The sequence below is a fragment of the Dunckerocampus dactyliophorus genome, chromosome 10, assembly GCF_027744805.1.
Source record: "Dunckerocampus dactyliophorus isolate RoL2022-P2 chromosome 10, RoL_Ddac_1.1, whole genome shotgun sequence".
NCBI classification, from domain to species: domain Eukaryota; kingdom Metazoa; phylum Chordata; class Actinopteri; order Syngnathiformes; family Syngnathidae; genus Dunckerocampus; species Dunckerocampus dactyliophorus.
The window spans coordinates 1,201,763-1,262,710 of record NC_072828.1 but is presented as its reverse complement, the minus strand read 5'-3'; the positions used below and the strand labels follow the sequence as shown (position 1 = coordinate 1,262,710).

The 60,948-nt window shown below is 42.0% G+C and overlaps 1 protein-coding gene across 2 annotated transcripts; it reads right to left on the bottom strand.

Moving 5' to 3' along the window:
• Positions 1 to 959: 959 nt before the first annotated feature.
• On the bottom strand, positions 960 to 47,322 carry LOC129188354 (guanine nucleotide-binding protein G(q) subunit alpha-like). Of its 2 annotated transcripts, none has more exons than XM_054788714.1 (7): positions 46,194 to 47,322; positions 25,730 to 25,914; positions 24,895 to 25,049; positions 20,826 to 20,954; positions 13,180 to 13,309; positions 7,854 to 8,007; positions 960 to 5,809 (listed from the first exon to the last, which is right to left on the bottom strand). In XM_054788714.1, the coding sequence occupies exons 1-7, from the start codon at positions 46,327 to 46,329 to the stop codon at positions 5,619 to 5,621; spliced, it is 1,080 nt and encodes a 359-aa protein (XP_054644689.1). In that variant the 5' UTR covers positions 46,330 to 47,322; the 3' UTR covers positions 960 to 5,618. The 2 variants fall into 2 exon arrangements, with proteins under 2 accessions (XP_054644689.1, XP_054644688.1); XM_054788713.1 differs by lacking the exon at positions 20,826 to 20,954 and adding an exon at positions 20,268 to 20,396.
• Positions 47,323 to 60,948: the final 13,626 nt, after the last annotated feature.

Here is a 60,948-nt window from a genome sequence, read left to right as displayed (position 1 = left end):
CGTAAATTCACAACTTTGTCTTAAATTTACTATTTTATTCTCAGAATATTACAACTTTATTCTCATATTAAATTTTTTCTCATCAGTTTAGGACTTTATTAATTTCCGACTTTTTTCTTGTAAATTTATGACTCATCTCATGATTTTACAAATTCTTCTCATAAATCTGACATTTTTTCAAGTAAATTTGCAACTTAATTCAAATAAATTTGACATTTTTTTCTCATAAATTTACAACTTTATGCTTGTAATATTACAACTTTTTCTCATAAATTGAGGACTTTATTCTTGTATAGTTGCAACTTTATTCACTTTACTTTTTTTCTTGAAAATTCACAACTTTTTTTTCTCGTAAATGTATAATTCTCATACAATTACAACTTTTCTCTTGTAAATTCTTTAAAAAAAGTCTTTATTCACGTAATATTATGACTTTCTGGTAAATTTCGGACTTTTGTCTCGTAAATGTAGGACTTTATTTTCGAAAATGTAATTTTTTTCTTGTAACTTTCCCGCCTCTATTCTTGTAAAATTAGAACTCTTCTTGTAAACTTACACCTTTTTTTCCGTCATAAATGTACAACTTTATTCTTGTAAATTTAGGACTTTATTTTCATAAATTCAGGACTTTATTCTCTTGAATTCACAACTTTATTCTTGTAAATGTATGAGTTTTTGTCCTCCTAAATATATGACAATTTCTGTAAATTTATGGCTTAATTCTCTTAAATGTACATCTTTATTCTCGTATTACAATTTATTCTCATCTTAGGACATTTTTTTCTCATAAATTTTGTACTTTTTCACATAAATTTGACTTTTCTTCAAGTAAATTTACGACTTAAATTTCATAAATTTGCGACTTTATTCTGGTAAATTTATGACTACTCTGGAAATGTCCGTTTTTTGTCCAAAGTGGGTGTCCTGCTGGGTGGTAATGTAGAAAGGAAGCGCTAGAATGAGTATAGGAAGATATTTTATTCCAATTGCAAACATTGAAAAGGAGAAGGCTATGAAAGTGTTTCCATGTCAGAATGAGGTTCAGGCAACAGTGGCTGAAATGAAACATACAAAAGAGAAATATGGCTAAAATACTGCAATCAATCAATCAATCATCAATAAGCACAAGCCTTTCCATGAGGGCTTTGCATGAATACAATATCTCAAATACAACCGCTGCCCCCTCCCTGACAAACACATGCAATCAAGTGACATTATAAAAACAGCAGATCAATCAACTTAAATAAAGATTTCTTAATTCATCATCACATATTTAGTGTTGCTTTTTTCTTTTTTTTTAAGTGGACCATGAAATTCACGGGCCCTGATTTTTTTTTTTTTAATTCTTCACAACATTGGCACTTATTGTTATTAAGTCTGCTTTACAAATAAAAGGGTGGCCGGGGGGGGGATTGGCACACTCATTGTACAAAATTTACATTTGGTATACCTCAAAAAAGGAAACAAAAAGACATGAAAATACATGACTTCCCATTTGTACACCACTAGACAAGCTTTATTGTAAAAAATGAAATCTTAAGTGGTGGTAAATATATAAAATATACAAGTTAAAGTGTATCAAACCAAGTAGGAAAGACGTAGAAGACTGAAAAAGTGTCACGTCAGTGCTCTCATTCCTTTCTTTCAGTACCGTCACGTCCTCTCCAGCAATACTTGGCTTCACTCACTAAAGAAAAGGGAAAGCGTTGGCTCCTCCTCGTCTTTCTACAGTGGAACCTCCCTCATCTCTAATCCTCCCCTAGGAAATGACATCACTCGACTGTCAAATCTTCATGCAGCGTGGAGGCAACGCTTCAACTGGCAAACACGCCACTATCATGAATGCACCTTCAGTGGTGCCCCCTTCCTGATTTTTTATTATTAAGAGAGGAAACAAATCCTGTGTGGTAATAACCCTGATGGTGATTGGGCAGAGGCTCCACTGTATGAGACATATTCTTCTACCATGAGAAACAAATCCAACAAGACCAGCCGCACGATAGCATGAAATCACATGACAATGGACGTTATGATGACGGTGCCGCGCTGGCCCTTTAAATGTTGGAACGTTGGACCTAGGCCTGTCACCACAATCAATTCATAAATAAAAACTAAGTGGGTCATTTTGTCGGCCTCAATATATTGACATGTGCATGCGTGTTTGTTTTCCTCCTCTCTCTCTCTACCAAACAGGCTGGATGACAAGAGGGTTCACTCTGTGCATCTGTCTCTGCACCTGGGCACGTTGGTTCTATAGCGGAAGGAACGGAGTGAGTCATTCAGTCTCTTCGTCCAAGTGGGGAGAGGCGGGGCGCTATGTGCGAGCGCGTGCGCTACCGTCTAGCTGTGTGTGCGGTGAGCTACCCGATGGATTCCTTGATTGGTGCCTCTGATGTCAATACCAGAGCTTTTTGTGACAAAGACAAGGAAGTAAATAATAGAAAACACTGGAACTTGCGTTACAGCTGCCGTGATCCCCCAAGTATAACACCTCATTGTGTCCAGAACACGTACTTTGACCAAACTCCCACAAAACATCCCAGCTCATTGAAGGTAAAGAGCGTATTCCACACACAATGTTGCTAAAAGCCACTCAGCAGACGTCCGCATTGACACACAGTCAACGTCACTGAATTTCCACCTTATTTCTACATTTTTTGGTCAATATTCATACAATAGCGAAAATGACACCCATTCAAATATCGTAATTGATTGTGATTTTTATTGAACTCATGCGACACCAAAGCCGCATTTCTACGTTTTTATAAACCCAAACACCCAATCCCAAAGACGTATTTATGTCCTTTATAGGCGGGGGTTTACGTCAGAGGCAAAAAGAGGTGATGACCCAAGTGCACACTGATAGATGTCACTTTTAGAGCAATTTTAAGCTACAAAAACAGCACAAGGTGGCAGAAGTGCATTTGGTAAGTGCTCAGCATGGATCTTTTGCATGTAAAATCACATGACAGGAAGGAAGTGGAAGAGCGTGGAGGAGCATAGCGTGCAGAAGGTTACCCATTGTAGGGACATTTTAAAGTGTGCACACACACGCTTAAGTTCCAAATGTGAAAACAGTATAGAGTTGACTGTGTTATATTTGTAAATTGATTATTTTGATGTGAAACAATCCTTTTTCGTGTGGTTTATGTTGGTATAGTTGTTTAGATTTGAAGTGAAAGTTATGCTTAAAATGTATCTTTTCACAAAAAGCTGTTTTTCTCCCTTTTTTAGTTGGGAACTGATATTTCCCTGAAACTTACCTACGTTCTACTGCTGATGACTAAAGAACGGATAACTTTTTTTTCTGATGAAAGATGGTAGTCTATTGTTTGTTTTGGTAGGTTCCATGTTTATATAGCCATACAACACAATATTCTGTGTGCCTTGAAAGATCCGTCCAAATGGTCTAAAACAGAAGGGGTTGAATTTTGAAAAGTGTCTGGATTGAATGAGTTCAGTGCAATTTTTGCTCATTTTGTTTTCATTGGAGTGTTTTTGATTATTTTGTTATGTTACGTAATTTATTTGATTTAAAAGCTCTTGATGTTCCAATTCCGATGTTAAATACTCTTGAGACGTTCAAGTTTATCGCTTTTGATACGGCGTACTCTCATTCTTATCGCCAATCATTTGTGGGACAATCATTGTCCAGTAAATGTGTTACGGTGACAGGCCTGGTGGTACCGTGCACCAACATCATCCCAGGCCAACATGTGACGGTGTCGCACTTGGCAATGCCATGCTTGTCTTGTAAAACAAAAAAAAGGCAAAATGTGAAGCAAAAAAGCCAAAAAGCCACCAGGAATGGCACATAGGCATGTGTGGTTTAGATGCCCCCCCCAAATCAAGATGCGTATTCTTCCACTCATGGTTCTACTGAGTAGCCCTTGGATGACTAAACTTACCTGAATTACTTCTGTCAAGACCAGAAAGGTTTCCCATGTCGGCATGTCCACATGATGATTTTGCATAAGCATGAAGCTGAAATGGAGTTGATGTTTTGTTTCACAAGAACGCTTAGAAAGATAAAAGACCTCTTCAGAAAATAGCTGTTTTTGTGTGTGTGTGTTTTTGTTTTTTATTTTTACAGCAGTAGAAAAGCTCCTTGCTTGCAGCAGCAAAGGAGGAGGATGTCTTCCACGTGTCCAACACGTATTACTGGATGGACGTGCAGTACGCTCTAGTCCTTGATCAAATAGGAGCGTCGTGGTAGTACTTGGAAGGGGAACAATCAATAATGTCATCAAAGGTTTGGATGTCAGACATGTTGGTTATCAGCCTTCCACCCAAGCATGGTACACATGACTCACCCTTGCAATGCTCCAATTAACCCCTCCATTCAATACATTGCCTGTTATAGTCGTCGGGTGCGCGGTGCACACAAGCAAATAACGGCCAGGGTCTCTAATTAAACACTGGGGTTAACAGCCGTGGCTGTAGGCAACCTCCTGACTTGGCTTCCTGAACTCCACAAGTATCATAAGTACAGATGCACGATATTTCTTTCTTCAAGCCGATACAGAACTTTGTGCTTCTCCAGACAGATACGACAACGGATAACGTAAGTGTAGTTTGTGCACACCTGGAGGTAAGAAGGACCGGAACTAATTAGGATTTGATTGATTCCTAATCAAATATGATGACATTGCTACTACCACATCACTACTACCAGAAAACCAGAGTATAGAGGGGGAGGAGCCACCTGCTGTGGCCCAGCAAGGTGCACTGTATTGGGGCACACGCTCCGAGCAGCCAGTGCACCGCCACGGAGGTCTCCGTTTGTTCACAAGTGAGCTCAGGGGAAGTTACGACAAGCATTTAACGTCACAGGCAGGAGAAAAAAAGGAGCATTTGATTTGCTCACCATCAAAGTATGGGTGATCTTGCCTCGGAGCGTTTTGTTTTTTTAAAGGATCGGTTATCGGATTTGTCGGCGTGACGTCATAATTCCCTCATATCGGCCCGATGATTACCGTGCACCCCTAATTATTGGCATCCGGCAGCTTTATGTACCTCTGCATGCACTTTAAAACATGGGCTGGCGTGTTCCACTGGTCAGGTGGTCTGAATGCTCCTGATCTGCCTGCTATTGCAACATTGGTTGTGTTGCTGCTGTGTTTGTTCATAAATGACTTCAATTGAAGCATTAGGAGCAGCGTGTGTGTGCGTGTGTTGAATGAGAGAATGAAAAAAAGTGTGTGTGTGTGTGTAGCCCTCACACTGTGTAAGCCAAACTATTTACATTCCTGCGTATCAGGGGGGTACTTTGAACGGCAATAAAGCAAATGATTCAAGTACACAAGTACCTGCCTGTACAGCAGATAGTGTATTCCTCTAGCGGGGCTGGCTGCGGTGGGAGAGAGCCCTTTAACGCGTAAAAGTCTTCAAGTGGGGGTGGCCCGGCAGCCCCCTGCAACACCCCAGCACTGCTGAGAAGAAAGAGTGGCCCCGCCCACACTGACGGAGTGTTTCACTGATACAAGCAGACAACAGAGCCGTTTAAAGCGGCAAAGGGCGAGTGAAGAGCAAAGCTTACGAGTGTGCTGTGTATGTGAAGGAGGGGCGTGCTGCTGCAGGGTCATGGCCTCGCACCCCCCTGCTCCCTCGTGGCGGCTTCAGACCAGGTTGTACTCCTTGAGGTTGAGCTGCAGGATGGTGTCTTTGACGGCGGCAAAGACGAAGCGGATGTTCTCCGTGTCGGTGGCGCACGTGAAGTGGGAGTAGATGATCTTGTCGCTGTCCGGGTTCAAGTCCACGAACATCTTCAAGATGAACTCCCGACCCGCCAGGGGGTCCCGCTGGGGACCTGGGAATTGGACATGCCATGTTGTCAATTCTATGCATGCAATTTCTATGCATAGAAAGGAGAGAAAATGGTAGATGGTGCCGCAATGCTGCCTCTTTCCAGCAGAGGGAGCCAGAGCACCCGGAACACAGAGGGAGGGAGGCTGATGTCATTGCAGCGCCCCAATGAATGCATTGCTCAGACGCAATGCCTTATGGTAAAAATTTAAAATGTTTTTTTTTATTATTTTAATCCAGTGATCTGTACTAATAAATCTGGATAGACCATTGGTCAATGACTTGTGAAGCCACGCGGCCGCCATATTAGCACTCATAAGAAACACTTCTCGGACAATGAGTTATGTGAGAACTTGTGAGTTGTTAGTGTGTTGTTAGTTTGTTACCCACTCACACTAAATGCACAACAGGTGTGCTTGAGCTTAGTCATACGGACTCTATGATCATTTTTAAACATTCTGTCCATATCATACCATACGTGAGTCATAAGGGCTTTACATGGGGGGCCGTGGGGGATACGTAAACAAACAACCACCACTAGACTACTAAATCATTTGCAGTTGCTTGCAAATATAAAAAAATACGTTTTTTTTTTTATTTAGCCAAAATTTCAAATGAACCCCCATATGGAGACAATGTTGATATATTATTACATATTATATTACATATTATTCCTGTAGTTTTTGTTCAAATATATTTCTATATCGGAAAAGAGCTTATTTCTATTTCATAACACAAACAAAAAAAATCTAAATGTTAAATGATGTTAAAACTTGTCTCTTTTATGATTCATATTTTGTACAGACGAGAGCATAGTTAATTGTATGAAAGTAAGAATAAAAAGTAAAGGATCATGACCATGGATTTTAGTGGAAAAAAGGGATGGGACTGCTGAGCCAGGATGCAGAGCAGAATTTTGTCCCAAAGGCAATGAGAATTGGAAGGGGAAAAAGTACATTTAATATAGCCAAAAGATAGAGAATAACGTATCAATTTGTTTTTAAGAGACAAAGGTTGCGTTACTTGAAGGAATGGGAGAATCTCCCCGCTTTTTAGTGTAAAATATAGATGTTCTGTTAGCCTCTTCATCTGCTTTGTACACTATGTACGCTCTGCCAATGTAGTCTGCTACGTACGAGATGTGAGTGGTAAGATGGCCTCTCTGTGGCTTCAGCGGCTTGCACGGGCGCGTGCGACGTATGATCTATCCAGATTTACTAGTACAGATCAGTGTTTTAATCTCATATTGATACATATTTGTATATTTCTGAGGTATACCTTGAGTGTTAAGTTGCTGTGTGATGAATTTAGTGATGTTCGTAAAGTGTTCTCAGTAAGGTGACACTGTGAGTCAGACTGTTATATTGAGTAATGACCTCCTGCCATTTCCAATGGATTGACAAGCTCGTTGTGAGTGCACTGATAGAAAGAGCCACCGTTTCCTCACTGACTCGCGAGCGGCACAGTATTTAAACAATTAGTAGTGGTTCTGAAGTATGTCACGAGATTAGAATTTAGCCATAAATTCGCCACATTGCTGTAAAAGCCACAGGGTTCAAAGTTCATGGAAAAAGTATCTTGTACAGCGGAATTTACAGTACTTAATTTTAAAAGCGGAAACAATTTATAGCACAAAATCCACAACCATTCTCAATAAGGGTGCGATATTCACACCAAAAGTCAAAATAACTGCACTACACATGATTAAAAACAGCAGCACTTTAACTCTTATACCCTGCCTGTACAAACTAACACCTTAAAGAGGCATAAGAAAGTCAAAAGTCATCGTTTTAACTACAGCAAAGCATGCTGGTATGGTAGAAAAAAGTTCAGCTGTGCGAGTAACGTAATACTGTGACAAAAATAAGTTGTGATGTTTTTGATTGATTTTTCCGTGTGGTTTCTATGCAGTCCATACCGTACTACTGTCACTTGTAGTTCACCATTAAGGCCACAAGGTGTCCCTACATGGATGAGTAGTAAGTTAGCAGCATTAAAACATTAGGATGACGCAAGCAGGAAGGTCAAGTAAAAACAAATCAAAGTACCGTCAAACTCAGGGAAGTAGTCCACCAGATGGGAGTACATGATCTTCTCCTCCAGGAGGTCCCTCTTGTTGAGGAAGAGGATGACAGAGGAGTTTTGAAACCACGGATATGTGATGATGGTCCGGAACAGCGCTTTGCTCTCCTCCATGCGGTTCTGAGCGGACAGCACACACAAAGCTCTTGTGAGCAAATCACAGCAGAACCTGTTCAAGCCCACATCCCTCTGCCTGGCCCACTCACATCAACACAAGCGGTTGTCAACAGAATGGAAAATGGCCTTACCCACGTAGACCAAGCTTGGTGAATAGAAGAAATCCCTGGCCAAGTACAGTGGTACCTCGGTTAACATCCGTTAACATTTGGATCACACGCCCAAGACGAACTCTCCATACTCATGAAACCCACGGCACATCAGCATCAACATCAACCAGGAGCACATGTCACATGACTTCAATCAGCTGATGTGAAGTCCCCTCCTGATTGTCTGTCAAGCAATGATATGGCTGACGAGGACTTGAGCGGCACACAGGAACCACACTTACCACCTAATTATTGGAGTTGGGGGTAAACAAGTCAGCGGTAAGATGCATACACCTTTTACAATAGCCACCATCGTATTTTAATTTTATTCGTTAGTTTGTGTGAAAAACGTCACCTGTTGGACACTGCCGATTGCGCCCTGAACTCCATTTGGAAAATGTGCTTTTTCCCCATTTACTTGTTTTAATTTATTATTTCAAAACTAATAGAAAAGTGTTGCCATTGGCTTTAGCTTTTCTTGTGTTACCTTGATTTCGGCTGCATTGTTTTCTTGATAATTGACTTCCTTTATTGTATTTGTAACGGCTACCGGACACAATGCTAACCAGTTGTAGAACCTGGGCTGTATATAATCAACACTACGTAGCCTGAGTCACGTTTACATGCAGTCAGTGTTGGCGTTAAGGTCTACATTCCAGTTTCTGAAACTTTCGGAATAACCTGTTTGCTCACAGGTTCCTGTATACATGCAATGGGGATATCTCGATCAAAACAGCGACACACGGGCAATGTCTCAACGCGCGAAGAACGTCATGAAGCAATGCACGTAATTTCCTCTTATTCTTCCTGTATCCAAGAACAACAGCAACACGGGGGATAATGAACCGGCCGGTAGCAGTTGCCTTTGTTTGCGCTGGTACTGACCCATCAGCAGCATTTCACACTATTCTCACTTTCTTCATGAATGGAAGGCTAGAACGTGAAGAAATAGGAAATGGAGCCGGAGCAGTGCTGTCCATATCCATGCTACCCGTTTAAACCAGAGCCCTCCGGACACTTTGGATGAAGGTGCGTTCGTACAAACCCTCCTTCACGTAACTTCTCGTTCACATTCTGATAGATTTGCTACGGTGGTACTTTCTACCGTGTATAAAAGACACAATGTTCCTGTCTTTCACCACACTAACTTGGAGGCTTGTTTCCTCCTTGCTGCAAAAGTGTGGGGTTTTGCGTGTTGCCATGTTTACAAGCAGTTTCTGCAAAAGACACGAGATTCATTTCCAATAGAACATGCGCACAACACTAATGTTCCTTTCCATCGGCATATCTCGATAAGTGTATACATGACCCAATACTCGGGTTAGAAAAGGAGTGAAGGAGTGAAATGCTATTGAAGCTATAAAGACAATTATGAATTATGTGCCATGACTTTCCTGATATATTGAACTGAAATATGAATTACTGAATTACTTGTTTACCGGTAATCTGAATATGAAATATGAATGCATGTTTTCCGGTCTCTACAGGTCAGGGTTTTGTACAGCTTTATTTTGCACCCCAAATAAACTGCAGCTGGTAGGACTGTATTTGTCCTTCTTTACTGTACTGTCTATGGCTTATGTACCAAGGAGGAAAAAAGGGATTGGCCAAGAAGCATAACCTCCTCTCCTCCCTCTCTGCAGAACTCCACTCCAACCATAATTACCAATAAAGGTAAAATTGATGTTAAATGTTCAGTTGTCTATTAAATTGCCATTTGTAATTCTTTATGGATCATTTTCTGTGTGTAAAATTATAATTATTGTCCATAAAATGTGTTAACATTTATGGGTGTCTGGAACAGATTAATTGGATTTACATTCTTTTCTATGGGAAAACTTACCTTGGTTAAAGCCTGTTTTGGTTTGAGTCAGACCGTCTGGAATGAGGTAATGACGCTAACCGAGGCACCACTGTATTACACTTGCTCATATTTTCAGACATCTCCATGCCTCCACAATAAAAGAAAATATACAATATGACCACTTATTGGTCACACGAGAAACAAAGCTCAACATCATTATGGCAGGACTTGATGTGATTTGAAGAGAAAGCAGAGGTGAAAGCTTTGGTGTGAGGCCTGTCAGCACCGGCAGCTAATCCCCAGGACATTGTGATGCCTAAACACTGATCCGCCATTCAGGAAAACACCATCACTTCACCACAATCAGTCGAGTCCAGGGGTGGGCAAACAGAAGAGATCTGAGGTGTTGATCACTCAACTGGGATCTATGGGGTGCTTTGTTGGTGTGCATCACACTAAAAGTCTGTTCACACACATACTGTACATAGAGCCAACACCTCTGTGTCCTCTGCCATCTTCTGGAAGTTTGGAAATTTGTCTCACTTAATGAAGCATAAAACTCATTCAGTTTAAGTGAGTTCAACTTCTCCTTCATGACAGTGTCAGATTGGAGATCAATCGGTTCCAACTGCAACTCCTGTGGCACCATTTCAGGATCTTGCGTGAAGGGACACGACACCAGATGTAGTGACTTGTCAATTTTTCCAAAACCAGAGAATCGGCAGCAGAATACTCCATGACATTTGCTTTGGGAATAAGGCTAGCTTGGTTTTGAAGATACTTATGTTTTTGCATTTGGTCTTTCCCTTGTAGCCTCATTCATGTGTGTCAGTATGTCCACAGCAAAAGCTAAATCACAAAGCCAATCTGTGTCACTCAGCTTAGGAAAATCGCGCGTTTTCTTAAGTAGCTCCAAAAAATTAGCTAAACTGTTTGAACTCCCACACTCGTTGACATATACTGCTAAAAAAAAATTTGAGTAACACTTCGAAAACACATCAGATCTAAACTGGGGGAAAAATGATGTTGAATATGTTTCCTGATAATAAGTGGGTGATGTATTAGTAACAAAATGATGCCACATCATTTGATAGAAATGAAAATGATCACCCTATAGAGGGGGGAAATCAAAGACACCTCAAAAATGACAATGACAATGCCCGACCTCATGTGGCTAGTGTATGCAGGTAGTTCCTGGAGGATGAAGGAATTGATACCATTGACTGGCCCCCACGTTCACCTGACCTAAACCCAGTAGAACACCTCTGGGACATTATGTTTAGGTCCATCCGGCGCCGCCAGGTTGCTCCTCAGACTGTCCAGGAGCTCATTGATGCCCTGGTCCAGATCTGGGAGGAGATCCCCCAGGACACCATCCGTAGTCTCATTAGGAGCATGCCCCCACGTTGTCAGGCATGCGTACAAGCACGTGGGGGCCACACAAACTACTGAGAATCATTTTGAGTTGCTACAACGACATTTTAGCTAAATGGACCAGTGTGCTGCATCATTTTTTCACTTTCATTTTTGGGGTGTCTTTGATTTCCCCCCTCTATAGGGTGATCATTTTCATTTCTATCAAATGATGTGGCATCATTTTGTTACTAATACATCACCCACTTATTATCAGGAAACATATTCAACATCATTTTTCCCCCAGTTTAGATCTGATGTGTTTTCCAAGTGTTCCTCTCATTGTTTTGAGCAGTGTATTTTCCCCAAACTTAACCATCGGACTTTGGAGTGGTAAAGCAAGTCCTGGTGATCAGCGGACATTGAGTTGGTAAAGCAAGTCCTGGTGATCAGCATCAGTTTCTTCAAGGAACTTTAACTGACGATGCCCCCTGCCGAGTCCTCTCGCTCGAATAAAGTTAATGAGTTTTACAACTGGCTTCATTACGTGGTCAAACTGCAATACAGATTTACATAGTGCTTCCTGGTGGATAATACCGTGTAAGAAAATTACCTCCTGCTTATGGTTGTCCTCTTTCACCCTTTCATGGATTCTTTTGAGCAACCCAGCGGTTTGGCGATCCACCTGTGGTAACGTTGACGAGCGTACCCCAAGGTAGCTTGTGCCTCTCCATGACCCCCGACACAGTGTTGTACAAGTCCTCCCCCCTCATTTTCCCCTTTAGGGGTTTCATGGCCAAAAACTCCTCAGTTATCTCAAAATTATCATTAATCCCTCTGAGAAAAAAATTAGTCTTTTATGTCATTACTTTCGTTCAGTGCCAAAGAATATAATGTAAATGACTGTGCTTTTTTGTTTAGCTGGCTAGCCAGATCTGGGTCAATTAGCTCAACACGGCGAGTCACTGTCCTGGGTGACACGCTTATCTTCTCAAATTTGTTCTTGCTCTCAGGACACAAAATACTTGCTGTCTCTACCATGCACTCTTTCAGAGGTTCCCCTTAGGAGAAAGGCTTACTGGTCTTTGCTAATTTGACTGCCAGTAAATAACTTGCCTACGCTTGATTCTTGGATGGCAGTTTGTTGGATAAAGGTGTTTTGCTGCAAACTAGCTACCAACCTCTGAGCAGTAGCCGTCCTTTCCTGCGTTGACAGCTTGTTATCCTAATTAGCATGCTTGGTGGAAAAGTGACAGCTGATGTTGTATTCGCAACGATTTCTTGACAAATAAGCCATACAGCCTTTGACCGTACTTCAGTGAAGAAGTATTTAATTGTCCATTCCTTATTAAACACATTCACTGCCGACTTTTCTTTTCTTTGGTCCACTCATTGCTGCTGAAGGGTTCAGAACAGTAGCAGAGTAATAACAGAGTAGCTCGGGCTCGGCAAGATCATGTCAATGTATCACTGTATGTAATGCGCCACCTGGTGGAATGACCGGGCATTACAGGAAAATGAATGCCGTCACAATTATATTTGATTTAAGCAATTCTGTACCAATCTATGGCAGGCCGGATGAAAAAGACCCACGGGCTGAATGTGGCCCACGGGCCGTAGTTTGGGGCAAGTCTGCAAAAACCCCATTCACAAGACTTCATCATACGTCTGCAATACCAAGCCATGTAGGAACAAGTAAAGAAATAATAAGCACAACTGATGTCTTTGCTAGCACGTTGAAGGAAAAAGAAAAAGAATTTAGCATTTAGATCTACAATTCTATCTGCTTTAAAGGCTGGACAGGGCGGGGGGGGGGGGGGGGGGGGGGGGGGGGGGGGGGGGGGGGGGGGGGGGGAGCGCGCCTCTCACCTCGTTGTCCGACTCCACCAGGACCTGGTCGTACTCGCTGAGCGCCACCAGAAACATGATGGAGGTGACGTTCTCAAAGCAATGGATCCACTTCCTCCTCTCAGACCTCTGACCTCCCACATCCACCATCCTACCAATGATGGATGGAGACCAAAGAAAACAGACAACAACAGAATAGAATAAAATCATCAGCTTAGGTTACTCGCTTTAAGTTGATGGCACACAGAAAAGCATGCATAAAGACTAGATACCAAAGTACCAAGGGTGTCAATCAACGGAAAACAGAAATGTAATATTCATGCAAGGAATTCATGGCTGCAAAGGATTGGACAGTAGCTGTAGTATGTACTGAACGTACAGTAGTAAAGCAAGGCATACAACCCCTCCACAGCAAGGACAGAAGCAGAAGAAACATGCACACGTGTGTGTGTGTGTGTGTGTATAACGAATGCCATTCTTCACTTTACTTTCTACTCTGGACAAGAGTACACGGAAATGGCAAGAGAGAGTAAATCTGCAAGTGTCTAATCAATAAGAGCAACAGCTTATCCTGGTGGTGGGCCGATGATCCAAACACAACAAAGCAGCCTAAATTCCACTTAAAATTAATCCTAAATCCTTCCTTAAATCTATTAGACAACTCCTTGCTGTCTTGTGCAAGCATGACTGACACACTTCACAATATATGATCGTCATAAGCCAACGTTTGGGCACCGTGACAATTTACATAATTTTCATGTATAAATCAATGGATATTTGGATCTATTATTTCTAGTGCTGTCAATTGATTCAAATACAGTATCTAATTGTGATTAATTGCATTTAGTCCATAGTTAACTCATAATTAACCGCAGATAAAAATACGGTTTTATCTACAGTAAGTAGGGATGTAAGTCGCTTTGTGGTAAACGATTTGCAACAACGATAACTACATCAAATGTTTTGTAAATGGATATCAATTTTGGAAATATGGGCGATTATTTTATTGAAAAATAATATACAGTTAGAAATTCCACAGTGTTTGAATGTTTAATGCAAGCGGTGATTGGTCCCACTGTTTGACGGTCATTGAACGCACCTTTTACGTTCTCTCACGCTGCAAAGATGTATTTTTACCCTTTTTCTTTCACCTCATATTGGCTCCCAAATGCTGATACTATGTGGGAATGCATGAAGGTAAGATTTCATGACCTTACAGAGTGCTAATGCGTATATTTGTTGGTACACAACCTCTCTGAAAAACAAGTCCAGGCTGGTACTGGTGGATGGTGGCTCTGTATTCATTAAGTGATTTTAATTTGATGTTGTTGTCATAGTTTCACACAATACATAATAAATAAGACCAATTAGATGGCTATAATGTACATATGTTTTACTGATGTGTTGATGACTAGTTAATGCTAGCGCTGCTAGCTCTGAATTGACAGACGCCCCTACATACAGTAGCTATCCTCGGCTATGCCTGCTGTTAACTAGCAGCTCGTACCCACACTTGAGCTCGCAGTTCCAAGCAAAAAACAGCAGCCCAGAGATGGCTAGCTTCCAAAAAAAGAAACACTTGTTAGTTGGGACACTCGTATGCCAAGGTACCGCTGTATAAATGACAATAAAAATACCGGCAGTACTTCAGTACTTTGCTGCTTCTCTCCGGCAAGTCGACGACGATGTAGTCCATGACAATTCCAATCACAGCGACAGCAGATAGTAGATAACGACAGTAGCTCCACGGTGACCACTGCTTCCTCCAACTACGGTGTCGGCAGAGGGTCAAACAAAAATTTTTAAAAAATTGTGCCGTTCAAAGAAACTTCCGTTAACTTAACTTTGACAGCCCTAATTATTTCATTTTGATATATCCCATAAGTGATGGGCACAGGAGTATTTCACAAGTGAAATGGCAGAAATTTGGGCACCCCTGTCATTTTGTTGATTTGAATAGCTAGTGTTGTTCACTGGAACAGAACATGGGTTTTGCCTGGAATGTCATGGATAGATGCATCCAATCTTCTCATCAAAAGTATTTAAGGTGGCTACTTGCAAGCCGCTTTTCTCTTTGAGCCTCCTGTGAAGATGGGCAACACGGGGCGCTCTAGGAAGCTGTCACATGATCAGAAAATGAAGAGTGTTCAACATCATGGTTTACGCCAAGGCCACAAAATGCTAAAATGCTATCAGTTTCCACTGTGAGGAAAATCATGAGGAAATGGAAGAGCACAAACACAGTTATTGTTAAGGCCAGATGGGCCAGGAAAAACATCAGTGTCCAAGACAACCCCCAGAGCACTTCCAAAGAAATATAGCATCAACTTGAAGTTCATCGCCTGAGGTATGTAATGTTGGAATAATGTTCTACAAAGTTCATCTTTTGTTCATCCAGTAAACCTCATTTCCCCTCTGAAATGTTGCTCTGTCCATCAGTTATGATGCCACTGTACATTTGTATGGTCTGGGGTGCCCAATGATAGAGGATCTATGCTATGCTAGGTATAATGTATCATATGCTAGCCTATGCTGGAAGAGCTAAGAGAAATCACATCATCTGCTACTTGAAAAAATAGGACTACTCAAGGCTTCCTTGGGAGCCAGACCAAGTTTGTAATGCATGCAGAGCAACAGCAGGGCTATGACGCCATTGGTCTTACACTTGTTACACAGCTAAGGACCAAAGTTACAGTGATCTCTCAATTATGGCAGTTAAGCCAAAGATCTTCTATACGACAGGAGTGCTCTACTGTTTTTAGGAATCTACTGCAAAGTCCAACATTCTCTATATGACAGGAACATTGCTGCTTTTAAAAGATCTACTGCAAAAATGCTAGTCAAAGGCACTCTATATGACAGCAGTGCTCTGCGCTTTTTTAGGAATCCACTACAAAAATACTTGTCAAAAATCCTCTAGACAACACTGCCGTTTTCAAGGATCAACTGCAAAAACACCCATCAAAGATCCAATATATGACAAGAACACTGCTGTTTTTTAAAATAACACAAGTCAAAGATGGTGTGTATGACAGCAGTGCTGCGTTTTTAGAAATCTACCGCAGGAACTGCAAGACGTCAAAGATCCTCCATGTGACATGAGTACATTGGTATTTTTAGGAATCTGCTCCAAAAAGGCAAGTTGGCCCCACGTTTTCAAGTGAACATGTGTGTGTGGGTGAGCCAGATGTGTTGAGAGGTGCAATCACGTGTACTGTGCTGATTGTTTTTATACATCTGGCATGTCTCCTGCCAGGAATATGCAAATGTCCAAATGCAGCGCAGATGAAAAGATGTTGTTGGTGTCTTTGTAAAGCCATAGAGAGCATGTAGTGAGTCACTATGAGCTCGCTGCAGTGGAGCAGCTGGGAAGCTCTTGAGCTCAACCACACGGCAGGCGCGGCCATTTGCGGCCTTGTCGCGCGTAGGAGGAGGCTGACATGATAGCTTCCTATCGATCTGCACTCTACTTTCATCACTCTCGCTCGCTCCATCCAGTTCTATCTTCTCTCCTTTCTCTGTGTGGTTTTGCCAGAGAAGGAACAGAAGATGTTGGAAGGTTGTGGAGAACAGAGACAAAAACAAAAGGCTGACTTCATGTAGTGTCGCGTAAGCTAATGTCGCAATCATTGTTTTGTGTCATTACTGCCACCTAGTGACCACAATGCTACATATCATTTGTATTTACATAAGTTTTAACAAATAATAGACCACAGACCATTTATTCGTTCATATCTGAAAAAACTTAATATATCAAGAGCCGACTGTACAGGAAAGTCTAAAAAGAAGTGAACTTCTATATAATCAAATGCAAATACATGAACTCATTCAATACCAAAAATGTATTTTTACATTTTTTTGCATGAGGCAAAAAGAGGTGATGACGCAAGTGCACAATAAAAGAGGTCTTTTTTCCAGCATAGTTTTAAGCCACAAAAAAGGCCACAAGGTGGCAGAAGTGCTTTTGGTAAGAGCTCGGCATGGATCTTTTGCATGTATTACCGTGCTCCGAAGAACTGCAGCGGGGAGGAAAGATTGTACTGTTGATTTGGATGAATATGCTTCCACTGTTACTGGCTACATTAGCACATGCATAGAGACTGTTAGCACCACCAAGTATTACAGAAAATACCCTAACCAAAAACAGTGGATGAACTGTGATGTAAGGGCTAAGCTACATGCTCGTTCGACTGCATTTGTCATGGGCACCGCTGAGGACTACAAAAAGGCCAGATATGACCTGAGGAGGTCCATACGAGAGGCCAAAAGACAGTACAGACAGAAGCTGGAGGGCTACTATTCCACCTCAGACCCTCGGCGCATGTGGGCGGGGCTCCAGCACATCACAGACTATCGACAGCAGAGTAGCGTAGCCACGTCCAGCCAAACCACACTTCCAGATGAGCTGAATGAGTTCTATGCCCGCTTTGACACCCAAACTCCTGATGAGCAGAGAGGGTGGCTGGACTTGGGGAGCACACAGGACTCACCTCTCATGGTGACATCAGCTGATGTGCGCAGGGTTCTGAACAAAACAACCCACAAAAAGCAGCAGGCCCAGACAACATCTCAGGACGTGCACTTCGGGTTTGCTCATCAGAGCTAGCTGATGTGCTTGCCGACATATTTAACCTGTCGCTTGCACAAGCATCTGTACCGACCTGCTTTAAGTCCACCACCATAGTGCCCGTACCCAAGAAGAGCAACGTGACCTGCTTGAATGACTATCGCCCTATAGCACTCACTCCTATTGTTATGAAGTGCTTTGAAAGAATAGTCATGACCCACATCAAAAAGAGCATCCCGGCCACTGTGGACCCTCTACAGTTTGCATATCGCCAGAACCGGTCCACGGATGATGCAGTCAACACTGCCATCCACACAGCCCTTTCTCACCTACAGGGCCAGGACACATATGTCAGAATGCTATTTATAGACTATAGCTCTGCATTTAATACAGTCAGCCCCCACAAACTCACAAATAAGCTCCTCACACTTGGCCTGTCACCCTCCCTCTGTAACTGGGTGTTTAACTTTCTAACAGGCAGACCCCAGTCAGTCAGAGTCCACAATCGCACATCCAGCTCAAGAATTGTGAGCACTGGGACCCCACAGGGGTGTGTGCTGAGTCCGCTCCTCTACACGCTCTTCACCTACGATTGCGTGGCCTCCCAGAACAACACCAGCATCATTAAATTTGCGGATGACACTACAGTCATCGGACTGATCACTGGTGGTGTTGAAACATCATACAGAAGAGGTGGCGGACCTCATAGCTTGGTGTCGTGATAACAATCTCCTTCTCAATACAGATAAGACTAAAGAGATGATCATCGACCCAAGAACAAGGGAAAAGGAGCCGCATAGACCCCTGTTTATTGATGAGACTGAGGTGGAGAGGGTGAAAACCTTCAAGTTCCTTGGCACACACATCAGCGAGGACCTCACCTGGTCTCACAACACCCAACAAATTATGACGAAGTCCCAAAGGAGACTGTACTTCCTGAGAAGACTGAGGAAATTTGGCATGTCCACCACAATCCTGAGTTGCTTCTACAGATGCACTATGGAAAGTGTCCTTACCGCCTCCATCACTGTTTGGTACGGTAACTGTACAACACGTGATAGGAAGGCACTCCAGCGGGTGATCAAGACCTCACAGAACATTGTTGGGGCAGCCCTGCCCTCACTGCAAGACATTTATAAAACTAGAGTCCTACGAAGAACACACAACCTCATCAAGGACAGCACACATCCACAACACTCATTATTCACACTCCTACTGTCAGGCAGACGAGTTTGAAGTCCAGGACCACAAGGCTGGCAAACAGCTTTTATCCACAGGCCATCAGACTTCTCAACGAAGCACTCACACACGCCCACGCAACACACGCACACACTCATAGCAATTTATTTATTTATTTGTTTGTTTATTGGTATTAATGTCTCTTCTGTTCTTATTGATTTTCTGTGTTTTCTTTCTTTTTTTGGGAGAATGAATAGAACAAGAATTTCATTGCATAGCAGAACTACCTGTTTTACTATGCATATGACAATAAAACTCTTGAATCTTGAATCAGTGTGTAGGGAAATATTAACGCAGGCACGCGTGCGTGCGTGCGCGCACACACTGTTACAAATGTGTAAATAGTTGTTGGTGTTACATTTGTAAATACCGTACATTGTTATTTTTGATGATTTTTGTGTTGTAGTTGTTTAGATATTTGAGCTGTCACAAAAGCAAAAAATATTTGTGTCAAAGTGAAAGTTATGCTTGAAATGTATCTTTTCACAAAAAGCTGCTTTTCTCCCTGTTTTAGTTGGGAACTGATATTTTCCTGAAACTTACCTATGCTCTACTGCTCATTGCTAAAGAACAGAAAAAGGTAGAATCAAATTTTTCTTTTTCTGATTAAAGACGGGAGTGTAATGTTTCTTTTGGTAGGTTCCATGTTCATATAACCATAGAACACAATACTATGTGTGCCTTGAAAGATCCATCCAAATGGTCTAAAATGGCCGCTACTGAAGGGGTTGAATTTTGAAAAATGTCTGGGATTGAATGCGTTAAAAGACCAAAATGCAGTGGGGCATTACTATGTTTGCCGGGGACGCGAGTCTCTGCAGAAAGACTACACACGGCTACGTTTGCCTTGTAAATCATGCTGCGCTGTAGTCATATTGTACTGAGCAGCCAGGACAGAGGTTCACTTTCTGACCCTACGGTCTATGCACTTTTGTAGCGGCATGAGAAAAGGGGGGGGAAAAAAAAGTGGATAAAAAAGCTGAAGAAGTTAAGAACTTGTGAAATATGCAGAGGTCTGACATATGTGGGGAATTCTTCATCTCTGTTTGGGCAACTTTCCAACAAATTTTGGTTGAATTCCAACATATATCACATCATGCAGCTTAGAATGTCTTTTTTTCTTGACAATTAAAAATAAAAGAAGCAGCTCTTGTAGAAGTGTGTGTTAAATTGGAGGATTTTAGTAGATGATTCATTGGAATGCTGGAATGGGTTGATAGGGTAACATGAAGCCTACAGACTTCGGATGGAAACGTGTGCGGGCTGAAGTTAGTCAAAGGTGGTGTAATTCGTTCACATCTACCTGAAAATGATGCTTTGCAAGTCGAAAGGGTATTCTATGATCCCAGTGGTTGGGATACGAACCCTAAGCACATCCTGCTGAGTTGGTAGATAGGCCGATTCAGCGATACGATCCAAATCGCTAAGATAGCTGGAGATAGGAAGGACAGCAAGAAGAAAAGTGAAGCAGATTCAAACCCTCCAAAAGCAAGTGGTTCCGTGCAGATGTAACCAAAGGGAACATTCCTGAGGAACAAGAAGGGATTAGATGAAATGTGCCAGAAACCCACAAAGGAAATATAGCATCATCCGTGATGGCAGTTCCCAAAACCACATTTACACCCTTAAAGATTGCATGTAGAAAATCATTCAATTTGACTTCACATGCATCAATAAGAGCCAAATTAGCAGTCAACAGGCCAACTTGTACGTCTGGACCCTAGTCTTTTGGGAGGCTACCATCAGGGATGCGTACATGTTGCAGCCCAAGAAGCCAAGCTCATGGAAGATAGTGACATTGACGGCTCTCGACTGTCAAGCAGACGGCCGAGCAGAGACACGGCGGGTTGGCCGCCAGTACCTGAAGATTATATTCTCCAGGTCAAAGGGGTACTCAATGATACCGGTGGTGGGCACACGAACCCGTAGCACATCCTGCTGGGTGGGCACGTACCCCGGTGCCGTAATTCGCTCTATATCGCTAAGGTAACTGTGGATGGGGAGGAGTATATGACAGGAATGCAACAGCAAAACACTGATGTCAAACACATGCACACATCATGGTATCACATACACTGTAGATCCTGTACGAGAACTTTCAAAGCTGCAAAACATAATCAATGTGTCAGACAGGTACGCATCTTGGATTGGATCTCATGTGCAGGTGTACCTAATGACATGACCGAAAGTCAGCATGAACATTCTAAACACTGTATTATCGCCGAGTCTAAGTTACACTTTTTTTCAGTTTGTCTGGTCCTGCCACTCAAAGTCTGCTGGTCGATAATTGTGCCTCAAATTATCATCAATATTCGATATTATCGACAACATATTTTAGACCATTTTTTCACTATCATCATGAGGTGTAATTCACATTTGAACCACTCGATGGTACTCAAGTATGGCACATATAACACATATAACACAGAAGTTGCCTGTATGTATGTTTTTGCAATGTAGCGAGCGACACCATTTTGCCGTTTTGTTTATATTTACTTTGCCGACCAAACGCCTCAGTAAGCGTTGACTGTCAGGATGAAGGCTCAGCTGCCCGAGGCACCAATAATTTATTATTTTTAATAACGTTGTTACACTGAATCTAACCAATAATAAATAAAATACTTCTTACCATTAAAGTGACTTTCGGTGCTGCATGGTTTTGCACTGCACTCCTTATCTTTCTTTCTTTTTGCCATCTTCTTCGTCAAAAGGCTCCGCAGCAATAGCTAGCTGACTATTTGATCAGAGCAGGAAAGTTTACTTCTAGACACCTCAATGACCCGGGTAGGCTACCACATAATCCAGTAATATTCAAGTTTTGGTGTCTGATCCGGAAAATATCGAAGGACAGCTGGTAGAAAAAGGATGGAAAAAAGTTTTATATTTTGAACACTGATTTCTGTAATGTTTTACTTTAAATCATCAGCAAAAAAAAAAAAAACATTAAAATTAATATATTTTATTGTGTTAAGAAATGTCTGGGAGCCAGACGCAGTCATCAAAAGAGCCACATATGGCTCCCGAGCCATAGGTTCCCCTGTTATGGCCCCACCTAGAGTCCACAATAATTCATTGAGTTGAGCTTGTGAGGCACACAATGCAAAGCTTACTGGACATTTTTGTTAAGGAACATTTTCCAATACGCTTCTGCCTTGGACACTGTGTCTGTAAGTAATGTGCAACTTAAAGATATGGTAGCTGTGTGGATTGAGAAATGTGCTACATTAGACAGCAGTGCTGGTTCATTACATCACCAAATATGACTAGCTTGGAGATTGTTGCTGCTGAGTCAGCCACTACCTAAATACACACTTATCATTTTCAGTCTATTTTCATTAATTTGTGAACACCAAAATGAACTTTTGCTGTTAAAATAAAACTGTTTGATATGTTTCTACACACCGTGTAAGTGTTAAGAGTGTTAAGAGTCTTCTTCCACAACACTCTGGCATTTATTTAACAGTACATTTTTATTGTATCCGTATACTTGAAAAAATGTAAAAATGTGACTTATTTCAGCTTGTGCTGGTTTACTTTGTCTCCTTGTTAGTGTAAACTTTGCTCCCCACCCTCTGGCTTGGTCATCTTTTGGAAATGTAAAGTTGTTGAATCATGAATACTGCTAAATGCTACTTATGTACAGCGGTGTGTTAAAATGTTTCAGATCATCACATGTAAATATTAGTCAATGACAACACAACACAAAAATGCATTTTTTAAATGAAACTTTTTATGATTAAGGGAACAAACAATCCAAAGCTACATGTTCCTGTGTGAACAAGCCCACTAAAGCTAATAACTGGTTGGGCCCCCCTTAGCAGCAACAACTGATAACTTGCAATGAGTCTCTTCCAGCGCTGTGTAGGAATTTAGCAGAATTGTTGTCATTCAGCCACATTGGAGGCTTTTCCTTTTTAAGGTCATGCCACAGCATCTCAATAGGTCAGGACTTGGACTAGACCACTCCAAAGTCTTCATCCATTCAGAGGTGGACTTGGTGGTGTGTTTTGGATCATTGTCCTGCTGCAGAACCCAAGTTGCTTTCAGCTCGAGGTCACCAACATTCTCCTTCAGCAGAATTCATGCTTCCATTTATCACAGCAAGTCTTCCAGGTCCTGAAGACCATCACACTACCACCACCAGATTTTACTGTTGATAAGATGAAATGCAGCCACATGTAATGGCACACACACTTTCGAAAATGTCCAACTTCTGAGTATTTTCCCAAAGGTCTTGGGGATCATCAAGATGTTTTCTGGCAAAATTGAGACGAGCCTTAATGTCATTTTTGTTCAGCAGTGGTTTTGGTCTTGGAACTTTTTGCCCAGTGTCTTTCTTATCGTGGAGTCATGAACACTGACCTTAACTGAGGCATGTGAGGCCTGCAGTTCTTTGGGGTCTTTTGTGACCTCCCAGATGAGTCATCGCTGCACTCTTGGGGTCATTTTGGTTGGTCGACTGCTCCTGGGAAGTAGAGCTGAGCGATATGGACCAAAACTCAAATCCCGATATATTCAGGATGAATATCTATATACGATATATATCCCGATATTTTTTCCACAAAGTGACTTTCGACAAAGTCAAAGCCAAATATGCGTGCAAACCTGTTTTATTAACATTTAAAAAATCTTTTAAAAAAATAACAGCTGAAATAAAAGTCCATTCTCTTTTTGAAATAAATATAGAAAAAGTAAAATATAATCTTCAATTGTAATCAGGCTACACTCACGGTAGTCCCTCTACAGCCGGGTAAACGCCATTAGCTCTTCCATCTTGTCACAAACTCATGTTCCCCATGATGACTGACGTTAAACAAGGTTTACGCCATCTTTTGCGCTGTCGGCGCTTCACTCCCACTATGCCGCCTCTCCTCCTCCGTGGGGATCTCCGGTTGCTCGGTGTAGCAAAGGGGTATGTGGCTGAAAGCTAACGGCTGCTCCCGACTGTAAACCATGGGAGTCGTGAATTAATGCGCCTCCCTCAACCAGCAAGAGTCAAAAAGCTTAAGGGGTCGGTATGGCACAAAAAGCAATAACAAAGAACAAATACAGCGCTTTTAAACACTAAAAACACTGCAGAAAATACTGAGCTGCTGTAACTACTCGCCACTTGGGTGGCGCCATCTTGAAACATGTGACCTCCGCATCAAACCCAGTCTATATCAATATGAACGATATGCTCGTTTTTGACATCGTGCTTCATAGAAATATCAATATTTTAAAAATATCGATATATCGCCCTGCCCTACTGGGAAGGTTCACCACTGTTCCATGCTTTGGCCATTTGTGGATAATGGCTCCCACTGTGGTTTGCTGGAGTCCCAAAGCTTTACAAATGGCTTTAAAACCTTTTCCAGACTGATAGATCTAAATTACTTTCTTTCTCATTTGTTCCTAAATGTCTTTAGATCTCGGCATGATGTCTTGCTTTTGAGGATCTTTTGGTCTACTTCACTTTGTCAGGCAGGTCCTATTTAATTGATTTCTTGATTGAGAACAGCTCTGGCAGTAATCAGGCCTGGGTGTGACTGGAGAAATGGAATTCAGGTTTGGTAAACCACAGTTCCTTTCAAACACACAGGGCCATGTAGGTTTGGATTGTTTTAATAATAAATAAAAAGTTTAATTTAAAAAGTGCATTTTGTGTTCAGTTGTGTTGTCATTGACTAATATTTACATTTGTTTGATGATCTGAAACATTTAAGACAAACATGCAAAAAAAATAAATCAGGAAGGGGGCAAGCACTTTTTCACACCACTGTATATGTTTTTTTTTCCTCTTCATAAGGCATTTTTTGGCTGATGCCACTTATACTAAAATAGGGTATATGGAACAATTACGCTGAACATTATTAAGCTCTATCATCTTCCACTACTACATGCAAATGAATAATGTATCTTTCTAGTATATTGGTAGAAGAGAGACGTACTATTTGGTGGAGTCGGAGAGCTGGTACTCTCTCCTGCGGTCGTAGGCCTCCTGGATGCCAGGGTCAGCCCACAGCATCTTGATGGCGCCGATGTACGGCTGATCGAACGACGACACCATCTCCACATCCACCTCACGCACCAGCTGCGCATTATTCTGAGAGTGACAGCAAAGAGTGGGATTACTGGCACAGAAACACCCATCAGTCATACGTTGATTTGATACGGTAGTCTCATTCCACAGGAGGATCACAAGGATGAGCTAAGGAAGGAAGCTATTTTTGTCAAACAACAGAACCCATCATTGAATCGGAATGGTGGTTTGAGGTTTAATTTGGACCCTGTGTTCAGCAGGTTAATGACACCAAAACCCACAGCTCTTAGTCTTGCAAATGAGGTGGAGCCAGGGCCGAGCCAGAACAATAGATGCTAACAAGCCAGTATCAGAGTCGTTCATACCCAATTCAGGGAGCGACACTTCCCTTTTATCGGAGGTGTGAATAACAGGATAGGATTATACCACTACTCCGCCCAGGCTTAGTGTAACGAACCAATAGGAGGAGGGTGTTGGCACACCAATTCCGCCCACTCTTACTGTATTTAAGGCCTAAGCTACCAGCACTTATTAGTTTGCTGACGAAGCTCTTCGGATGAGGAGCGAAACGTCCGACACCTTTTTCACAGAAGTACAGATGACGTCTCAAGAAGCCTTTTCCTCGATGGACAACTCCTGTACGACTGAGAGCCTACACAGAAGGATGAGCTAACTAAAGCACATCATGAGGGGAAAAAGCACACCAAGAAGAAACCAGGCAACAAGTGTAGGGTGTTACATACTTTGTTCTGTTCCAACTTGTATGGTATCTTGAGGGTCTCCGTGGCACGGATCATGGCCTGCATGGACGTGAAGATGTTCTGGTAGACCAGTTTTGTGAAGCCCTTCTTGTCCTCATCCGTGTAACCCGAGCCGTGGATTATTCGCATCTGCTTGATAAAAGTGCTCTTGCCACTCTCGCCGGTGCCTGAGGAAAAAGAAGACAATGTGATTGAGCTTTGGGGGAGAACGAGGAGGAAGTGTTGGCCAACAACAGTGCAGCTCGCTCTCAAAGACGTATTTATACATCTTTTACATTTTTGGGGGAGAACAAGGAGGAAGTGTTGGCCAACGACAGTGCAGCTCGCTCCCAAAGACGTATTTATACATCTTTTACATTTTTGGGGGAGAACGAGGAGGAAGTGTTGGCCAACGACAGTGCAGCTCGCTTCCAAAGACGTATTTATACATCTTTTACATTTTTTGTGCATTCTAGGGAAATGTTAACGCGTGCATACGTACACACATGAACATGTGCACACACACAGTTGAGGCAAACATTTCTGGATGAAAGTGTTCCACCTTTATATGTTCCACTGTGCCGGGACGGGGCGAGTGAGACATCATGCATTTGACTTTTCCACTTTTAACAGCCAATCCAGGCGTGATGAGCTGCATTGCTCCAGTGCCTGCATGTTGGAAACCCCAGCAGAGGCATTTCTCACAGTCGAGCTGCTGTACATTGACGGGAGCCACTCTTTAGGATTCATGCCAGTTCCCATGGCAACCCCGGTGCCAGACTCATAATTTCATGCCAGCAAGCACTCCATGATCGGCTTCCTCGTGTCTCTATGGAGGCGAGGCAAACATGCAATGCTTGTGACAATGGCTTTGTTCCCCACCGCAACTGCTTTTCACTTAGGTCACAGAGGGTCACAAAGTGCAATGTCCTGTGCATGCTAACGGACTTACTCATGAAGATGTACAATGTGCTATGTTCTATCTGTCCCATCTGTACATTTGCACAGTACTCAGCAGGAGAGAGGTTTTCCAGAAAAGCATGAATCATGAACTGGGAACATAAATGAAACATTATGCAAAAGTGCAGAGTCTCTTAAAGTGCCCGGTGTGCGCTCTAAAAACAAATAACCCCCAGTCTGCAGTTCACGCCGGGTCAAAAGATTGGCATGAACAGCTGTGGCTGTAGATGTGGGTTTTTTCAACTCCACAAGGTGGCAGTAGTGGCATTTCAAGTGTCATGAGTGGCCAGCATCCAGAAGCTTTATCTACCTCTGCACACACTTTAAAATGTCGGTTGTCCTACTCGGCTGTTGGTGGGAAAGTCATGCATGTTATTGTTGCTATTACCACTATTACAACATTGGTTCTGTTGATTATGTTCATAAATGACCTGTACAAAAGTGACATACACATATACACATACATACCTGCATGTGCAGAATTAAACAAAATAATTTAATACAAATAAACGTTTATTAAATCAGACAAAATACAAATGAACTCATTCAATACCAAAGACATATTTATACATCTTTTACGTTTTTTGCGCGATAGGCAAAAAGAGGTGATGACGCAACTGCACATGAATGGATGCCACTTTTAGAGCAGTTTTAAGCCATAAAAACTTCCACAAAGTGGCAGAAGAGCATTTGATAAGAGCTCGGCATAGCAAGGAGGAAGTGGGAGAGCGTGGAGGAGTGGACGTGCACACACACACACACACACACACACACAGTTTAGTTCCAATGTGAAAATTGTGAAAAGCAAAAAATTTGTGTCAAAGTGAAAGTTATGTTAGAAAAGAAATAGAATAGAAAAGAAAACAAAAAGCTGCTTTTCTCCCTTCTTTAGTTGGGAACTGATTTTTCCAGAAACTTACCTATGTTCTACTGCCGATTACTAAAGAACGGAAAAAGGTAGAAACTAACTTTTTTTCCTGATGAAAGACAAGAGTTTAATCTTTCTTTTGGTAGGTTCCATGTTTATATAACCATACAACACAATATTCTGTGTGTCATGAAAGATCAGCACAAATGGTCTAAAATGGATTGTCTTTTGAAAAATGGCCGGGATTGAATGAGTTAATAAGTGTGAACATGAAATTACAAACTACAGCGTCGTCATTAATCCATTTTAAAGTCTTCAGTGAAGCAAAACCACAGAGGCGGGAAGGAGGGGGGAGCTTAAGATTCCCACAGTCCAAAAAGTGTACGGTACACTAGGTCTCCAACTTACGAACATCCAACTAGCGAACATTCGCGGATACGAACACACACGCACACTGGTCTATATTTTATATTATTTTGCCTTCTATTCGCTCAATCAGTATTTATACTGCTACTGTACATGCTTGACCAGTAGAGGGCACTGTGACACTGCCAATGAGACCAACAAAGGCAGCGTTAGAGCTAATGGGACCAACAGAGGAAGAGTAAGACACTGGGGAGATAAAGCTAAATGGAAAGCTCTATGATACAACCCGGACAGAGCGTGGTTTGGTTTGGTTTGGTTTGGTTTAGTTTATTTGAACATGAAGGTTACAATGGAATACATCTCGTGAATCATTTTTTGACAGTTCCACATGTCCAAAAGGAGTAGGAAGAAGCAAAGCTTATTTAATCCTACCCCCCATCCATTCTACATCTAGTACAGTACATGTAGTTCACTTCCTGGATTCCATGTCATGTTTTCAGTGATAGTCAGGATAACACATAATAGATAACGGTGAGATAACCGTCCCCCCCAAAAAAGAGAGAACATTCATAATAATGATAATATGATGACAATACTAAATAAATAAATAAATAAATAAGAACAAAGCTTTTTTTTTTTTTTTTTTAAACACAACAAAGAAAATTATAAAAAATAAATAAATAAATAAATAGAAATAAATAAATAACAAATAAAATTTAATTAAATAAATAAAAAATAAAATAAAATAAAATAAAATAGAAAATAAAAAAATAAATAAATAAAATAAAATAACAAACCTGACAGAACAATCAGGACTCTTCTGCCTTGTATTTGGCAAACATCAACTGCTTGTATTGTTTTTTGAATTTGCTCATCTCTGTACATTGTTTGAGTTCTTTACTCAATCCGTTCCATAATTTAATTCCACACACGGAAATGCTATGGGTTTTCAGCGTTGTTCTCGCATATAAATGTTTTAGGTTTAATTTTCCTCTAAGATCATATTTCTCCTCTCTGATTGAGAAATACTTGATTAGATTTTTGGGTAACGAGTTATTATTAACTTTATACATTATTCTAGCGGTTTGAAAGTGTACTAAATCTGCGAATTTTAATATCTGTGATTTTAAAAATAAAGGGTTTGTATGTTCTCTATACTTGGCATTATGAATTATCCTCACAGATCTTTTTTGCAGTACAGTGAGTGAGTGAAGATTACTTTTGTAGTTATTTCCCCATATCTCCACACAATACGTTAGATATGGAAATACTAAGGAACAGTACAGAGTGTGGAGTGATTTTTGATCAAGAAGATATTTTGCTTTATTCAATATAGAGATATTTCTCGCCACCTTTTGTTGTATATATTTAATATGAGATTTCCAACTCATTTTTTCATCTATTATAACACCAAGGAATTTATATTCTTCCACTTTTTCAATATCCGTTCCATTAATTTGTATTTGGTCGTACGTGTCCTTTCTACTATTACCAAATAGCATTATTTTAGTTTTACTTAAATTCAGAGATAATCTATTCTTGTCAAACCATGACTTTAATATGACCATTTCATCCTTGACCTTTTTAATGAGTTCTTGTGTGCTTTCACCAGAACAGAAAGCGGTGGTATCATCGGCGAATAAGACCAATTTTAAGTTGTTAGTTACTTTGCAAATGTCGTTAATGTACAAGTTAAACAGTTTTGGTCCCAGTATGGACCCCTGTGGTACTCCACACGTATTGTGTAGACTCCCAGATGTATATTCTCCTAGCTTTACAAATTGTTTCCTCTTTGCTAGGTAGCTTTTAACCCAATTTAAGACTAAACCTCTAATTCCGTACCTTTCTAATTTTGAAATTAAAATAGTGTGATTAATTGTATCGAAGGCTTTTGTCAGATCCATGAATACTGCAGCTGCGCATCTTCTGTTGTCTATGGCAGTAGTGATTTCCTCCGTGATTTCCATCAGTGCCATAGAAGTTGAAATGTTGGCTCTGTAACCATATTGACTGCTAGCCAATAATTCATTCTTATTAATAAATTTGTCCAACCTATTATTAAATAGCTTCTCCACAATTTTCGAGAATTGTGGTAACAAGGAAACTGGTCGATAATTTGTAAATTGGTGTTTGTCTCCTTTTTTGAAAATTGGAACCACCTTGGCTGTTTTCATTTTGCTTGGAAATATTCCAGTCTGAAATGATAAGTTACTAATATATGTTAACGGGTCTGCGATCTCATTGATGACCCTTTTAATTGTTTCCATTTCGATTCCATGACAATCAGTTGATGTTTTTGCCTTAAAATGGTTAACAATGTCAGTGATCTCCTTTTTGGTTACAGCAGTGAGAAACATAGAATTAAGATTCCTATCGATAATATCAATCCCTTCATCAATTGTGTCTTGTTTTGGAATTTCCTCTTCCAGTTTTTGTCCAATATTTACAAAATATTCATTTAACATTTCAGCTACCGCATTCATGTCATTCCTGTAAGTGTTTCCAACCATGAAATAGGGAGGATAGTCTGCTTTCTTAACGTTGTTCTTTATAATACTATTTAAGATGCCCCAAGTTGCTCTCATGTTATTTTTGTTCTTATTTAGTACGTGACTATAATATTCCCTCTTACACACTCTCAAGATAGTTGTCAACTTGTTTTTGTATGTCTTATACTTTTGTTCTGCTTCTTTAGTCTGTTGAATGATAAATGTCCTGTATAATGTGTTCTTCTTCTTACAGGCGTTTTTTAGTCCTTTTGTCATCCATGGCTGCTGGTTTTTCTTTTGCTTCTTGGGCTTTTCTTGCCAGGGACAGTTCTTATCGTAGAGCTCCATATAAGTACCAAGGAAGCTGTCATATGCCTCGTCCACATCTGTTGCACTGTAGACCCTCTCCCAACTCTGTTCTTCTAGACCTATCTTGAAGGCACGGATGTTATCCTCTGTACGCAATCTTTGAAAAGTCTTTTTTGCCTCCGCCTGTTTTTTCTTATAATGTTCATTGTAGATTGTAAACACTGGAAGATGATCACTGATGTCACTAATTAGCAGGCCACTGATGGTGTTGTTATCAAAGTCATTGGTGAATATATTATCGATGAGGGTGGCACAGTGGTCTGTTATTCTACTTGGTCTAATGATTTTAGGATATAAACTCAAGCTATACATTGTATCTATAAAGTCATCTGTTTCCTTGCACTTGTGTGAGTTCAAGAGGTCAATATTGAAGTCTCCACATATGAAAATAGTTTTCTGACCTATGTCTGTAAACGTTGTCTTAATCCAATCCTCAAACATTCCAATCTTTGACTTTGGACTTTGGAGTGTGATTAAGTTTATGAAGAGTTAATAGGCCTGCTTACACCACCCACAAAACACTACCTCTTTTAGAAGAGTCTAACCACGACGACGATTTGTCCTTTTTTTCCCCAATAACTCCTCCTCCTCCTCCTCCACAAGGACGTATGCTCGACCACTCCTCTTCAAAGGTAAATAACATTTATCATTACGTATTATTATATCACTTTTATTATTGTTTTTTTCATTCATTATCCTGGTTTAATATTACTACTGCATCCAAACTCATATTTACATACATACACATATACTGTATATGTATACACGTACATGTAGTACCTATATCCATCCATTTTCTATACCGGTTCTCCTCATTAGGGTCGCGGGGGTATGCTGGAGCCTATCCCAGCTGACTTCGGGCGACAGGCGGGGTACACCCTGGAATGGTCGCCAGCCAATCGCAGGGCACATGTAGACAAACAACCATTCACACTCACATTCAATCAAAAACCTTGGATGAACTGTGATGTAAAGGCTAAGCTACGTGCTCGTTCGACTGCATTTGTCATGGGCACCGCTGAGGACTACAAAAAGGCCAGATATGACCTGAGGAGGTCCATAAGAGAGGCCAAAAGACAGTACAGACAGAAGCTGGAGGGCTACTATTCCACCTCAGACCCTCGGCGCATGTGGGCGGGGCTCCAGCACATCACAGACTATCGACAGCGGAGTAGCGTAGCCACGTCCAGCCAAACCACACTTCCAGATGAGCTGAACGAGTTCTATGCCCGCTTTGACACCCAAACTCCTGATGAGCAGAGAGGGTGGCTGGACTTGGGGAGCACACAGGACTCACCTCTCATGGTGACATCAGCTGATGTGCGCAGGGTTCTGAACAAAACAAACCCACGAAAAGCAGCAGGCCCAGACAACATCTCAGGACGTGCACTTCGGGTTTGCTCATCAGAGCTAGCTGATGTGCTTGCTGACATATTTAACCTGTCGCTTGCACAAGCATCTGTACCGACCTGCTTTAAGTCCACCACCATAGTGCCCGTACCCAAGAAGAGCAACGTGACCTGCTTGAATGACTATCGGCCTATAGCACTCACTCCTATTGTTATGAAGTGCTTTGAAAGAATAGTCATGACCCACATCAAAAAGAGCATCCCGGCCACTGTGGACCCTCTACAGTTTGCATATCGCCAGAACCGGTCCACGGATGATGCAGTCAACACTGCCATCCTCACAGCCCTTTCTCACCTACAGGGCCAGGACACATACGTCAGAATGCTATTTATAGACTTTAGCTCTGCATTTAATACAGTCAGCCCCCATAAACTCACAAATAAGCTCCTCACACTTGGCCTGTCACCCTCCCTCTGTAACTGGGTGTTTGACCCCAGTCAGTCAGAGTCCACAATCGCACATCCAGCTCAAGAATTGTGAGCACTGGGACACCACAGGGGTGTGTGCTGAGTCCGCTCCTCTACACGCTCTTCACCTACGATTGCGTGGCCTCCCAGAACAACACCAGCATCATTAAATTTGCGGATGACACTACAGTCATCGGACTGATCACTGGTGGTGTTGAAACATCATACAGAAGAGGTGGCGGACCTCATAGCTTGGTGTCGTGATAACAATCTCCTTCTCAATACAGATAAGACTAAAGAGATGATCATCGACCCAAGAACAAGGGAAAAGGAGCCGCATAGACCCCTGTTTATTGATGAGACTGAGGTGGAGAGGGTGAAAACCTTCAAGTTCCTTGGCACACACATCAGCGAGGACCTCACCTGGTCTCACAACACCCAACAAATTATGAAGAAGTCCCAAAGGAGACTGTACTTCCTGAGAAGACTGAGGAAATTTGGCATGTCCACCACAATCCTGAGTTGCTTCTACAGATGCACTATGGAAAGTGTCCTTACCGCCTCCATCACTGTTTGGTACGGTAACTGTACAACACGTGATAGGAAGGCACTCCAGCGGGTGATCAAGACCTCACAGAACATTGTTGGGGCAGCCCTCCCCTCACTGCAAGACATTTATAAAACTAGAGTCCTACGAAGAACACACAACTTCATCAAGGACAGCACACATCCACAACACTCATTATTCACACTCCTACTGTCAGGCAGACGCTACAGGAGTTTGAAGTCCAGGACCACAAGGCGGGCAAACAGCTTTTACCCACAGGCCATCAGGCTTTTCAACGAAGCACTCACACATGCCGCACGCAACACATGCACACACTCATAGCACTTTATTATTGATTGATTTATTGATTGATTGATTGATTGATTTGTATTATTTATTGATTTATTTATTTGTATTATTTATCTGTATTAATGTCTCTTCTGTTGTTGTTGCTTAATTTATTGGTATTAATGTTTCTTATGTTCTTATTCTTTTTCTTGTGTTTTCTTTCTTTTCTTGGGAGAATGAACAGAATAAGAATTTCATTGCATAGTATAACTGCCTGTTTTACTATGCATATGACAATAAAACTCTTGAATCTTGAATTCATACCTATGGACAATTTAGAGTCTCCAATTAACCTAACGTGCATGTTTTTGGAATGTGGGAGGAAACCGGAGTACCCGGAGAAAACCCACGCACGCACGGGAAGAACATGCAACCTCCACACTGAAATGCCCAACGGAGAATCGAACCCAGCTCTTCCCGATCTCCAGACTGCTAACCACACGCAACATGCTAACCACTAGACCACCATGCGGCACTGTAGTACCTATATCATTGGTAAATTACCTTTTCCACTACTTAAGAACAATTCGACATAAGAACGGTCGTCTGGAACCAATTGTGTTCGTAAATTGGGGACCTAGTGTATTATTCCTACACTGCATGAAATAAGCAGCAATGTACAGGAAGGAGGCCTTGAAACACATCCAATTGACTGGGCAGGGCTAGCTAGAGGCCCAAACTGCCATTTGACTGGTGATTTACATGAGGATCAATAACCAGGAGCACAGAACACATACACGTTGCAAAGTAAAGAGAGAGGGAGTGTGAGGAGAAAATGTGCTCTGAGTAAATGATTCCCTAACACTCCCCCCAAGCATGTCTAACAGGAAGCTACTTGGATGGCCACTTGAGCTCAGCGCTGGGGGCTTTTCTCACTGGAACAGGAACCAAACGCCTGTCAAGTGGCCCTTTTTGCCCGCCGTAACTTTTCCAATAACATTTTTAGGAAGTTAACATTTTCCTCAAGGAATCCAAGCCGGAAATGTCCTCTTGAAAGGTGCAGGTTCCATGCCTTTCACGCAAAAAGTATGCTAGTGTGAGCACTGCTGAAAGAGAGCTTGCCTTTGGTTATTAACAAGTATGTGTTTGCAGAGTGCATGAATATTTGTTCCCGCCCATGTTGACAGTATTGAAAAAAAATTCCAAATCATACCTGTAAGGTAGACTTTTGAACAAACAAGTCAATGTTCACTATAATTTCAGCAGTTATGCAGTAATTGTAGCAGTGACATAACCCTCGTTGCAAGATAGTGTTGCTAAAAATAAGACTTAAGCCTAAATTGCACCCCAGCACCACACCGCTAGCGTAAGTGACGACAGCTGGCTCCACCCCTCCGACGGCGTTTGAGGTGCACCTCCAAAACAATGTTAACTTTGGGTCAAAAGCGACATAGATGGCAGAGCTCAAATCGGTGGGCTTTTCTTCGTGCATCATTTCTGGCTCTTCCCTATCGGGGAAGCGTAAAAACGTGGACCACAGCAAACGAAACAATGACGCTGAGGAGAGTTTGTACTCGTTTGCTAATGCAGTGGTACCTCGCTTAACGTCCGCTGCGACCCGAGAGAGCTAGTATCGCAGCAGTCCTTATCCACGCATGTAAACACTGTGGAACAAATACACACCAATGGACAAGCGGCAGCGCGCAGTGATACCAACGGACAGAAAATAACACCGAGCGATTGAGAGGTTTGACTTTTTTTGCGCAACACTTTTAATGATGCAAATGTGTCTTTTGAACACATATTGTTTTGAGAAGCAAAACGCTTAACTTAAGAGACCCCAGCAACTCACTACTTTCCTCCGCAATGAAACCCAACCAGAACTGGGGTCACGGGACAAAGTGGGGGGAAAGTTGATGGGGATGTCAAAAAAAGTGAAAAAATACAAATTATTCCTCTTTTTTCTAGTCATTTTATAGGAAGTAATTCTGCTTCAAAAATGTGTTGCATGGTCAACTGTTGATGAAAGTTTTACATGAGCACTGATAAGTAAGTATTGGTCCTACATACAGTATCTTTCATTTCAGCCGGATGTTGGGATCCTTCCGTTTGAATGGGCTGAACTTGAGTAGGCCTGTCAAATTTTGCTGGTGTGCTCCAAACTATCATCGATAATTTAATATTATGGACAACATTTTTAGACTACTTTTTCATGAATTATATGGCATAAAATTGATGCCCTACCACCGTATTGAATGGTTGCATTTCTTTTGCAATGTAGCTAGCGACACAGTCTGTGAGAGTGCACCATCTTCAGCTATTTTCTTTACATTTACACTGCCGACCAAACGCCTCAGTAAGTGTTGGCTGTTGGGACGAAGGCTCTGCTGCACATCCAGCGGTTCCCAGTTGGGAAAATTGACAAGGATGGTTGTGTTTCAGGTGTGCATACACATTGGTCATGTTCCCCTTCCTTCTCGTCACTACTTTCAAACAAATGCGACATATCGGTTCGTCATTGTTCATGCACTCAACTTGTTCATTCTGTTTAAAAGCCAAATATTCCCACAGTGGGGCTGTTTGCTTTAGAAACCAAGCATATGCTGGCTCACCAGGCTAACTGCTATGACTCTGTATCCACTCACTAGTAAACCCCAAGTGGGGGACTTTAAGTACCTACTTAAAGTATAGCATACTACCTTGTAGCACCGTGTACACTGGAACCCCTTTAAGTCAACGCTCCTCGGACGCACGACTGACGACACCATAACCGATATAAAACACAGCTATTGCTTGCACATTTGCTTGCGGCTTTGGCCAGAGACATTAGTAGAATGGCTGATGGTGACCAGAAAAATAAAAAGAGAGACTCGAGAGGGATCTGAATATTCGCAACACTAATTCCTCCTGCTGTGTCTTCTTCTAACAGACCATGAGCATATGGGGTGTGTTAAGAAGCAGTTACATTCAGACAGTCCCATTATAATGTGTTTATGAGCGAGGACAAAAAAAAAGTTCAAAAAGGCCAACAATGTTCCACTTACATAAGTATATTATTCAAGCTACAGTGATATTGTTACTGTAGCAGCTAACACAAGAACTACTTTCCTAGCGCAGTGACACAACACCTCAGGTTACTACCAAGAGGTAACAATACTTACTGGAGCTGCTGCTGTGTTGTTTGTGAGTTTGGAAAAGTTTGCGCTAGGTTATAATTATACCTCGCACGTGTATAGTACAACGTTGTGGCAACATGCCGAAAAGTTGGTCAAGATTCCAGACGCTACCAACTGAACGAGACAGACTGAAGCGGTGGATACCGGTTCTCAACTTACACCCGACGACATCACTAGGAAGACTTCAACAAGATGCTCGTTTGCTCTCAGCATTTTTTTTCCTAAGGGCTATGCTAAATTGACCAGGTAAACGGGAAGCACAAGTCTTGTGGTGAAAGATACAGCCATCCCAATGAGAGCCCACATTGGAAGTGACTGTTTTCATCATACTGTTATCCATGAAACATTTAGCACTAGTGCTACATGCTAACGCTATAAGAATGGCTTAGTGTTTCACTATAGCTGGATTTGGCTAGCACCCAGCTACAGTATTCTCTGCCTGGGGGCGGGGGCGGTGGAGTCTGACCTGATAACCTGTAGCTCAGCCTCCATATAGTTGGGCTAAAAAAAATAAGGTTCTGGATCCTCATTTGTCCGAAAGTAGTCAGCGGCGGCTCTCACCAAGTATGCCATGATTAGTAGTTGCTTTCTATGCTGCTGCTGTTGTCACTGTTGCTGAGTTTTCGGCAAGAAAAGTAGCAATTGGCTGTCCAAGATGGTCTAATTTGAATATCATTCGCATATGATGGTGAAAAATGCTGTAGGAAGAAAGCATAACCTCGTACGAGAGATAAAAAAAATGATTACCTTAATTACCTTTAGAACTAAATACATTTGATTCCTGGTTTGGTCACTTAAAATTGGCCATCATTTCAACAAAATAAAATAACAAATATTTTATCTCAGCCAGTGCCTTTCAAAGTTCTCCATCCCATGTTGGTGATTTTTTAAATGAGCACAATTGAACAGCGTGTTTATTATTCTGTGGATTACATTAACGTGAGTAGCACACTCTTCTGGTGAAAATACATAATAGCAACTGAGCTTCACAATAGATATAGCATTCGGCTTATCAATTACTTACATTTACCCAAAGAATTTTAAGATAATCCACTTCATTTGACGAATAAAGAGTAGCAATAGACTAAAAATCAAATATAAACACAATAAACATCCTCCTCTTTTATCCAGGCTTAGTGAAGATTAAGAAACATTTGTGTTTTGGATGGCGCTGTGTAAAACAAGGCGAGCTCCACCCCCGCGGCATAGCAGCTCGTGCATGCGTCATTCATTAGCACTTTCGGTGCATGGAGCTCCACATCATGCTGTTAGTGTGCCGCGGAAGCTGACTGTACACCGCCGGCTTGTGACTGCCTCTGGGCGGGTGGACCGGTCAATGGAACCTCTGCTGCTCAGTGAGAACACAAATATGTGCTTTGACTTTTCAGTCCCCAAATACCAGAAAACTCCCCGACGACGCCAGAAAAAGTCGCTAGATGTGTCGCTTTTGAGAAAATGCCGTCAAAGGGGGGTTGGAATGTCACCAGATCTAACGGCAAAACTGCCAAGTTGGCAACACTGGCTGTTGTTGATGCAAGCAGCGTTAGTTCCTATCTGTGGCTATGTGAAACCAATGCACCCATGTTTAAAATGATGAAAATACGGTAAAATACTTTTAGGACATATCATGACTGTACCTGTTCATGCATGGGCATACAACCATAAAACCTTGTTGTTGGAGCTTTTTTTGGACGGCGTAATAGTTGAAATAGGTGTGTCCCATTAAGTGCATTCTCAGCTCCCCCATGCTAACTGTTTTTCTTTCTTTAGAACGCCCAGGAAAGGGAAATACATGTTTCACATAAGGATTGTGGATAATGGGCACCATTCTAAAAAAATTTATATTTTTCCTTTACACTCTTTTTAGTTATAAGAAAGACACGGTGGACCAGGACTTGACGGGTCGTCGACATAAGCAGGGCGGAGTTAAGCTGTAGTAACTGGTTTTGCCATGGTGAACGTATGAATAGTTGGTAGAGCTGTGCCTGCCAGAGTAGGTACCGTGCAGTGGAAAGCCGTATGAGCATCAAGTCCCTAACAAGCTGAGATATTGGCAGCTTCTAGACGGTGAGCTGCAAGGGCACAGCACACAACAGGAAAACATTCTTTGCATGCTTTGCCTGATACTGTACATGCCAATGACATTACTGAGCCTATTTTAATCCAAAATGCAAGTACTGGAATAACCGCATTACCCAATGGACAGAGATGCTTGTGGGTTGCCACCTCTCAACCAAGCGTTCAACTTCTTTCTTAGTTTTACTACTCCGACATTCACTGATGAACAAGTCTGTCACCATAACTAATTTTGCTGGATGACAACTGTCCTACAAATTATTACCAATAAACGATGTTATTGTCATGAAGGCGAGTGTCATTTTCTTCTTGTTTACAAACATCGCGTCATCGGAATTCGAGAATGCATCAAAAATATATTCGCTTCTAACGTGATTTTAAGAAAAACAAACACGTGAAGGTGCAACATAATTGGAAAGAAATAGTCACGATGGGTATTTCTATACCAAACTGAAATTAGAATTAATTTTCATTTTTTAATTCTGTTTTCTTTTTAAGGAAAAAAAAAATCCACTAAAGATTCTAGTTGTGTGTAACCCGAAATTGTTCATCTTTGCATCTTCATTTCACTGACTTCAAAGTGATACACATATTTACTGAATAAATAGTTGAGTGGGATAATCCTGCAGTAACTGAAATCAAGATTAATCGTGATTAACCACCCAGCCCTAAGCAACAGGCACCAAGAAGGTATTAGATCGTGCAGAACACAACACACACAACAAGGCCTGTCACGATGATCAATAAATTAACTAATCGCATGATAAATGACACAGTTGATCATTTTGCCAGCCTCGATAAATTGCCATGTTACTGTTAAACATGGAATCTCGTGGAAAGTCTAATAATGTGAATGAAATGATGTCACCATGAAGAGAAGGAACGTTCGTGTAAAGACGTATTTCCCCGGCAGACCACTCAATTGTGGCAGAATCTCGTCACAAACATTAACCCGCCCCTTTCCGAAGTAAAGGTGGCCAAATGGTGGCAAAAAAACTTGAAAAGTCCGCTTTTACAGAGTGTGAATGGAAGCTAGCCGGGTTAGCTTAGCTCAGCAGAGTGTGCTAGTGCGGCTGTGTGCGATTTTACAATGCCTGCCGACGACATGCAAGTGCTGAGTGAAAAAAGAAGAGAGGCACTTTTAGTCTTGTACCCAGCTCACCTTAACACACAAAACACACGCCCAGCTTTCAAAATAAGACCACTTTCAAAATAAGACCACTGTTTTTCGCAACAGTGACATCCGATTCAGAATCAGAAATATTGTGATTTTTATTTACATGCAATTTTTGCCAAAACAGACTGAGTCCATTGTATGTTCATCTGGGTTTTTCTGTCTTTTTTGTTTGTTTAATTGATTTGATTTAAAAGCTCGACATACTGATTACAAGTGTTACACTCTTGAGAAATTCAAATTGCTTTTGTTATGGTATATTATCATTACATTCATGAAAAAATGATCTCAAAATAATATTGTTTAGCGGCAATAATTTGTGGACAATTATCATCCAGCAAAATGTGATATTTTTCAAGACTACACACAGCTAGCCAGTGCACACCCGCCTCTCCCCACTGGGACAAAGAGACTGAATGACTAATAGGAGGGTTCACTCACTCATTCAGCTATACTGTAGAACCAACATGCCAAGGGTGTTGAGACAGATGCACACAGTGAACCTCTTGTCATCCAGCCTGTTTGGCAGAGAGAGACAGAGGAGGAAAACAAACACGCATACACGTGTCAATCTATCGAGGCCGGCAAAATGATCCAGTTTGTTTGGATTTACCGTGCAGTTAAATTATTTATTGATTATGGTGACAGGCCTACTGATGTGTAACTCTATGAGTATTACTATAAAGTCGTGGCTTGTATACAAAACAAGCAACTACTGCTGAAACTCAGGGTGTGTCATTGTCAGTTTGCTCACAGCCACAGCCACCAGATGAACAGTGCACAAATACACCATACCTTCTTACCACTCTGTTGCCACCTACTGAACACACACTTTCAGGAAAGAAACTATCTATCTAGAGCATGCCACATGCAAGGGAGCAGCACCAAACATCCAATTGCACACACGGCAAAAAGTTCCCTCCAATGAGTGTGTCAGTCATCCAAGCCTCGCCATGCTGGGCGCGACAACAGCAGCAGCAACAGCAGCAGCTATCGGCGAATCAAACAAATATTACATGACAAAGCTGATCTTCTCAGCTTACTGCAAGGACTTGATGTGCACAGGTAGGCTCCATTCATGCCACATCCTTGGGTGTTGGCCAATAAGGCAAACACTTATTAACCCAGTTCACCCAGCTGTTTCACTGATATTACTTGCATGATGGATGTATTCTGTGTACATACACACACATCTTTGCTCTCGTTTTAGTTCTTTAGCTACAGTAAATGGGCTGCACTAGCTGATGTGTATGAACAAGGTTAGGTTTTATTAAAAACAATCAACTGCATCTCCCCGCTTCGTGTCAATACATTCCATTTCAATGATCAGCTCTTCCGAGATGAGACAATAATGACACACAACCTTGCTCGACCTGTCAAGTCACTCTGTGCAGCAGGCAGCAAGACTGCACACCGTGCCAAATATGACTTAGAATAGTAGCCAATACAACACACCGACCTGACGACATGTCTGCTGTGTGCCAAGAAAGAAACACCAGCATGATTTAAAAGCAAATAAAAGATTGCTAGCTTATGTTACATGCCTGTTTATTTTTCTCATTGCTAACTGTGCTGAATGCTATACTTTCTTTCTCTTTAGTTGCAGGCACCTGCTCTGCCAATGAGTGACAAGTATTAGCAAAAAATGTCACACCCAAAATAAATGTAGCGTTGTCCTTCAAGCATTTGGAGCACAGACATGGCTTTTGACTATTTTAAAAGCGGGTTGATAACTGTGCTACAAATTATCGTTGACAATCGATGCTATTGACATTTTTTTCTTGAGGCCTTTTTTACATTATTGTCATGAGAGGTGTAATTGACATTTGAACCACTAGATGGTACTCAAGTATAGTGTAGCTGTGTGAGCCACATTATCTTGACACAGAAGTCGCCTGTACGTATGTTGTTTCAAATGTATGCCATAGAACCGTACTGAATGGTTGCATTTTCCTTTGCAATGTAGCGAGCGACACCCCCTGTGAGTGCGCACCATGCCCACATAAGTATTGTGGATGATGGGCAAAATTCCCCCAAAAAAGTGAGCTTTTCCTTTAAAAGAGGGTTTAAAACGGAGTGGGGAACAAGGACAAAAGCCCAAAACTTGCCACTTCACAGGGAGTGGGAGGAGAACTTCTTTTCACTTTTCCATGTCGGCCATGCCATAGCTGATAATCTAAAATCATGTATCAATAATGCAGCATTAACGATGCCTAGTAGAATACTACATATAACTTGTATTTCAATATTTGTTGACAAAGAATATGCCACAAAATAGTCACAAAGTGCATTCTTAGCTGGCTCTTTTTTACCTGTATTTATATCTTTAGAACACACAGAAAAGAGAAAGACATGTCTTCATGTCTCACATGTGGATTGTGGATGATGGAATGAGCTAAACCTGTACAAACACGGGCATTATTGATCATTTAGTAACAATGTGTGCAGAAGCTGACATCCGATTAGAAAAGTCAGCCAGGCGACATCCATTTCTGAACTTACTTACTTACTGGCCTAAATTGGCCAATCATGTATTGCATCAATACATGGAAACATGTTTGCTTTTAATTCACGGACATTTTAGTCACTAACCCAAGAAGACCACACTCTATGCTGGGAAAGTAAGTGTAAAAAATAAAAAGCAGAATTTAATTTTTTTTTTTTAAGACAAAAAGAGAATTTGGAAAAAAAATAAACAAAAGATTTCATAGGGCCCTATATATGTTTCCAGGAAAAGATACAGCTTTTGTCTCAAGTTTCAGTAGCAGAGAGGGCCTGAAAAGTGGCAGAGTGCACAAAGCTTTAAGTTTTTCCAGGGAAGCGATGGAAAGTGCAATAGGTTCCATCAAATATTTGGTGTTTACTTTCAGAGCCCACAAGCATTATATTGCAACAGCTTCTCCATCCCATAAGAATTAGAGCAAACGCTGCTGCAAGCACTTTACCGACAAAGACTACAACCAATACAAGAAGTACAGTATATTGGTAGTTTTATTACAGTACAAGGCCAACACCAATTGATGAATATAGAGTACGCTAGTACGCTATGCTTGTTGCATCCTCTGCATGAGCACGTTTGCAAACTGCTGGAGTCTTTCTTCCTGGAACTTCAACCAGACAAAACGACAGCTAATCAATGCAATGAAAGTGTGTGCCACTTTCCTTCATTAGTGCTGCCACATATTGATGTGTTTACACCAGGATTACACTGCAGATGCACTTAAGGGACAGTTTTAGACTTGGTTTCCTTTTGGATTGCATGCTTTACTGATTAAATGCCTATTTTTTTTAGGTTAAGTGAGCAGCACTTTTGTTCTGCAAAGCACAGTCAAGTTCTACGCTTCATCGTACTTAATATTAGGCAAGTGAACACGAAAATACAGAATGTTCATCCATAAACCAAATGAAGCACTTTAGCTTTAATCAAGGAGGGTACCTGGATTAACTAGCCGGGGAAAAGTGTGTGTGTGTGTGCAACGTGTGCCCTGCACTGATGAGGAGTTCAAGTGCACTGCGGAATTTGAGTGTTTGGCGTGCCACTTTTATTATGGCACTATTGAATTCAAGAAAGAAGTGGGAGCAAAGTGTGAAGGTTGTGTCTGTCACAATGGGATTGTTATGTCAAGGTTCCGAGTTAATACAGGTTGCGGGGAGAATGGTTTAAGGAAGACACATTACAGAGGTGGGCTAAGTACAGTTGTCCATCACCACATTGCGGTTCGAATTTCACAGGTTCACTCTGTCACGGTTCAGGGCTGTCAATTCATTCAAATATTTAGTCATAATTAATTAATTAAACTCATAATTAATGGCACTTAATCGCAGCTAGAAAATACATTTTTACCTACAGTAGGGATGCAAATCTCTCTGTGGTAAACAATTTGATTGGCAAATACGATAACTACATCAAATCTAATGTAAAGAGATACCAATTTTGGAAATATGGGCCATTATTGTATTCAAAAAATAATATACAGCTAGAAATCCCACAGTTTTTGCATATTTAATGCAAGCGGCCTTTTGTCCCCCTTTGTTGGACGGTCCTTGAACGCACCTAACTTTGTCCCACGCTGCACAGATCGAGACTGTACTGTACCACTAAAACATTTCACTTCAGAGCAATTTTAAGCCATAAAAACAGCCACAAGTGCATTTTATAAGAGCTCTGCTTGGATCATTTCAATGGAAGAATCACACATGACAGGAAGGAGGAAGTGAGAGAGCATGGAGGAGTGGAGCTTGTAGAAGGTTACGCATTGTAGGGACATTTTAACGCATGTACACGCATGCGCGCATGTACGCACACATAGTTCAGTTCCAAATGTGAAAATTTTAAATAGTTGGTGTTATAGTTGTAAATAAACTGTTATTCTGATGTAAAACAAGCCTTTTTTGTGTTGTCTATGTTGGTATAGTTGTTTAGATACTTGAGCTGTCACAAAAGCAAAAAATAATATTTAGTTGGGAACTGATATTTCCCTGAAACTTACTTGTGTTCTATTGCTGATTACTAAAGAATGGAAAAAGGTGGAAACAAACCTTTTTTCCCTGATGAAAGACGGGAGTTTAATGTTTCTTTTGGTAGGTTCCATGTTTACATAGCCATAGAACACAATACTCTGTGTGCCTTGAAAGATCACTTAAATGGTCTAAAATGGCCGCTACTGAAAGGGTTATCTTTTGAAAAGTGGCTGGGATTGAATGAGTTCATTACCTGCCTCTTTTTCCACCTTTAGAATAAACAGAAAAGAGAAACGATGGGCAAAATTCCAAAAAAAGGTTCACTTTTCCTTTAGTATACTGTACAGTAAATACAACGGAGGCTAACTAGTTAGCTCGCTAGCTTGCTAATGGTCATCTCGTGTCCCTGCAGTCCTCTACAGGACTCTGCTAACGGTAAAGATTGTATTTACAAAGTCATTTACGAGAAATAAAGTCGTAAATTTAGGAGAATAACGTGTGATGGTGTCGTACGTATGAGAGGGAAAATAGAGCATAGCTCTTCAGGAAGGAAGGAAGCGTTCCTCTTGCTTCAGGCAAGCGTTTATTTACAACGTGGCAGCAAAACACAGCAGTTTAACACAAACAGATTAGCATGATTTAGCATCATTTCACGTTCCCCTTCTTTACCCCGCCCCCTTCGCATAAGTCCCCCTTTTCATAGCTGTCTCAGACAATGCCTGGAACATAAACTTAACACATTTTTCTCCTAAATTTACAATTTTATTCTCATGAGTTTGTTCTGTTCACTTTATTCTCGAAATGTCAGATTGACGACTCCGTCGTAACAGGCATTGCCTGAGACGGCTATGAAAAGCGGGGACTTTTGTGACCTTATTCTTGTAAATGTACAACTTCCTGGTAACGTCAAGACTTTTTTCTCGTAAACTTCCAAATTTATTCACATAAATGTACAACTTTTGTCCTTGTAAATATATGACTTTATTCTCAGAAATGTACAACTTTTTTTTCCTCTTACATTTACGGCTATATTCTCACTACATTTTCAACTTCTTGTAAATTTCGGACTTTTTTTCTTGTAAATTTACAAGATTATCCACAGAAATTTACGCTTTTTGTTCTTGTAAATTTATGACTTTATTCACATAAATCTGCAACTTTTTTTGTGAATTTATGAGTTTATTCAAGTAAATGCACAACTTTTTCTTTTATATATACGACTTTTTTCTTTATTTTAACTTTATTCTCAAAATGTCAGAATATTTTACTACTCCGTTGTAACAGACGTTGACGGAGACGGCTATGAAAAGCAGGGACTTTATTCTCCTACTTTTCAACTTTTTTTTGTAAATGTACAACTTTATTCACATAAATTTTCAGACTTTTTCCTGTAAATATACGACTTTCTCAAAATCTCTGATTATTTTAATACCCCGTCTTAACAGGCCTTGTCTGAGACAGCTATGAAAAGCAGGGACTTAGACTTTATTCTCAGAAATTTACAACTTTCTCGTAAATTTAAGACTTTTTTTCTCGTAAATTTAAGACTTTATTCAGATAAATGTAACTTTATTCTCGAAATGTCTGATTGTTTTACTACTCTGTCATAACAGGCGATGTCTGAGACAGCTATGAAAAGCGGGGACTTTTGGCCTTGGGCAAAGGTAATATTACGACTTTTTTTCTCGTTAACGTACAACTTTTTGATGACCAGTGTATTTTTATATAAAGTTAGTCAAAGGTGTTCTTGTAAAACGTCCATCCAAAGATCCTCCAATGTGCTGCCAAGTTGTGAACCCAGGTCATGAGGCTGGTCTGACGGGCCAGCAGTCGAGTACCTTGTAAAGAAGAGGTAGAAGATGATGGAGGTTCTCACCCAGCAGAAGAAGCTTCAGCTCCCTTCTCGCATCTCTTTTGTCTCGCCGGAGCTGCTTCTCGATCTCCGAGTTGATCCTTTTAGATTCCTTCGCCTCCTCACTCAGGCAACAAGCCATCATGGAGTCAAGAGTCATCACCGCATCAGACCAAAACACAGTGACACACTACTACTACTTCTACTAGCAGTACTGCTAGTACTACTACTACTAGTAATAGTAGTAGTAGTCAAGCTCACAGCGGGTGCCAATGAAATCCTCTTAAAGTTTTCCTGCAGGTCCAATGGAGTTCGCTACTTTGCTCGTTGAACTGACAAATATTTGACAGCTAAGACTTAAGTCGTATGCAAATTGTCAGTTTGCAAAGCCTGCGAGACGACTGGAGAAACGTAAAAAGCCACGTTCTCTTGCACCATTTCTCTTGCAAAAAACTGCGAAAATGAGTTTGGGCGATCGTGGCTAGCTTGTTCGCTAAAAGCAGCTAATGTTATAACAAGCTAACGTGGAGGTGGGCGTCAAAATCAGATTCCCAGTATGACTTTTAATCCATTCTCCCGCGACGAAGCTTAACTAAAAAGAAAAAGCTTCTTTTTTTTTATATAAAACACTGGCAGGTTGTGTCCCAGAGACACGGCGGGACACTGGTGGCCGCCTCTGCCTCTGCCTCTGCCTCTGCCGAGCTCCCAACAAGCTTAGCCGCCCCGACGCCGACACTGTCCGCCCGCGTACTGGTAACAAGCGGCCGGCAGCCAGTCCATCCACCTGCACTCACACGTCGACGAACTCCCGGTGTCACACGCTGACTAAAATGACAACCATTAAATATGACAACACACCCAAGAGACCGAGGCGCCCCCGGTGGGGGACCGGGGTGGCTAAATGGACAAGCTAATGCTTCGCTAGCTAGGTTAGCTTAGCTTGCCATCAATGGAATTGCAGCAAATTGCTAAAAAGCACAAAGTGACAGAAAAACGTCATTTCTCCAAGCAAGCTGCCTCCAAATAACCCTTAAAACGTCAAACAGTGCCAGTCAAATAGGCACTTAAAGCCACAACAAGTCATCGTTTCTGGTGTGTTTTTTTTCCTTGTGGAATAGCGCTTCACGTCCTGCCAGGAGTGGCGCTGCCCCGTGACGTCACGTGGCATTTCAGTGATTGACAGCAGGCCAAGAACTCTCACAGGACACCGCCCGCCCCTTACCATACCATACCATACCATACGGTGTACAAACGGGACGGTCCGATACTAATCAACGGTTACATTTGTTGATGTAGACATAGAATGTAAAAATTGTGAATTTTTAAATTCAAAAATTATAAATGTAAATGATCAAATTATTTATAATTATTCATAATTAATTATAAATTAATTCAAAAATAAATGAATTACAAATGAACATTTAAAATTCAAATTAAAAATAAATAAAATAATAAATTGTGAATTTCTGTTGGAGATGAATAAAGTATCTATCTATCTGGTTGTACAACTCTACAAGTATAAAGTTGTACATTTACGGGGAAAAAAGGAGTTTTTTTGGTAAATTTATGACTTTATCCTCGTAATATTACACGTTTTTTCTTGCAAATTTACAACTTTATTCTTGTAAATTTACAACTTTATTCTCGTAAATGTACAACTTTATTCTTGAAAATGTGCGACTTTATTCTTGTAATAATCTGAGGTTTTTCTCGTAAATTTCTGACTTTCTTCTCATCATATTGCAAGTTTTTTCTCATTAAATGTACGACTTTATTCTTAAGAGTTTTTTTCTGTAAAGGTACAACTTTGTACTCGTAATATTACAAGTTTTTTTTTCATGAATTTCCGACTTTTTGTTTTTTTGGTAAATTTATGACTTTATTCTGGTAATATTACAATTTTTTTCTCTTAAATTTAGGACTTTATTCTTGCAATATTACGAGTTTTTTCTCATAAATTTTCAACTTTATTATTTTAAATTTATGATATAATTCTCATAAGTGTAGGAGTTGATACTCATAAATTTATGTCTTTATTCTCATTATACTACAAGTTTTTTCTCATAAATTTAGGACTTTATTCTCGCAATATTACTATTTTTTTCTCTGAAATGTTCAACCTTATTCTCGTAATATTGCAATTTTTTTCTCAATAAATGTACGATTTTGTTCTCAGAAATGTATGACTTTAGTCTTTTAAATTTATGATCTTATTCTCATAAATGTAGGAGTTTATTCTGATAAATTTACGTCTTTATTCGCGTAATATTATGACTTTATTCTCACAATATGACAAGTTTTTTCTCGTAAACTTTCGACATTCTTCTTGTAATGTGACGAGTTGTTTCTCATAAATGTGACGAGTTGTTTCTCGTAAATTTACGACTTTATCCTCGTAAAGTGGCAAGGTTTTTTTTGTAAATTTAAGACTTGATTCTCGGAATATTAAAAGTTTTTTCTCGTAAATTTGCGACTTCATTCTTACAAAATTACAAGTTTTTTCTAGTAAATTTTGCACTTTATTCTTGCAATATTACAAGTTTTTTCTCATAAATTTTCGACGTAAGTCTTTTAAATTTATGATCTTATTCTCATAAATGTAGGAGTTTATTCTCATAAATTGATGTCTTTAATCTCGTAATGTTACAATGTTCTCCTCGTTAATTTAGGACTTTATTCTTGCAATATTACGAGTTTTTTCTCAATAGATGTACGACTTTGTTCTCGGAAATGTATTACCGTAAAGCACCGTGTATAAACCGCACTTTTTTCCACCTGTAAGAGGCAAAAAATCGGGGTGCGGTTTAGACACGATGACAGGTCTGTGACCAGACTCGGACTGAAAAACAATATCAGACAACGCTTCTACAACGCTTCAGCGGAAGATCACTCGTACTACAAGCCCGGTCACACCGCCTGAACTTTGCTATAGCGTTCCTGGAGCGGTGAAAAAAATTCATCACCGCTCGTTCACCACCGTTTAACAGAAGTTGGACCCCGTTAAGGCAACGCCGTATCCGCTCGGCCACCGCTGATGGTCCCTCCTACCGCTCCGAAAGTTTTGAGCTGCACAAAATATTACGAGCGGCCAATTTTCCGCCATGGCAAAGTTCATCACCGCACCAACAACGCCCAGTCAAAGTTTGAGGCCGCTAGACGCAAGTTCGTGGACGCTTGGGTCCGCTAGGCCAGAATTTGGCTATAAATACGGGGAGAAATGGACCAGAAGCCCATTTTAGAAGAACCGTCTGTGGGTCAGACAGTTGCTTTGACTTTAGCGCCCTCCTCTGTACAGTTGCTGAAAATGCTTGTGTGGAGTTTATTCAAATTCACACTGAAGCAATGCAGCATTATGTAATTCCATTGCAGATGAATTGATGGATGGCAGATTTCTCCTTTCTTCTTCTTTTTGAAATTGCTAAGTACCTTTACGCATGTTGATTTGAGATGAAAGAGTTGGCAAGCATTTATGAACTAAAATTTTTTTTTTCCCCGCCATGAGCCTGAAAATGGGGGTGCGGTTAATACACGGGTGTGGTTTATACATGGTGCTTTACGGTACCTTATTCTCATAAATGTACAAGTTTATTGTCATAAGTTTAGGGTGTCCTCCGTAGGAGGGAAACATAGAAATAGTGACAAAATACAAAAGGATCCACAGGTAAAGCAGAAACAACACAGGTAGCACAATCACAATGAACGCAAAAATCACTGGCAGGGAAAAAGGTTGGCAGGAAAAAGTAAGTAAGTGGAAGAAGCCGGACAGGACAACAGATGCACGAGGCAAAAACACAAGATGCAGGAAAAGGAAACCGTAGCATGAAACAAGCACCAGAGCAAAGAAAGTACACTACACCAGTGGTCCTCAAGTCCCGGGCCGCGGCCTGGTACCGGGCCGTGGGTCATTTGGTACCGGGCCGCACAGAAAAAAAAATAAATTCCATTATTTCATGTGTTTATGTTTTATTTTGAAAAGTGGCCGGATTCTCTCTGTTAAATCCGTCTCACTTGACGCAAGTCCATTGTGGGTGTGCTAACTTTATCTCATGCCGCACAGATAAACTACTACTGTATTTTTACAGTATATTTGGTGTCAAATGCTGATACTATGTGGGAATGCATAAAGATACATTTGGATGACTTATTGAGTGCTAATGTGCACATTTGTCTCAAGTTAATTCATGCTAGCACTGCCTTTTACCACACACGTCAAACAGCCATGTCATCATCTTTCTGGAAAAACTTAGCTGGAACTTGAACTGGTGGATGGTGGGTCGCCATTCATTTTGTGCTTTTAGTTTGATGTTATTCATGTCTTAGTTTTACACAATACATAATAAACAAGATAAATTAGATCACTATAATGTACGAAAACTCCCCCCCGGTCCGCAGGAGATTTGTGACAAGCCGGTTCGTTGGTCAAAAAAGGTTGGGCACCACTGCACTACACCACGAGGCCGGGCAGAGCGGAGAGCGGAGAGCGGGGAGCGGGGAGCGGGGAGCGGGGAGCGGGGAGCGGGGAACGGGTGGAGTCCGAGGTACGATTTGGCAACGAGGGAATGTTTCAGCCAGGCTTAAGAAGCCAGAGGTAATTGGAGACAGGTGTGCCGATGGCTGTGCCCCTGCCGGCCAGTGGTGCACTGCAACACGAGCAGATAGGCGGCAGCAAAGCAATACCATAAGACATGACTTTTTTTCTCATAAATTTTCGACTTTATTCTCGTAATATTACCATTTGTTTCTTGGAAACTTAATTCTTGTAATATTATGAATTTTTCTCGTAAATTTAGGACTTCATTCTTGTAATATTATAATTTTTTTCCTTGTAAATTTTTGACTTTATTCTCGTAATATTGCAAGTTTTTTCTCAACAAATTTCCAACTTTGTTCTGAGAAATTTGTGACTTTAGTCTCGTACATTTACGACTTTATTCTCGTAAATGTTCAAGTTTATTCTCATTAATTTATGACTTTATTCTCGTATTATTATGACTTTATTCTAAAAAATAGAAGATGGCCAAAAGTTTTTTCTTCTAAATTTACGACTTTATTCTTGCAATATTACGAGTTTTTTCTTGTAAATTTAGGCCTTTGTTCTTGTAGAGTTACGACTTTATTCTCGTAACTCTACAACTTTGTTGTCATGAGCTAGTGTGCTGCTCTGCTGCCATCTAACGTTCACTCTGTTGCAGCACACTTAATCACCAGGGGAGGAGCTCAGGCACACCTGACAGCAATTACTATTTAGGCCATGTGGCAGCTCTCATTGTTGGCCAGAACGTCTTCCTTTGCACACCTGATTCCCTTGCTTACCCATTGCTTTGATACCCTTTTCCCTAATTCTAGTCGCATCCTGTCCTACTGTGAGTAGAGTGCCTTTTTCATGTTTGCCTGCCGATGCAGTGGTTTTCTGTCGTTGTGATTTTTGCTACCGTTTTATTAGGCCCTTTTTCACCTACCTGTGTACGCAGTGTTTTTTGTTAGCTCCTAGTTTAACTTTATCCCGTGGCTTGATCCGGTGTTTTGTGTTTGCATTTTTCTATGGACCTTATTGTTTTGTTATCTTGTGGACTTTATTAAAAACCTTTTTTCTTACACAGAAGTCGTGTTTGTCCTGTCTGCATTATTGGGATCCAACCACGACCACACGTCACCTCGTGACAGCACGTTCTGGCCAACCAAATGGATCCCGCAGACTTGGATCACTTCCGGTCAGCACTTGCACACCAGGGACAATTAATTGGTGATCACGAGAAGTCCCTGAGGAATGTCATGGAGGCTCTTAACACCCTGTCCTCCAGTGTAACTACGCTTGATCAGCGCCTGGCACTAACCTTTTTGCCAGAACAGTACAAGGAAGCCGACGCACTTCCTGGTGTAGACACGATCAACCCGCCTAGTTTTCAGTATCTCGCCCGCCCGTTACACAAGGAGCCTAACATTCCACATCCTCCTCGTTTTTCAGGGGAATCGGGTTTTTGTGAACGGTTTTTACACCAATGCTCTCTGGTGTTCGACCAACAGTCTAGCACCTATACTCGTCTAAAATAGCGTTTGTCATGAGCCTACTTAGCGACAAAGCAGCGGTGTGGGCAATGGCGGCGAGTAAAGCCAGATTTGCCATTCGCTCGTCTTTTTCTTTATTCCTGGGCGAGATGCTTAAAGTTTTGACCACCTCGTGCGGGGTAGCGAGGCTTGTACTCAACTTTTGGACTTAAGACAGAGGAATAGTTCGGTGGCTGATTTTTCCATTACTTTCCGTGTGTTAGCGGCATAGAGCGGTTATGACGATGCTGCCCTCCACGGCATTTTTTGCAAGGCTCTCCAGACTCGCATCAAGGACGAGTTGGCGGTCAAAGATGACAAGGCCACGCTAGATGAACTAATTAACCTCGCAGTCGTCTATCCAGGCGGACTGCGATCCAGAACGCGATCCAGACTCCATTCCTCGTGGCCGAGGAGCCCATGCAGCTGGGAGGACGACGCCTACCTTCGGCAGAAAGAGCGCGCCGCTTTCATCTGCGTCTGTGCCTCTACTGTGGTGCCGCCAACCTTCAGATTGTCGTGTGTCCGGTAAGACCTTCTCGCCGCTCTCAATCACCCCCCCGACGTTGTGAAGACGAGTGGCGGCCAGGACAACCTTGGTCACGGCACTTCCAGAGTCCAAATCCCAGAGTCTAAATGTGAGTATGTGGTCAAGGAACCTACCCAGGAACTATACCATGCCACACAACAGCAACTGCAAGTAGCAGGAACTATTATGGGGGGGTGGTAGTTGTGTGCCGATTTCGCCGTTTATTGACTCTGGGGCAGATGACAGCTTTTTGGACTCCCATTTTGTTGAGAAACACCATTTCGCTAAGATTAAATTGATCAGCCCCAAGGAAGTCCTCTATCTTGATGGGAGGTTGTTAGCAGTAGTGTCATTTCAAACCCTACGACTCTCGGGCAACCATTACGAATCGATTCAGTTTTTGATAATTCCTTCACAAGCAGCTCCAGTTGTATTGGGACTCACATGGCTTAAACTACATAACCCCTCTGTTGATTGGAAAAACATGAGTATTAGTGATTGGGGAAATCATTGTTACGCCAATTGCCTTCGATCAGCGGTACCCAAGAGTCTGGTTGTCAAATGTCCCGATGAGAAGACGGATCCTTCCACGATTTAGCCAAAGTTTTTAGTAAAGATAGAGACAAATGTTTACCACCTCATCTGTCAGGCTCAGGGAGCCGTGTAACTTGGATCCCGAGATGCAGAAACAGGTACAAGTCCAAAAGTTCAAAATATATTTAATGTGCAAGCAAAGGAGGCACAAAACAGGAACTCAAGGCGACGGTGCAAAAAACTAAGAGGGCACCGTGGGCAAAAACAAGGACAGCACTGAACAAAAAGGTACTGGAACTACCACATGAGCTGGACGGAGGTCTGGTGCAGCAGGACGACAGAGCTGGTTGGAGTAGCCAGATGAACTGCAACGGGAGGATAAGGGAAGTGGTAGCAGGAGAAAAGCACATGGTCTGGAAGCACAAACATTGACAATAATCCAGCACTGGCAGGCTGCAGGTGAGGAGACTAAAAAGGTAGCTGATTGAACACAGCTGCAGGGATCCGGTAGCTCCGCCCAGCTCAGGAGGTGTCACCGTCTGAGCAAGTAAACAGGAGAGGTCAGCAATAATATACAACATAATGGAAAGCAGCACAAAACTAAAACAGGCGACAGGTGTCACCGTAGCGCGTGACATCATCGTCCTTATGACTGTGTGATAGAGCTTATTGCCAACGCTCCATTACCTAGCGCTAGATTATTTAACATTTCGGTGCCTGAGCAACAAGTTCTCAAGGATTATATTACTTCGTCATTGGCAGCGGGGCTGATCCGCACCTCTTCATCGCCCCTAGGGGCGGGATTCTTCTTTGTGGAAAAGAGAGACAAATCGCTTAGGCCCTGTATTTATATCGGGTGCTAAATTCTATCACGGTGAGAAATAGTCAGAAGCTCGCGGAAAGGATCTATTCTGAATCTCAATGTGGTTTCAGACCCGGACGCTCCACGATAGAGAGCAAAACAAACCACTTTATATCGCATTCATCGACCTGACGAAAGCTTTTGACACAGTTAGCCGTGAAGGACTGTTCCAAGTTCTCAAGGAGATCGGGTGCTGCAAATCATTAAAACCTTCCATACCGACATGAAAGCTACTATCCAGTTTGACGGGTGTTTTTCAGAACAATTCAACGTCAGCCGTGGAGTAAAACAGGGCTGTGTGTGTGCTTGTTCCTACCCTGTTCAACATATATTTTGCAGTAATGTTGAAGTATGTTCGACAGCCGGAACTATGGCATCTGCTTCCATACAAGGTCAACTGGCAAGTTGTTCAACTTATCACGTTTGAGCGCAAAATCCAAGATCCGAAAAGTATCCATCAGTGAAATGCTGTTTGCTGATGATGCAGCGTTAGTAGCTGTTAAAACCCTTGTTACCAGGTGGTGCAAGACCCTTACCCCTTCGTGTGTTGAGCAGGTGCACCTACCTCTCTGACTTCTCCGCTTAAAGGGTTAAAGCCTCCTGTGTTAAAAAGGACACTTCTAAGTCGGGTGAAGGAAACTCACCCAGGTTTTCATAGCTCATGCAGAGGCGGCCCCGCTACATCCAGACCAAGTACAATAAAGTAACCATATTTATATTTCACCCAGCACTGGACCCTCCACTTTATAGCCGCTAGAGATAAAGGACTACCGAAAGGACTACCCACCTTTAGTCAAAATGTAATGACGTCATATAAATTTAATTGATAAAAATAATAGCTGGAAACTAACTGTCAAAAAGTGATTGATGATGTGTATATATGTAAGGGGCCGCTTTGCTCATATACGGTGATGTCATTTTGGAGGGTGTGGTGTGGATATGGGAGGGGAAAAGGAAGTGGGGTGTGACTTTGTTATTTACTTTAGATTGTGTGGGCGTGGTGAGGGGCGTGTAAATGTGTGAGATGTCTTATATAGCGAGAAGTGTTTGAGTCAGACTATAAGTGACTGCTGGAAAATGGCGGTGTTCAGGAAAAAGAGTGTGCATCTTGACGGGGGACGTCTGGTGGTTAGTGAGTTTAGAGGCATGGGAGTAGTTCCCTTTGTGGAACTATACAGTCATGAATATATGGAACCAGAGGTTACGCAGCTGAGAATCTATTCTACTGAATTTGAAAAACTAAAGAGCTCCATTCAAGATTTCATCGACTACATGCAACATGTGCACGACCAAGGGGAAGAAGGACTTACTGTATGTTGCAGAGTGTAGCGGTGAGAACGGATTCGCTACTGCGTGAAGAGGAGGGATCTTTTCTCGTTGACTGTTCGAGATCACACATCTGGCTGCTGGTGAGATATGGCTCCTCTGATGCTAATAGTGTCAGACCAAGGACTGTGATGGAGAAAGAGCGTGATTTCCCAATTCACCTTGCGTTCAAGGTGGAAGACTTTGCAAAGCTGGGTGATCTCTTGAAAGAAATTAATTTGTTTTTCACTCAAGTTAGTGCAGCGGAGGCATGACCTGCTGGAGAAGAGGTTAACCACTCGAGCTGAAGACAATGTTGGAAAACAGAGGAAGACTAGTTCTAAGAGGTGGATAAATCTGAATCCCGTTTTCGACAGGAACTGGAGGCTAATGGATTGGCCGGAAGAGGGTCTGTTTGTGAATTAGAGACTGAATCCGCGTGATTCTATCACGCATGTTGGTCTCCACCTTCTACAAAGACCTACCAGACCCCGCCTACCAGACCCCGCCTACCAGACTCCACCTACCAGACTCCTCCTACCAGATCCCGCCTAACAGACACACCCACTCAGGGACAGCAGAAGGCTCATCGGTGTATGCATCTGGTTGTTTTGCCCAATCCCACGACAATGGACAGATCCATGGCGAGCTACCATGCAGACCTCCATCCTCACAGTCTTCAGCATAGAAACACACAACACGCTCCTGACGCCTCCAGACTCACCCGCACCTCAGTCTCCGATAGCGGTGAGTGGTGGATTTCTAGACACTGTAAAGGCCTGTGTGGATAGCGCCGTACAAGTGGTGGTGCAGAAGCAGATAAAAAAAGACTGTTACGGCTGTGAAGTTGATCACCCTTCTCAACGTCAGGATCCCTATCTCTACCCTCCAGAACCTGGATATTTCAACACTAACTTTAAACAGTTAACAGAGAATATGTTGACATGGGAATTTCTTCCAGCTCTCAAGTATACACTGGAATTACTTGGGTTAGACATACTGGATGCTAGAGTGGAAGGAGCTGCGGAGGCTTTTCTTTACGATCTGAAGCCTGAAGAAAACATTCTGGAGAAAGTTGCAGAGATCAGGCGCACCTACATAGAAGACGACAGCGATAGGGAAGATCTGCTGGAGCGCTTCCTCGGTTTTTGGAATCCTTAATTCATCAAAATGGGAAATTATTATTTTAAACCACCCCCTAAACCAGTTGACAGTTTTCTTTTAAAACATGCAATTGCTAATCGGATCAATGATGTATCGATATATTTGGCAAGCGGGGATGTTGATACAAAAGACTTGAAACATTTTGAAAGAGTGATGGCCATTGTAAGGATAAAGGGTCCTTTAGTCCATTGGCAGAATCTGGTGTATCTTGGGTCAAAATTAAACAATGGTGGTTTTGAAGAAACATTACGGGGCATTATCGGGAATATTTCTATGTATAGTATCAACTCTAGTCTTATGCATGTCTTGTATACCTATGTAGTTGATATAGCGGTATGTAAACTGAAGAATGGAGATAAAGTTGATGTTGATCACTTACTAAATGTATTACATGCTTCAATTTTTTAAATTGAAGTTGTTTTAATATAAAACATGTACTGTAATCACTGTATTGTAATCACTAACCGTGTAATCACTAATCATGTGCGGTCAAAGTCAAAACATTGTTGTATGATCTTTTCTGTTCACTAGTAGACATGGCTTCAAAGAAGACAGAACGCATGCTGAAGAGTATATATTATGACCCGGCAGGAGCTGGATCTTATGGTGGGGTTGAAAGACTTCAAAAGGCTGTAGAAGAGCAGACGGGAAAAAAAATTAGTGGGGATGAAGTGCGAGACTGGTTGTCAGCTCAGGATGAATATACCTTACACAAAACGGCACGAAAAACCTATGCTAGAAATTGTGTTTTTGTTCCTCGCCCTTTGTATCAATTTCAAGCCGATCTTTGTGATATGAGTGCTCTGTCTAAAGACAATGATCGGTTTAAATTCCTGCTTACAGTAATAGACGTAATCGACGTATACAACATTCAACACTTTGCAACAGGAAGTGAACTGAAAGCATCAGTGGTGGAAAGATTTCATCGCACGTTGAAGGGAAAAATGTGGCGCTACTTCACCGCAAAAAACACTCGTAGGTATATAGATGTAATTCAGGATTTACTCGATAGCTATAACAACAGTTATCATTGTGGTATAAAAATGAAACCGGTGGAGGTAACCCCTAGCAAGACCTCGCAAGTGTTTGAAAATTTATATGGGACACTATCTCTGACCGCTAAACCACTCGTATTAAAAATCTTTTTTATTTTTAATTTTTTAAATTAATTAATTAATTTTTTTTTACCCCTGTCCTGTCCAGCCTTTAAAGCAGATAGAATTGTAGATCTAAATGCCGTCAAGTGCCGGGGTGCGGGGATGAGAGGGGGACAAAAAAAAAAGACAGACAAGATACAAGGACAACAGCAGCAACAACAGCAATTGTGACAACAAGAACAGAACAACAGAAACATACAGAACGACATCAGCAAATAAATGTCTGTGACAACTATAAAGACGAACAAGGACTTAAGGACAAAGGACAAAACAATATCAATAACCACAATGACAACGCTGTCAATGACAATCACACATAATAGTAGTCATGAATTGATGAATTATGATAGTGATCACAATGATAATACTGCATTGAAACAGTCACACATAATTGTAGTAATGAAAATCATTATCCATGATAATGAACAGAATGATAATTACTGTAATGCACATCATTGTAAAAAAAACTATAATCATACTGCTGATATCACTGTCGCTGTAATAAAACCAACAACAAAATAACACCCTGGTTAACTCAGTGAGTAATGTGGGAAAGTACGTATGTACTGTGAGTGTGCATATGTACAGGTATCTCTGTATGTGGGGAAGACTTCATATATATATAAAGGTGCAAGAATGTGTGGCCGTGTAATTGTCACTGAGAATGTATGAAAGGAAAGGGGCCGCCTTCCACCTCCCAGAGAGCTCCAGCCCAAATAGCCAAGCCCCCGCCGCCAGAAGGCCACCAGGCCCACAGGGGCAGGCAGCACAAAGATCAGTGCCCCAAGAGCCAGCTCAGAGAGCCCTCCCCCCCGGGAAGACCAGCAAGGGGCCGAACAGAGGTAATCCCAGACAAGGACAGGGCACTGGCGGGCCGGAAGACTGCCAACCCCTGAGACCAGCGAAAGATCACAACCCGCAAAGGCAGACGAGTACCGGGGGCCACAAACCGGCAGGCCCAGAGACGCCCCCACAACTGGAAAGAAGCCCGCCCGCGCCGGAAGCGCCAATCCCCGCCCCCCGCCACCCCCACCCCCAGGGAGCGGAGCCCGGCCCGGCCCGGGCCAACCCCCGCCCGACCCCCGACACAGGGCCGCCCGGCCCAGGGATGCAGGAGGCACGCCCTCCACCCACCCGGCGGAGACACAGGCGGCAGAGATGTATCACCCAGCACTCGACCCCACGGAGCAAACCCCTGTATGCCGCCCCCCCCCCAAAAAATAAATAACTAAAATAAATAAATAAATAAATAAAAGTACACACACGCACGCACATACACACTCCTACGCACCCACACACACGCACATATACACACCCCTACGCCCCCACGCGCACGCACATACACACTCCAACGCACTCAAGCGCGCACACCCACGCACGCACACGCACGCACACACGCGCGCGCACACACACACACACACCCGGAAGCCTCACCCTATCCCCAGTTGGTAACCCAAGGAGCAACGGAGCCGGGGACCCCAGGGTCCCAGACATACAATCCAGAACCCAGGCGCGGAGAGCGCGGACCGCCGGGAAGCAGGAAGACACCAAGCCACACCCTCCCAACGGTAGGACGCCGCCAGCAAGGCAGACAGGGGAGCCAGCGAGGAGGAAAGCGGGAAACCGAGCAGGCGGGCGGGAAAACGGGTGAGCAGCCAGGCGAACCACCACACAGCGCCAACCGACACCCGCGGGCCAGCAAACCCCGAAGAGGGAGCGGGAGCACACAGGCCACCCGCAGCACCAGCACCGCCCCCCGGAGACCGCCGAACCCGCCCCAAGAGCGCAGAGGCGCCCGCAGCACGTGTCAGTCCAGGGGAAGCACCGCAAGGCGCCCCCCCCCGGCGCAAGCCCCGGCATCAACAGGCCCCAGAGGGCCACCCCAGGGAAGGGTAGGCGAACCAGAGATAGATTCAAGATTCAAGAGAGTTTATTGTCATGTGCATAGTAAAACAGCAGTTATACCATGCAATGAAAATCTTATCCTGTTCATTCTCCCAAGAAAAGAAAGAAAACACAAGAAAGAATAAGAACATAAGAAACATAAACACATAAACATATATACCAATAAATTAAGCAACAACAACAGAAGAGACATTAATACAAGTAAATAATGCAAATAAATAAATAAATAAATAAAGTGCTATGAGTGTGTGCGTGTGTTGCGTGCGGCGTGTGCGAGTGCTTCGTTGAGGAGCCTGATGGCCTGTGGGTAAAAGCTGTTTGCCAGCCTTGTGGTCCTGGACTTCAAACTCCTGTAGCGTCTGCCTGACGGTAGGAGTGTGAATAATGAGTGTTGTGGATGTGTGCTGTCCTTGATGAGGTTGTGTGTTCTGCGTAGGACTCTAGATTTATAAATATCTTGCAGTGAGGGGAGGGCTGCCCCAACAATGTTCTGTGAGGTCTTGATCACCCGCTGGAGTGCCTTCCTATCACGTGTTGTACAGTTACCGTACCAAACAGTGATGGAGGCGGTAAGGACACTTTCCATAGTGCATCTGTAGAAGCAACTCAGGATTGTGGCGGGCATGCCAAATTTCCTCAGTCTTCTCAGGAAGTACAGTCTCCTTTGGGACTTCTTCAGAATTTGTTGGGTGTTGTGAGACCAGGTGAGGTCCTCGCTGATGTGTGTGCCAAGGAACTTGAAGGTTTTCACCCTCTCCACCTCAGTCTCATCAATAAACAGGGGTCTATGCGGCTCCTTTTCCCTTGTTCTTGGGTCGATGATCATCTCTTTAGTCTTATCTGTATTGAGAAGGAGATTGTTATCACGACACCAAGCTATGAGGTCCGCCACCTCTTCTGTATGATGTTTCAACACCACCAGTGATCAGTCCGATGACTGTAGTGTCATCCGCAAATTTAATGATGCTGGTGTTGTTCTGGGAGGCCACGCAATCGTAGGTGAAGAGCGTGTAGAGGAGCGGACTCAGCACACACCCCTGTGGTGTCCCAGTGCTCACAATTCTTGAGCTGGATGTGCGATTGTGGACTCTGACTGACTGGGGTCAAACACCCAGTTACAGAGGGAGGGTGACAGGCCAAGTGTGAGGAGCTTATTTGTGAGTTTATGGGGGCTGACTGTATTAAATGCAGAGCTAAAGTCTATAAATAGCATTGTGACATACAGTATGTGTCCTGGCCCTGTAGGTGAGAAAGGGCTGTGTGGATGGCAGTGTTGAC

What these genes read in the sequence shown, in the direction of transcription:
- LOC129188354 (XM_054788714.1), bottom strand. Translation starts at nt 46,329, where the DNA reads ATGACTCTTGACTCCATGATGGCTTGTTGCCTGAGTGAGGAGGCGAAG. An exon ending in GCTGAAGCTTCTTCTGCTGG is followed by an intron (nt 25,915 to 46,193) that starts GTGAGAACCTCC and finishes CTTTTTCCTCAG; the next exon opens with GCACCGGCGAGAGTGGCAAG. An exon ending in CTCTCCGACTCCACCAAATA is followed by an intron (nt 20,955 to 24,894) that starts GTACGTCTCTCT and finishes CCCCATCCACAG; the next exon opens with TTACCTTAGCGATATAGAGC.